The sequence below is a fragment of the Amia ocellicauda genome, chromosome 1 (assembly GCF_036373705.1).
Source record: "Amia ocellicauda isolate fAmiCal2 chromosome 1, fAmiCal2.hap1, whole genome shotgun sequence".
Classification (NCBI taxonomy): domain Eukaryota; kingdom Metazoa; phylum Chordata; class Actinopteri; order Amiiformes; family Amiidae; genus Amia; species Amia ocellicauda.
The window spans coordinates 63,152,275-63,213,222 of record NC_089850.1 but is presented as its reverse complement, the minus strand read 5'-3'; the positions used below and the strand labels follow the sequence as shown (position 1 = coordinate 63,213,222).

Sequence of the window (60,948 nt, the reverse complement as noted above, 5' to 3'; positions counted from 1 at the left end):
TTTCAAAACTTAACAAACCTTACTTACTGCAGAAAAATGCACAATACTTCATATTTGATTTCATAAATCCTATTGCTTTAATATTAAAATGGAATAAAATAGAAATTACATAAATGTACATAAATGTAGATGACTGAATATATATATTGGCAGTAAAACATATTTGTGCTGTTTTCAGTGCGTTTTCGATATTGCAGGTGTGGAAGGAAAGTTAAAAATTCTTTCTCTCATACCTGTTTTACTTTCTTGTATACTTAAGAAAGATCAGGTCAAGCTAGAAGGACAGGCCAGAAGGAAGTGTTATTATTTACGATGAGAATCTTGGAGACAATGTCAAGCAGTATGATTTAAGTGCCTGCTCCCTAATCCATGTGTTGATCTATGAACTCTGTCCTATAATGATATATTCTGTTTAGCTAAATTTTTAAGATAATATAGTAATGCCTTTCCGATTATAACCAGATCTTCGATTTTGTGTATAAAAGCCTCTGACTTTTAAAATGAAGGCAGAGCAACTCTGGACTCTTCTTGATTCACTGCTGTTCTCCACGTCACGTGTAATAAAGGCATTGCAACTAACATTCCAACCTGATTGAAGATGATTGTTCTTCAACACAGGTCTGTCATTCCATGTCATTCCACTTTTATGTCTTATATATGAGGTTATTTGAAAGAAAGCGTATTCAGGATTTTAGGATCCTGTGTGGGATTTGGAGATATAGACCGTCCTTCTGTTTTCCCCATTATAGTCTATGGGCATTCCGTTTTGTCATTCGTTTTAGTCTGTCCCAAATACGACCTCCTGTCAGACCAGTGATGTTCCCCACAATAAACTAACAATACAGTTATATCAGCATTTCTTTGTGTTCTAGGTAAGTTGGCATTGTGATTTTACTTGTATTTATTTCTTTAAATATCGGCTACAGCCATTTAGAAATAATAATAATAACACTGTCACGGTTGCCTCGGGGGCTCGGGAACAGGGGACCCAAGTGCAGTGCTGGATCGCGGGATGGTCGGACAGACGTGGGTCGGGTACAACACGGGGATCAGAGCAAACAAGGGCTGGGCGAAGACGTGGTCGTGGTCATGGGCGATGTTCGAGGGAACAAGGGCTCGAGGGAACAGGCAGAGCTGAAGAAACTTCACCCTGAGTGAAGGCAGTGAGGGGTTTATAAGGGGGAGCAGGAACCAGGCTTGGGAGGTGCAGGGCGAATGGGAACAGAGGGATAGAACAGGAGTGCAAATGGGTGACCGGAATGTTAATTGACAGAGTGAAGAGAGCAGGGAGAAGGCAGGGAAATGGCGGCTCCTAGTGGGGATAGATGGGGAGCACTAGTTTTAATCAACCGTTACTTTATTGTTACACATCTCTGGACTCTGGCCATGATTGAGAAAACTAATAATATATATACATATATATATAATGTGTTAGTATTTGCTGGAGATAATGTGACAAGGCTTTGCTAAAAGTAACTATGTAACTTGTACTCTTTAAATTAGCTACTTTTTCTTCTGCTTGAGTAGTTTTTTATATCAGTACTTTGACTTCTACTTCAGAAAAAATTTCATCAGAGTAACAGTACTTCTACTTGAGTAGGACTTTTCAGTACTCTTTCCACCTCTGGAAGCAGCACTGAACTCTGCTTCAGAAATATATTGATATGAAAGAGCGTCTGTGAATTCTGCAGCACAGAGGAGCCAATAGAAAGAGAGACAGAGTGGTGAGATGAGAGACAGAGAGAGAGAGAGATGGGCAGAGGAGGCTGTGAGAAACGCACATATTGGGAATGCATGAAAATACTTTATAGACACTTTCTTGGACTGGTTTCTCTTCATTGCAAGAGAAACCCTTGGCCGGCAGGGGGCGACAAACTGTTATTGCTTTTGACAGTCTTTTATTGCTTTTGACAGGAGCCCGGCCAACTATCTACCCAGAGCCCAGCTTGCCCAGGACTGCTCCCCGCTCACAACAGCAGCCAGGATCCAGGAGAGGTCTCGGATTCCAGGGACCTACAAGGCCGGACCGGTTAACGTCCCTGAGGGAGGCCTCCTGCTGCCCGAGCCTGGACCTCTGCCCACAAGGCTGGCTGCCTGCCTGCATGCTGAGACAGAAGACTCCCGGAGGTGGAGTATGACATAGAGGTTTAGTTGAGGAGACACTGTGAGATCCTGTCTGAAAGCAAGAGAGTCATGGATGAGGATGGGGTTTGGACCGGTGTTTGGTGGTGGCAGGTATGCCTGCAGGTAGAAGTGGCCTCCATCGGCGGGGTACGCCACCTGCTGAGCATCGTAGTTTTAGGAGCAAACTGAGGGCTTGTGTTCTACCATGGCATGCCCAAGCTTTGCAGGAACTGCGGGGCCCTGAGTCATCTGGCTGCAGCTTGCACAGTCATTAAGTGTAAGATCTGAATTAATTTAGGTTTTGCCACACCAAAGGGTTTGAATACTTATGCAATCCTGACTTTTCAGGGTTTTTATTTCATATGAATGACCTATTTACTGCTTTGTCTTTGCTTCGAATGCTTCTAGTCGGTTGTGAAGTGGGTGGAAAGTTACTAAGAGAGAAACAAGACCTGTTCCTCACAGCAACAGCTTGATATTTTTAGAATGTTGCAATAATAAGCATCATAAGAACATACTTTTTTTAAATCTGATTTTATCTACTTTGCAAAATATTTAGAAATGTGTTTTTGAGGAAATCAAGCTCCGTAGGTAGAAAGATAGTAAGATAAGTTAGAACATTTTGTACGTAGATCTTTCTCTGGTCAATTGGGCCACAGAGAAAAGACTTGGCATCCTGCTTAGTATGCGAGGACAGTTAAGATCTAGGACCACAGGAAGCTGATAAGTCCCTTCTGTGCTGTCTGACACCAAGAGGAGCTTTCCCTGTGCAGTCAATAAAACTATCCTTTGCAGGAGCTCGGGTCTTTGGATTTCAAAGGGAATATTTTTATCCCGACTTGTTTTCAAAAACATATGAATTTATAATTCAAAGTATGACTGCAAGCTTTAAATCAACCAAGTGTGAAACAGAATGTCTGAATACTTTTGCACGGCACTGTAAATATGTTATATATAATGTGTGTTTGTGTATATATATATATATATATATATATTTATGTATATACATGTACACCGATCAGCCATAACATTATGACTACTGACAGGTGACGTGAATAACACTGATAATCACGTTATCATGGCACCTGTCAGTGGGTGGGATTTATTAGGCAGCAAGTGAAAGCAATTTTGTCCTCAGCTGATGTGTTAGAAGCAGGAAAAATGGGCAAGCATAAGGATCTGAGCGACTTTGACAAGGGCCAGATTGTGATGGCTAGACAACGGGGTCAGAGCATCTCCAAAACTGCAGCTCTTGTGGGGTGTTCCCGGTCTGCAGTGGTCAGTACCTATCAGAAGTGGTCCAAGGAAGGAAAAGCAGTGAACTGGCAACAAGGTCATGGGTGGCCAAGGCTCATTGATGCATGTGGGGAGCGAAGGCTGGCCCGTGTGGTCCTATCCAACAGACGAGCTACTGTAGCTCAAATTGCTGAAAAAGTTAATGCTGGTTCTGATAGAAAGGTGTCAGAACACACAGCGCATCGCAGTTTGTTGCGTATGGGGCTGCGTAGCCACAGACCAGTCAGGGTGCCCATGCTGACCCCTGTCCACTGCCGAAAGCGCCTACAATGGGCATGTGAGCATCAGAACTGGACCACGGAGCAATGGAAGAAGGAGGCCTGGTCTGATGAATCACAAGTTCAAGGTGTTGACTTCACCTCCAAATTCCCCAGATCTCAATCCAATCGAGCATCTGTGGGATGTGCTGGACAAACAAGTCCGATCCATGGAGGCTCCACCTCACAACTTACAGGACTTAAAGGATCTGCTGCTAACGTCTTGGTGCCAGATACCACAGCACACCTTCAGAGGTCTAGTCGAGTCCATGCCTTGACGGGTCAGGGATGTTTTGACAGCAACAGTGGGACCTACAATATATTAGGCAGGTGGTCATAATGTTATGGCTGATCGGTGTATATTCATAAATATTTGGACAGTGACAATGCCCCAAGAACAAGCAGGGACTAAAGACAGCTGCAGTGCAGGCCTGGCAGAGCATCACCAGGGAAGAAACCCAGCATCTGGTGATGTCTATGGGTTTCAGACTTCAGGCAGTCATTGACTGCAAAGGCTTTGCCACCAATTATTGAAACTCACAATTTTTATTAATGATTACGATAGTCTGTCCAAATACTTTTGAGCCCCTAAAATTGGAGGGACCACATATACAAATGGGTGTAATTCCCACACCGTTCACCCAATTTGGATGTAACTACCCTCAAATTAAAGTCTACACTTAAACTCTACACTTTCCTTTCAAGTCCTCTGTGGTGGCGTACAGAGACAAAATGATGGCAATTGTTCCAAATTAATTCCAAATATTTATGGACCTAACTGTATATGTCTAATATGTATACACACACATACACTCAACAGAGAAAAAAACCTGAGTAATAGGTTTTGATTCTACATTCAGAAAGAAGAAAAAGCGACAGCTGGTCTCTCAGTGTCTCTCTGCGTGGTCAGTGCTGGCTGGTCCCTCACTGTCTCTGTGTGGTCAGTGCTGGCTGGTCCCTCAGTGTCTCAGCACACCGTCTCCTCCAGCTGCCCAGAGTCTCCCTGCCCCCTCCTGCTGCTGCCTGGAGCCCCTGTAACACAACACACAGTGTCACTGTACCATCAGGTGTTGTGTGCAGGTGCTCTGTGATTGGCTGTGTGGGCTGATTGACAGCAGCACTGACCTGTCTGTGTGCTGGAGAAGCAGGACTCTATGATGAAGCCCACAGTGGCCAGGAGGACCAGAGCGCTGAGAACATGACGCCACAGGAGACTGACCTCGTCTGGAGAGGGTGGGGGGGGCAGGAGAGATTAAAGACTGAGCTGGACACACACACACACAGAATTAGACATTCAGATATACACAAAGAATTACCTGGCAGTCTCACAGTCACAGCCTCACTGAGAGGAGACAGGGTATCGATGCTCTTCACTGCATACCGACAGAGCAGCTGCAGCTCCTGTGAGTCTGCAGCTCTGAGTCTCAGCAGAGTCTCTCCACTGACAGACAGGGAGCAGGCTGCTATGTTTTCTATGTAGACTGGACTCTGCTTTGCTGGACTGTGAGTGTAGAAACGACACAGAGACACTGAGACAGAGATAGCAGGGGGCCGACAGCTCAGCTCCACAGTGTCTGTCTCTCTGACAGAGAAGGGCCGCACCTCCAGACTGGGCTTCTGCAAATCACCTGCAGACACAGAAACACACAGAGAGGCAGAGACGAAGGTTGTTGTTATTATTTATTGGTCAGTACCCTCTGTCCACAGTGACTGGTGTGTGGGACCCAGGGCTGCAGACAGAGACACAGTGTCCAGGAGACTGTCTGGGTCTGGAGAGAGACAGAGACACAGACAGAGAGAGAAAGAGAGAGAGCTGCATACACACAGCCTCATACAGAGACAGGGTCATTGAATTGCAGAGCAGTACACTCCATGTGGGAAAACTACACACATGAGTGTACAGGGAGGTCTCACTTAACATGGTAGATGCATTCCTGAAAATCACCTTGCTGACTGAAACCATGTAAAATTAAATCCATTTCTCTATAGGAAGACATGTTATGAAAGAAGATGCTTTCCAATGGAAGCAAAGTGTAAGTGTAAGAATTGATACAACAGAACATATTAATCGTATATATTGTAACTTGTCCAGCACTACACTTCCCAGAAGCCCTTGGAGGATGACTCATATAGGGGAAGCACCTGACCCACAGAACACCCCTGATTGGCCAGCTCCTGCATAAGGTGGAAAGTGGAAGAGGAAAGGTGGAAGGTAGGTGGAAACAAACAGAGTGTGCAAGAACAGAGGACCTGGTAAAGAACTATGGTTGTGAACTTTGACTACATTATTTGGATTCTGATTTGGACTTGTTGCCTGTTTGTTTTTTGTCTGAATTTTGATTATCTGGATGTTTAGAGAGGGGTCTGTTGCACCATGGAGGTAGGAGTTAGGGGCAGGATGGTCTATGTAGGTGTCCGCACACTCCAGTCCATTCCCAAACTGGGCTGTTCTGACACCTTTACTGTGCTGAGTGAATTTTTTCCTAAATTATTATACTGTGCCTCTCTGACACAGTGTTAAGCGTGACCTCCCTGTATTGTTAAATAATGGGCTGCAAGCACGTGGGCATGCAGTGGGCAGGCTGACTTCATACGCTAGAATGCCTGTGCCTGTTGTCGGAGCAATTGGAATTTCTATTCCAGTACTTCCAATTCCAAATACTTGTGCCATGCAAACTTATAGAATATGATGCTACAGAGATGAATGATTTATACTAGAGTGAGGATGCAGCAGAGAGAGAGACAGTGAGAGCGTGGAGTGAGAGAGTGCCCAGTCAGGGCAGTGACACACTTACCCAGCATCTGCACTGTGCTCCTCTCACTGTGCAGTGAGGCCGAGTGGGAGGGTCTATAGTCACAGCTCAGCTCCACAGCAGTGAGCTCTCCAGACTGGGTCTGTCTTTGTCCCAGCAGCTCTCTCCCCGTCACTCTGAACTCACAGCGATGCTGTACTGCTGTCTGTGATCTGAAGGCTATGAGCTCTGAGTCTCTGTACAGACTACAGTTCTCTGCTCCCACAGAGACGGGAGTCTCACAGGCAACACTGACAGACCCTCCTACAGACACCAGAGACTGAGACACTCTGATCTGTGGCCTCTGCTGCCGCCCTGGGGAGAAACAAAGTCAGAAATTCTCCATTATGATGTATGTATGTGTAGCCAGTGCGGTTGGAGCTCGCTGCTCGGGTTTCGAACCGCACACCACAGGCGCCCACAGCCAGTAGAGTGTTAAGCCCGCTACTCCAAAAGACTGCGACCCAACATGGGAGGCTTAACACTGCACTGATTTTTTTTCTGAGGGTTACTTCACTTGTGACATGCTTATATACCATATGAGCCCCATTACATATGTATGTATGTATGTATGTATTTTTTATGATTCTCATCAATATGATGATCTGTGGTCTCTCAGTCACACAGTGTAATGAGTACCAATCCTTACATAACAACCTGAGACACACTGATCAGAAGTGCACACATCTACAGACAAGCACAACACAATGCAATACAGCACATTGCAGTATAAAACAGAACACTGCACAGCACAGAACTTCATTACACTGCACAAAACAGCACAGCTACACTACTGTATTGAAAAATAAAAAAAAAATGCTTCCAAAATGGGTCAAATGTATCTGAAGTATGCTGTAAAAATAATAACAACTCGAAGTTGCATGCAACGTTTCGGCTTCCAAGCTACATCGTCAGGTTTCAGATTTGTGCATGCATTTTTAGTTCAAATCCTTGTAATAATGAATGTGTACATTTCAATGTCAATGGGTTATAGTATACATATTAAGTTTGCATACTTGTGTTATTTGAAGTGTGTATTTCAATGTCAGTGGACTGTAATGTACATTTCTTGAATGCTTGTGTAATGTAAGGTGCAATTGTATTGCAATTAATTCTAGCATTTATATGAAGAAGCCTGAATAATGTTTTATGTGGAATTTATGTGGGGCCCCTTCCCCCAGCCCAACTCGCTTACCAATACCACCAACACCAACAACACTACAACGCACGCATGCACGCACGCACGCACACAAAACCTCACTTCCCTCCTCCCGCGGTGTTTCCTGCCCACTGTCCCCCACCGCCACTGTTTACATGCTTTTGCTTTATTTGTTCCTGTCCAGCATCCTTGTTTCTGTCTCCCCCCCTCCCTCGCTCCTCCCCCACCTTTCCCCTCCCCTTCCCCCTCCACTCCCCCAGGCCCAGCGTTGTCCTCCATGTCTACTCTACGTCCTTTTCCTCTATACTCCCTCCTGTCTCCACACTGCCTTCTGTCCCGACTGGAGTGCCGCTTGGCATGGGCCGCGTCCCACCCTAGGCCCCCGGTTTCCTCTTCTGTGGCCCCCGCTGCCCCCGTCACTTGCCTTGCTCTGCATTAGGGTTGGCAGTGCTACGGGTTTGCTGGCTCCAGCTCTGGAGTGGCTCCAGCAGCCCCAGCTCCAGCTCCGGAGCCACAAAAAACAGTGCAAACTATGATGCAATCAGTATTTATATTGTTTCCTTTTTTACTTTTTATGTAAATAACTGTTTAACCATTCAAACATAGAAAATTGTAAAGATGTCTGTGGCATATTAGGGTTGCTAGCCAGCCAGTATTTTAGTGGACTGTCCGGTAGTTGTACACTACAGTTACCGGCAGCACTGTGGAGTAGTGGTTAGGGCTCTGGACTCATATTTCCAGGGGCCTTCGTTCGGCCCTCTTCGCGTGCAGCCCCTTTCACCAGCAACCCTTGGGGTTCTCCCTGCCCGTGGCCCTCATGGCCAGACTCTCTGCGCCGTTGGCCCCATGTGGCCCTCCCTCTCTTCCCCTCGCCTGCAGCCCCGCAATTTCAAAACTTGGCTACAAGATGGTGGCAGAGGTCTACATAAGGAAATGCACAATGTATGTGGCTCAAATTAAAAGCTGTCTTTTTTTATTAGTGTACAGCAGCCATGTTTTGTATCCTTTCAACTCAGATCCATCCAATTATTTTGACAGATCTCCATGTTAGTGTTACTCGTGGAAAAAGTGAGCACACTGCCTTATTGTCCTGAACTGTAAGACCTAACCAAAGTGTAAACTTATGACAAAACATGGCTGCCAAATTGTGCCACCAATCACTGACCAAGTGTGATAGAGTGCGAAGCTAGTGTCATGTATGCAACATGTCAGCACAGTGGGCCTTATGGTTGTGGAGAAGTAGTCACATAATGCAACATGGCTGCCAAACAATGCAACAGTCATAATAGCTGGGCATAAGGTATTAATGTGCATGAAGTTGCACATGGATGTGTCAAGTGGTTTTGGAGAAGAAGATTTTTGTTGCATGTCAAAGTTTCACTGCTAAATGGAATACAGCGGCCACAGAACGTAACTAGCACATAGTAGTTTTCACTGTGATTGAGAGTAGCATAGGCCTCTACAACACTGAGCGTTCTAGATACATTTGAAGATTTGGTGGCAGAAGGGAAAAAAAAATAATCCTAATAAATCACTGCTGCTCTCACATGGAGTATTATGTTGTACATTTGTAATATGTACAGTGAGGGAAAAAAGTATTTGATCCCCTGCTGATTTTGTACGTTTGCCCACTGACAAAGAAATGATCAGTCTATAATTTTAATGGTAGGTGTATTTTAACAGTGAGAGACAGAATAACAACAAAAAAATCCAGAAAAACACATTTCAAAAAAGTTATAAATTGATTTGCATGTTAATGAGGGAAATAAGTATTTGACCCCTTCGACTTATAATAATAATAATAATAATAATAATAATAATAATAATAATTATTATTATTATTATTATTTCTTGCTTGACCTTCATGTCTTGTTATTGTTTGATTAAGGTCAGAAGATGGCGCTGTTAAACTCAGGGCTCCTAGCGGCAGCAGCCCTTGATGTTCATAAGTTTATAATATTATACGCCTAGTAGAATTACTTTATGTATACTTAATTGGGATATAATTATACTATATATATATATATATATATATATATATATAATGTCAATAGGAGATAGTATTATTGAATGTGCATTATAGTTCTATATGTGTTATGTATAGTAATTGTATCTTTCTTTATTCCTTTGTAGACCACACACATACACATACATTCAAATAGATACACAATTATCCATCACTTCAGCTGGCTATTCACAGGATGGTCTAAGATAATTAAGTGCCTTTGCCCATGTGTTGTGCTGGGACCTGTACTGTTCTAAATTGCCTTTCTCCATTAAACTCTAAGTCAACATTACGTCGTTGTCTGAGTCATCTGTGTCCTAACTGACACCCAGGAGCGAACACACTCCAGCACCACCCCTAAGGTTTACAGTCCCCTTAGCTCTACCCAACATTGTGGTCCTTCGAGCCAGATCTAAAGTGTTTACTCTTGAATACAAGATGTATCAGTGTACCGGTGACGATTGGAAGAAGACAGGCCACCCGAGGCGCGAGATTCGTCCACCACAACGCCTTGAAGACTATGAAGTGGACTATTTGGGCTACAAAGAACATAATAACATAAGAACATAAGAAAGTTTACAAATGAGAGGAGGCCATTCGACCCATCGTGCTCGTTTGGTGTCCATTAATAACTAAGTGATCCAAGGATCCTATCCAGACTATTTTTAAATGTTCCCAAACTTTCAGCTTCTACCACATCGCTGGGTAGTTTATTCCAGATTGTGATGCCTCTCTGTGTGAAGAAGTGTCTCCTGTTTTCTGTCTTGAATGCCTTGAAGCCCAATTTCCATTTGTGTCCCCGGGTGCGTGTGTCCCTGCTGATCTGGAAAAGCTCCTCTGGTTTGATGTGGTCGATGCCTTTCATGATTTTGAAGACTTGGATCAAGTCTCCACGTAGTCTCCTCTGTTCCAGGGTGAAAAGGTTCAGGTCCTCAGTCTCTCAGTAGGACATTCCCTTCAGACCTGGAATAAGTCTGGTTGCTCTCCTCTGAACTGCCTCTAGAGCAGCGATATCCTTCTTGAAGTGTGGAGCCCAGAACTGTACACAGTATTCCAGATGAGCTCTAACTAGTGCATTGTACAGTCTGAACATCACTGCCCTTGTTCTCAATTCTACACTTTTGACAATATACCCTAGCATTCTGTTTGCCTTTTTTATTGCTTCCCCACATTGCTTGGATGGAGAAAGTGAGGAGTCCACATAGACTCCTAGGTCTTTCTCATGCGTTACTTCATCTAGTTCTATTCCTCCCATAGTGTAATTATAGTGGACATTTTTGTTACCTGCATGTAATACCTTGCACTTGTCCACATTGAATTTCATCTGCCAGGTGTCGGCCCACAACTGAATATTATCTAAGTCCCTTTGAATAGCCTGTGCTGCCAAGATTGTATCTGCTGAGCCACCTATTTTAGTATCATCTGCAAAAGTGACAAGTTTGCTAACTATCCCAGAGTCCAGATCATTAATATAGATTAGCAAAAGCACAGGCCCTAGTACTGATCCCTGTGGAACTCCACTAACAACCTCACTCCAGTTAGAAGCAACTCCTCTAATTGACACCCTCTGTTTCCTAGACATCAACCAGTTCATAGTCCATCTACTTACATTACCCTGAATGCCTACAGCTTCCAATTTGAGGATCAGTCTTTGGTGTGGAACCTTATCAAAAGCTTCTTGAAAATCTAAGTATATCATATCATATGCTTTCACGTGATCTACAGCTGCAGTTGCATGTTCAAAAAATTCTAATAAATTAGTAAGACATGATCTGCCTCATCTAAACCCATGTTGACTATCTCCAAGAATATGGTTTTCATTGAGATGCTCCTCTATTTTCTGTCTAATAATTTTTTCCAACATTTTACAGGTGATGCAGGTGAGACTGACTGGTCTGTAATTTCCTGGCTCAGTTTTGTCCCTTCTTGTGGATTGGTATGACATTTGCTGTCTTCCAGTCAGTTGGCACATCCCCTGTTCTAAGTGTCATTTGGAATAATCGAGTTAGCTGCCTATAAATAATTTCCCTCATTTCTTTAAGTACTGTTGGAAATATCCCATCTGGCCCAGGTGATTTGTTTGTTTTTAATTCTGCTAGTCCCTCTAGTACCTCCTCCTCATTTATCCTGAACTCTCTTAGGGTTTGACTGGACTGATTGTCAACCTGTGGCATGTAATCTGTTTTTTCTTTTGTAAAAACCTCTGTGAAATACTCATTTAGAACATTTGCCACATCTTGTTCATTTTCCAAGATACCTCCATTTTTGCCCTTTATCTGTTTCACTTCCTCCTTTATTGACCGCTTGCTGTTGTAATATTGAAAAAAGCTCTTTGCATTGGTTTTAGCTCCAGAGCTATGTTTCTTTCTATTTCCCTCTTTACTTTCCTGATCCCTTTCTTAAGATCTCTTTGCAGCTCAACATATTCTATGTATTTTGTTTCGTCACCATCCCTTTTGTATGCGCTATACAACATTTTCTTTCTCTTCATATTTTTTTGCATACCTCTATTAAACATTTTGGCCAGTGTTTTTTGTTCCTCAATTTGCTAAGTTTTGGAACAAATTGCTCCTGAGCCTCAAGTAGTATATTCTTAAAATATACCCATCGATTTTCAACTGAATCTGTATCCAGTGTGCTCCAGTCTACCTCTTCTAAGTGCCGCCTCATACCTTCAAGGTTTGCTTTTCTAAAATTGTAGATCATCGTTTTAGACTTGGTCCTTGTTTTTTGAAAGAATGCCTCAAAGCTAACCATGTTGTGATCACAATTTGACATTGGTTCTCTAACTACTGTCCCCCTGACTCTATCTTGGTCATTTGAAAAGATCAAGTCAATGCATGCTCTCTCTCTGGTTGGTTCCCTGACAAATTGAGTTAGAAAGCAGTCATTTACCATCTCAACCATTTCTATTTCTGCCTCTGTCGTCCCCACAGGGCTTTCCCAGTCTAAGTTTGGGAAATTGAAATCCCCCATTATAACAGCCACATCCTTGCTACATGCAGTCCTGATTACACTGTACAATGCAGCATCTTTCTGAATATCTGAGTTGGGTGGCCTGTAACACTCCTACCGCTAATCCTCCAGATCTCTTGTTCAAAAGTTTCACCCACAAAGATTCTGTTCCGTTACTGGGATCTAATACAAGTTCTTCTGCCTCAATGTCATTTTTCACATATAATGCTACCCCACCCCCTCTTTGATTGTGCCTGTCTCTCCTAAACTGTGTGTATCCTTCCAACTTGTATTCATCCCCATCATTTTCTGTAAGCCATGTTTCTGTCACTCCTACAACATCATAGTCACATGCCAGCACTGTGGCTTCCAAGTCTAACATCTTGTTCCTTATACTCCTGGCATTGAGGTACAAACATTTCAGGACTTTCCTACTGGCAGTTTCCCTTGGTTTTCTTTCCTTAGTGGAACATCTCCCATTGTCAGAGCTCCCTGCCCCCCTGGTTCCTAGTTTAAAAGATTCTCAATTTCTCTGCACATACGCTCTCCCAATGCATTAGCCCCCCTTCTGTTTAGATGTATACCGTCCGGTTTGTACAGGTCCCATCTATCCCAGAAGAAAGACCAATGCTCCATAAACCTAAACCCCTCTTCCCTACACCAAGCTATCAACCACGTGTTAAACTTTCTAATCTCTGTCTGTCTCCCTGGCCTGGCACGTGGTACCGGAAGTATTTCAGAGAAAACTACCGTGGAGGTTCTGCTCTTTAGTTTTGTTCCTAACTCTTTAAATTTGTCTTGCAGAACCTCTGTCCTACCTTTTCCTATGTCATTGGTTCCAATGTGGACCATGACCAGTGGATTACCCCCGGCTTTGGCCAGTAGCCTGTCTACTAGTTTAGGGAGATCTGCAACCTGAGCACCAGGCAGGCAAGATACCATGCGGGTCTCCTTGTCACTAGAACACACTGTGTGATCTACACCTCTAAGAATTGAGTCTCCTACTATAACTACCTCCTTCTTCTGGGGGGGAGTGGGCACCATGGTGCTCTGGTGCTCAGCTACCCCCCCATCACCCTCTGAGCTGTCACTGTCCAACTCGGTGGCAAGCAGTTGGAACCGGTTGGGCAATTCAAGCTCTTGGGGTGTCTCTAGGGGTTGTGCACGCCCTTTTCTGCGGTTACAACCTACTGTAACCCAGCAGTTCTCTACACTGTCCTGCTCTAAGGTCTCAACTCTCCTAGGTTTTGGCATGCACACCATCTCTCTCATGGGCTGATTGACCAATGATCTTCTATATCCCTAATACAGCGCAGATCGACAAGCTGAGCCTCAAGATCACGAACCTTGATCTCTAGCATTTCAACCTGCCGACAACATTCACAAATGAAGCCTTCTTGGATGAGTTCATCCAGGAAGGCAATCATTCTGCAAGCCTGACACTGTAGTGGCCACATGCTTCTAAATGTTACTTTTTTGTTTGTTTGTTTCTTTATACTTCTCTTGGTTCCTGCTGCTAGTCAACTGCCTAACTTTTGTCAGCGCTTTAAGTAGCTTTTGTCTATCTACCCCCAATTCACACCTAACTGGCCCCACCTGGCTCCTCCTGCAACAGAATTCCTGCTAGTCCTAGACAGAAACTCCCTTCTACAACCTGTTTACTTTCACCAACTCAGCAGCTGAACTGAATTGACTTCAATTTAGGCAAACTACAGACAATGCTAACGTCAATTTAAGGCAAACTTAAAACAAAATGAGCAATGCTTTTACTATTCTGAAACTAGTCAAACAACAAGATGGCTACCTCTCACCTGTACTCTCCTGTCTCTCTCTGTGGCAACTTGTAAATGCTTCTGTTTTTAGAGCGTACCTTGCACCCAGTTAGCACAGCACAGTATCATGGGCGAGAAGAGGAGGAAGCGCATATCATGGAGGGACTTGCAAAGATGACACCCCCCACCTCTTCATGCGCCTCTCCATCTACTCAACAGGTTCAGTGGGATGCTACGCCTGATGTATGGAATAACGGAAAACAGAGCCATCATCAGAGCAGATACAGGTCAGAAACCCAGCTAGCCCCCAACCTGAAGATAGATGGAAATTATAGAGAGTATAGCAAAGGAGCCTCCCCATCCCATGGCAGCAATTACTGGGAGCAGCCACCCATATACCAAGCAGAACTGGAAGAAATGCGTCAAGAAAACAGCAAGCTGCGTCAATCGCAAGGATTATTCCGTGAAGACATAGAAAGACTGAAAGATATGGAAGGTGATATGAGGAGATGAATGGTGAGTGTTTCCAGCCTCCAGCAATCCACCGCTGCTATTTCATCCTCCTTAAAGCCTCATCCCATCCCACCATGGCAAGTGCCTATACCGCCAACTGAATATGATATGCCTCTGCCTATTGAAGAGGAAGAGGAAGCGGATGACGAGGAGTGGCCAAGCCCCCCACCATGGCCTCCGGAGGAGGAATTAGGGTGCAGCTAGTCGATAGCCTGGATAAAATGATGAGTGAGCTCCAAGTTTTGATGGGCCAAGCCCTGGCCACTGCCATTCAGCCAAGTAGATCGCCACAAGCAGCAAGGGTTCCCGACCCCCCACCTAGATATTCTCCACCATTGATCCACCTGAGAGAGTCAAGCCACTATAGCAAGGGAGAGCATCGACCGAGCCCCCACCAGGTTAGTTCTACAGTTTCACCATGCACCCCAGGCTTTCAAACCAAGCAGTCTAGGCTACAGCGAGCTACCCACTACCCAGCAGCTGATGAGCCGCGAAGAATGAGGCACTCACCCGCTGGCCCACGACACGCCAAATTATCACCAACCCCCTGTGCAGCCATATGTTGGACACACCATTGCCGCAGTAGCAGAGCACACCTACAGAGGGCCCCGCCCGACAATCCCGAACTTCAGCCACCGAGACCCAAGTGTACTGCCAGTGGACGGGACCAAGCTATTCAAGTACCCGATCCTAGTGGAACATCTAAAGTTAGAAGCGGCTCGCCTAGTAGCAGATTCTTACCTCCACTCTCCCACTCCGTACACAGACACTATGGCAGCTCTCAACGAGAAGTTTGGGCAGCCACATCAGATGGCCTTGAAGAAGATCGCTAGTGTCATGGACTCAGCTGATATACTTTTGAGAAGTTTGCCCAGTCCTTGGTAGGCATGCTCAGGACCCTGGGACCTGAGGGTGATGTGGAGCTGAGGTGTGGGTCACACGTCGCACGTCTGCTAAGCAAGCTACCACCAGAGATGAGGTCAGACTTCAGATGTCACATGTTCCACCAGGCTGGCGCTGTGTACACCCTACTGGACTTCTCAGAGTGGCTTCAGTACAAGTCCTGGTGCCAAGATTTCGACGGCCAGTTAAGCAAGGGGAACATGGACAGGTCTGTACTGGATCCAGAAGGGCGTCAAGGGAAACGTACTGCCACAATTCTGCATGGAGTCAAAGGCCACCCTGAGAGTGAGGCCGCTGCCTCTGAAACTACCATGGCTGCTGTCAAGAAGAGAGGTAAAGCTAAGTCATATTGCCCCTACTGTGACACCCCAGACCACTACCTCAGCCAGTGTACAGCCTTTCAGCAGTTGTCTAAGGACAAAATAACTGAATGAATTAAGTTAAACAAAAGGTGCTGGCGCTGTGGGAGGTCTCATCAGGCGGCCCAATGTACACTGAAGAAGCCCTGTGCCCTCTGTCAAGAGAAACATCTACAGGTTCTTCATGAGGTTAACACTAGAGCACTGAAGGAGATGCCCAAGGAAGAGAGTTGTGTGGTCACCACAGCTACTGAGGAGCTTTACTTGGATAAGCCGGTAGACTGCAACCGAGTCCTGCTAAAGATCATCAGAGTGCACCTCCACCACGGAAACTGTACTCTTGATACGTATGCTATACTGGATGATGGGTCAGAACGTACAATGCTTCTCCCAGAGGCGGCGAGGAAGCTTGAATTACAAGGGACTCCAGAGGATCTAGCCTTGAGAACAATAAGGCAAGACATCCAGACCCTCCGCAGTTCCGCAGTGACATTCTGCATTTCCCCAGCCTCACAGCCTAAGACCAGCTTCCTCATTAAGGATGCCTTCACAGCCACGCGCCTGGGGCTAGCAGACCACTCCTATCCAGTATCCAGTCTTCAAAAGAGGTACAAGCACTTGGCCAGGATACCACTTCAGACGTTCGAGAACGTTCATCCCTTGGTCCTCATTGAAGCTGATCATCCCCACTTGATCACTCCCATCGAACCAGTGCAGTTGGGTCCTCCAGGTGGGCCAGCAGCTATCCGGACCAGACTGGGATGGACTCTCCAGGGGCCAGCGAGGTTTGTAGAACGGCATCTTCGTCCACAACGTCTGCTGACATCCATCATCCCCCCTAGCATCGGAGCTCCTCTGAAACGTTGAGAAGCTGTGGCAGGTAGACACCCTACCCTTCAGAAGTGAAAGATTAGTTACGCGGTTGAGACAGGACCAAGAAGCCGTTGATTTGCTAGAGGCGAAGACAACACGCGTGGAGGTAAATGGCATGGAAAATATGCCTCGCTTCCAAGCCCAGAAAGAAGCAGTTCTGCCCAGCTTGAGAAGCACAGAGAGACAGCTCATTAGAGATCCAGAGCGGGCCGCAGCCTACAGCTCAGAAATTCAGAAGCTGGTTCAGGTGGGTGCAGTCACTATGCTCAGCCCCAACGTGCTCGTACAAGACGGAGAATCATGGTACATACCCCATCATATGGTGAGTCATAACGGCAAGAACCGCCTAGTGTTTAACTGTTCCTACCAGTACAGAGGCCTCAATCTGAATGAGTCACTGCTGCCTGGACCCACCTTGGGCGCGTCACTACTGGGAGTGTTGCTGAGGTTCAGGGAGTATGCTGTAGCTGTCAGTGGAGACATTAAGGCGATGTTTCACAAGGTCCACCTTCTTCCCAAAGATGGAGCCCTCCTGAGGTTTGTGTGGGGTGACATGAGGAGAGAGGATCCCCCTGATGTCTACGAATGGCAGGTACTCCCTTTTGGCACCACTTGCAGCTCATGCTGCGTGACCTTTGCTGTCCAGAAGCATGTGATGGAGCACAGCATGCCTGGTGAAGATGTGCGGTTTTCCATGGAACGGTGCTTCTATGTTGACAACTGCTTACAGAGCTTGCCAAACCCTGATGAAACAAGACAGCTAGTGGGTAAGCTGAGGAAGCTCCTGGCATCTGGTGGGTTCGAGTTGCGGCAGTGGGCCAGCAATGTGCTGAACGTCGTTAATCACCTACCAAAGGAGGCCAGATCGGAAAGCACAGAGCTCTGGCTAGCTGAAGACAAAGCAGATGCCTTTGAATGCACACTCGGACTCAGTTGGCACTTCCAGACTGATTGTCATGCATGGCGCTACATGGATTCAGTGAGGAATCCAGCGGATGACATTACAAAAGGCAAGACCTTGAGAGAGCTTGCAAAGGCCAACAGATGGAGCCAGGGACCACCATTCCTCCGTCAATGTCTAACCGAGTGGCCAGGGAATTCGACCACCAAACCTGAGGAGGATATATCAGAGCTCCGGAAGCCCACCTTCTGCGGTGTCACATCTGCTGTGTCCAGTCTCCAAACCTCAGATGCAACCCAGTGCAACACGTGGAAGGAACTATTGGAAGTGACAGTACAGGAGCTACATGGGGCGGCAGAACAAGACAGTGCCGTTATGGCAAAGGATTATCAGGAAGCCGAGAACCGCATCTTCAGGATAGTCCAGCAAGACAGCTTCCCAGACGAGCTACATCTCCTGAAGGCAGGTAAACTCATCCCTGCCAGCAGCCACTTAATTACTCTGTCCCCGGAACTGGATGAGTATGTGGAGCTTATTAGAGTTGGGGGCAGACTCCGTCGAGCTGAAGGTATGGAACATTCTACAGTGCACCCCATCGTTCTAGACCCTAGTCACCCCTTTACTAAACCCCTGATTCAAGACTATGACAGCCGCCTGTGTCATCCGGGCCCTGAGAGGGTGTTTGCTGAGATCCGCCGCACGTTCTGGATCCTGCGAGGACGGGAAGCCATCCGTCACTTCCAGCACACCTGCACAGAATGCCGAAGGTGGAAAGCCAGACCAGTTGTTCCCAAGATGGCTGACCTACCAGCTGCACACCTGCGACTCAACAAGCCAGCTTTCCACTCTACAGGCATGGACTGCTTTGGACCCTTTCAAATTAAAGTGGGGCGGCGGACTGAGAAAAGATGGGGGATAATATTCAAATGCCTCACCACCAGAGGCGTACACTTGGATCTCTTGACCAATATTGATGTCGATTCCTTCTTAATGGCTCTCAGGAGATTCATTGCCCGTCAAGGGACGCCTGCAGAGTTGTTCTCCGACCAGGGAACAAACTTCAGAGGAGGAGAGAGGGAGCTGTGTGAGGCCTTCACTGCCATGTCACCAGGCCTGCAGCAGCAGCTGTCCAAACAGAAGATCTCCTTCCATTTCAACCCTCCCGGTGCATCGCATTTTGGAGGAGCCTGGGAGAGAGAGATCCGATCTGTTAAGGCTGCACTCTACACCACAGTGGGGGCCCAGTCTGTGACGGAGGAAGTTTTGAAGACCATCCTTATAGAAGTGGAAGGTATCTTAAATGCAAAGCCTTTGGGCTATGTATCCTCCAGCATTTTGGACCCAGACCCAGTGACTCCAAATCTCCTGTTGATGGGGCGACTAGATATATCTTTGCCTCAAGTGGTTTATCCTGAAACCTGTAAGATATTATTTGTTGGAATGTATTTTTCTATGGGAAATTCTATACCATCTGGTTTGGTAGAGGAAACAGACCTCCTCCATTTTATCTAAGTTCCCTGGTAACCCTGGTAGCCCTGGTAACCCTATCTTTATGACCAGAGACCAAAAAGGGACCTGTCCTCTGATTGGCTCCTAGCCAAATTCAAAATGACCCCCACTTCTAAATTACTTTAGCATAAGGCACCCAAGTCATGGTGATGGCAAAATGCTATTGGTTGGAAGGAAACCTTATAAAAGGGAAAACAAAGAGAATTTGAGTTTCTCTTAACTTCTTCATCCTGCAACGAGACACAAGACAGAGCTGGAGAGGAGATACAGAGAGAGACACACCGCTTCCTGCCTGACCAGAATGGCCTATAAGCTGTACTGTGAGGAGAAAGAAGAAAATGGGTATTATCTGTTTCTTACTGTAATCCAGCAGAAGCTTAATATTACTTATTTTCAGTAATATAATTGAATGATATTAGTTTCCTATTTTTGTCAAAATAAATGATTATTGCACATCTGTGACTTGACCGCATCTTCCCTCTAAAAAGAATCTTAAAAGAGAAACCAATTGACCTATGAGTTTTCAGTTCAACTATTTATTTAGATTGACTGAAAAACCAAGCATTCCAAATTCTCTTACATAGTGGTGGCCAATACGGGGATGATGACAGATATTTGCTACAAGTCACAGACTGCTCTGCAGTATTAATGTGCATCATTGACAGAATAGCCTGTATATCCGACTTTGCCTGAAAGACGAACCTCGCGTAACGGTGTCGTCAGCAAAGCCAGGATTGTACGAGCTGATCATTGACCTCAGGAGTGTGTAGTGATTTCAACTCCAAGGAGGAAAACCACATAAAGTGTGGGCGAGTGATTGAAAAGTGACCTTCTGTAAACAGAGGCAAACATGGATCATCTGTGTCAGAAGGCAAGCCGGTGTGTCCATAAGGACCGAATTAAAAACGCGATAAAGAAGTGTGCGAGCACTTCATTACAGAACTTAGAGTCCTGTTTAGCGGAGTTAACAAACGAAAAAGTGAAATTATCTGCTCTGTATGGGTTAGCTCAGTGTGTTAAGATCTTATCTGATCATTCTGCCGAGGTAGAAACTAAATTGAAACGTGTTAGCGATGAGAAATCTGCCCTGCTTTTACAAAATGCAGAGTTGAAACTTCAGATGCAGACAGTGAGCAGTAATGCTGTGATCACAGCTGCTGCCTGTTTCGATAAAGAGCAGCGCAGATCTGACAATGAGAGTCTGAGAAAAGAGAATCACACCGCATGTAAACAGCTAGTAATGCGCTTAAAAACCAAACTAGGCATGAAAACTGGTATCATTGCAGCTGTCGGAGGTCCGTGTTGTCCTGAACTGGACTCTGATGATGATGAATATTGGGAAGAGCTAGAGAGAGAGGCGTGGGACTGTGAATTCAATCCTGAATCCGCTCCCGTCTGTGTGGTTCGCACTCGGGCTGCAGTGAAACGCAGGATGTTAAGGACGAGCGACACAGAGCCGAGTCCAATACATGAAAGTACGAGAAGACAAAGTCATTCAGAAAGTACAGACAGCTCTGATGATCCTCAAGTCAGTAATGAGCCTCAGACAACTAAGCGTCTGACTGCTCTGGAACTGAGAGCATTCAAAGATGATTTGGGTCCAATTACTCTAGAGACAGATTTAGAGGAATTAATAATTCGACTTTTATCTTGCATTCAGTTACACCCACAACTGAACGACCTGCATTGGAAAACAATAGTTTTAGCTGCATGTTCTCAAACTTTAAGATCCCTGTTAAGTGTTGATGAAGTGGGGAGAGCAACTTCGTGGACTGAGGTCTTAGAGTTAATAAGCGAAGCTTGTGGCTGGGATGCAGCAGATTGGGGAAGTAAATTTTATTCTGCAACACAGAGAAAAGGCGAACATGTAAGGGCATATGCTCTGAGAAAACGAGCTCTCTATTTGTTTCTGGATACAATTGATGATGATATATATGATGAACAGTTTAAGAAATCCTTTTTACATGGATTACACCCTGATTTGAAGGCAATCCTGGGCATCTCAGCTGATGCAACCGAGGATTGGGAGAATTTGTTTCCTAAAATTTGCAGAGCACAGGAATTAGTGAAAAAAGGAGCTTGGAAATGTGTTAAAATTGATAATAAGGGGAAAACTGAAAAAGAATCCCGTGAAAAACTATTCCAGGTCGAGGGGCCTCATGTTTTCTTAAACACTGAGCCTGAATATGGGCGTTGTCCCCCTCATAATCCTCACTGGGAAAAGAAACATAACTCTGGTTACAAGCGTAACAGGGGCAGAAGTGACCGCGCTGGAGATCAGACTCACACCGACCCCAAGTCACACAGACAGGCCGGGACACCCCGAGGGGCGGTGCCTAACGTGACTCCTCTCACATATGATGAGTCAAAGGCAGCACCGACTCCTCCTCAGTACTCAACTCCTCCCCTGTATCCGCAGAAAGAGCTACAGCTCCTGCGTCAGGAAGTGCAACAACTGCGCACTGATCTCATAGGGAAAGCAGCCCATGCACAGCACGCATAGGGGTGCGTGGCCTCCCTGAAGGTAGAAACGAAGCTCTACCGGGACAGATGGAATAGGCCGATCTTAAGAGCAGCTGTTGACGGAGGCCCACAGCAATGCATGCTCTTAGACACTGGTGCTTCTGTGTCTGTCCTACATGCTCAATCTCCACACACACACACATTATCTACAGGTATTACAGCTAATGTATCTGGGTTTAAGGGAGACATGACTACTGCTATGAAGGGTATAAAATGTAATTTGAAAATAGGTGATTATCAAACAACTTGGTCTCCTATATTAATACCTTTACCTGAGGGTCAGTCAATTATTGGTCCGGATGTCTTGAGAAGAGAAGGTGTAATACTTGATTACGCTAATAATCAGATTTGGTTTAACAGAGGCAGAAATGTTGCGTACACTGTTAGTGATTCACATGCAGTATGTACTATTAAGTCACCAGGTGAATTACCGCTTCCATTCAATGAAAATTATGCAGTGAGGCAAATAATAGCAAAATACTCTGATGTGTTTGCCAGGCATAAGCATGATTGTGGTAATGTGGGTCAGGAGGAAGACATCAATGGTCCTCCTCATGAATTTCAAAAACAATATGGGATCCCCACTGAAAGTCACGAATCTGTTGCAACTGTTATTAGTTCTCTGTTACAGCAAGGAGTCATAAGACATTGTACTTCTACAACAAACTCTCCTATTTGGCCTGTGCGGAAGCCAGACGGATCCTGGAGACTGACTGTGGACTACAGGCGACTCAACGCTGTGACACCTACCTGTGCACCGATTGGAAGAGACACTGCCACTCTACTGTCCCGTGTCCCAACTGACAGTAAGGTCTTCACAGTGCTGGACATTTCCAATGGTTTCTTGAGCGTTCCACTTGCTCAAAATTGCCAATACAAATTTGCCTTCACTTTTGACAATCAGCAATACACATGGACTCGCTTACCGCAAGGTTTGCATAATTCTCCAACCATTTTTCACAAGCGGATGGCTGAGGCTATAAAAGGTTTTTCCAGACCTGAGTGCCTTGTCCAATACGTCAATGATCTACTGCTTGCTACAACTACAGAAGAAGAACATCTTCAGCTCTTTGATGAACTCTTAAGTCTCCTTTCACAAGCAGGTTTGAAAATCAACCCAAAGAAAGTGCAATTGTTTCGAGACTCTGTTTCATATCTAGGTGTTACTCTCACTCCAGAGGGGAAATCACCTGACAATGCCAAGGTTCAGCTAATCACAAAGTTGCCTTTGCCTGTCACTAAAACTGCATTGTGTTCTTTCCTAGGTTTGATGGGATACCAACGAGACTTTATTCCAGAGTTTGCTACTTTTGCAAAGCCACTATATGAACTTTTGAGAAAAGAGGTGCCTGAAGATTTCTACAGTACTGAAACTTGGACAGAGAACCACACTAAAGCCGTTGAACAGTTAAAACAAGCATTGGTGCAAGCTACCGTGCTGCTAACTCCAAACCCTACACTACCTTTTCACCTAGAGGTGGGCTCCTCCAAAGAAGCACTGACTGCCGTGCTTTGTCAAGAACACCACGGTTTGCTGAAACCAGTAGCCTTCGCTTCACGGTGTCTTCAGGGTGTTGAGAGACAGTATGATACGTGCACTAGACACTTGTTAGCGACTTTTTGGGCAGTGAAACATTTCACTTATATTACAGGACTGAACAAAGTGGTGCTACACACACCACATACTCCACTGAACTTGTTATTGAAGACAACAGATACTTTAGTTTCATTACAGAGACTTTCACATTGGACTTTGTTAATGTTGCAACGTGACTTAGACCTTGATTGTAAACGAACCACATTGATTCCACAAATGTTGCTTATGCAGGGTAAACCACATGAGTGTCCATTGCCTGACACTGATATCTTGCCTAATCCTTTTGTTTTTGAGCCGCGTTCACAGGTTCCGAATGTGTATATTGATGGATCAGCATACATTTGTAAGAACTCTGGTAGATTGCTAGCAGGTTTTGCAGTTTTGTTCCCCGAGTACACTGTTACATTTTCTTGTCCAGGACAATCGTCACAATATTCTGAATTGGCAGCTTTGCTAGAAGCCCTTAGGATAACTGATGATTCTGCAGATATTTATACAGATAGTGCTTATGTTGTTACTGCATGTACCTTGCTACCTCTCTATGCCAAAAATAATTTCCGATCATCAGATGATCGTCCCTTGAAACATGCTACCTTACTACAGCATATCTGGTCTTCTATTGCTGTTTTGAAAGTTAAGGCCCATGTGAGAAAGGATCGTAGAGGTGAACATCATATCAGAAATGATGAAGCTGATCGGTGTGCTAAATTTGCTGCTAGACACTGTGGTCCGTGGCATTTGCCAGACCCATTGCCTACCAATGAAAATGTCTCTGCCTTGCCTAACTCACAGTCTCTTTTTGAGATTCAAAAATTAGATTCAGACATCCAGACTAATATTCACTGGCATTTGCAGGATAAACCGCTTCCACAACCTACGTTTTGGTCTCACAAAAGTACTCTGGTGGGTGCGGGTGATTCTGACAAAGTCCTCATGGTAAACATGCCACAATCTGAATACCCTGTAGTCTGTGTTCCCTCACAATTAGCTCCAGATATTTTTGACCTATTTCACAACTCACCGGTAGGAGGTCATTTTTCTGTAGAAAAGACACTAGAGAAGATTACACAGTACTACTGGTGGCCGACTATGAAAGCTGACATGACCACTGCAAGTAACCACTGTCTTGTCTGCTTACAGGTGAATCCTGCACCTTTCACACACAAATCCAAACTCAGACTAACAACTCCGCCGGAAGGTCCCTGGACTCATATTCAAATTGATTTCATTGGTCCTTTAGCCAAAACATCACAGGGTTACCAGTATATTTTGGTTATCCTTGACAAATTCACAAAGTGGATTGAGGCTTTTCCTTGCAGGCGTGCCACTGCTGCCACTGTAGCGAAAACTCTCATCCAAAATGTGTTCACTAGGTGGGGACTACCGAAGGTGATTGATAGTGATCGAGGAACACATTTCACAAGCAGTGTAGTGAAAGTTATGTGTCAAGCATTAGGCATCACCCAGAAATTACATATTCCATTCCACCCTCACTCGTCAGGAGTAGTCGAGCGTGGAAACCGCACTCTAAAAACACTTTTGAAAAAAATGTGTCAAGACAATTCAAAAAGGTGGGCTGAGGCTTTACCTCTGTGCCTAATAGCAATGCGGTCAACACCACACTCCACTATCAGAATTACACCACGTCAAGCGATGACTGGACGTCTTAAGCATGTCCCAGATTTTGCTTTTAAAGGTGCTACTTTCTTATCTGTGTTAATTGTTACTATGTGTATGTTTTATTACCTATGTCCTCTAATATGTACTTATTATAGTGATGTTATCACCATTCGGCGTGAGACATTAGTTTCACGTAATAAGCTTGGTAAATCCAATCTACCTCACAACTACATATAATAGGTGCATTGACTAAATGTTTATTTGTATTTTGTAATTCCTGTTTTTATTTATTTTTATTTTTTGTTTTGTTTTGTTCTGCATTCTTTTTATATTATTTTATTATTTACTGAAAGGTCAAACATCTGTTGAATGTTTTTCCCTCCCAAGGTGGGGACTGTAAGATATTATTTGTTAGAATATATTTTTCTATGGGAAATTCTATACCATCTGGTTTGGTAGAGGAAACAGTCCTCCTCCCTTTTATCTAAGTTCCCTGGTAGCCCTGGTAGCCCTGGTAACCCTATCTTTATGACCAGAGACCAAAAGGGACCTGTCCTCTGATTGGCTCCTAGTCAAATTCGAAATGACCCCCACTTCTAAATTACTTTAGCATAAGGCACCCAAGTCATGGTGGTGGCAAAATGCTATTGGTTGGAAGGAAACCTTATAAAAGGGAAAACAAAGAGAATTTGAGTTCTCTTAACTTCTTCATCCTACAACGAGACACAAGACAGAGCTGGAGAGGAGAGACAGAGAGAGACACACCTTTTCCTGCCTGACCAGACTGGCCTATAAGCTGTACTGTGAGGAGAAAGAAGAAAATGGGTATTATCTGTTTCTTACTGTAATCCAGCAGAAGCTTAATATTACTTATTTTCAGTAATATAATTGAATGATATTAGTTTCCTATTTTTGTCAAAATAAATGATTATTGCACATCTGTGACTTGACCGCATCTTCCCTCTAAAAAGAATCTTAAAAGAGAAACCAATTGACCTATGAGTTTTCAGTTCAACTATTTATTTAGACTGACTGAAAAACCAAGCATTCCAAATTCTCTTACAAACCGAACTTCTCAGCCGACGTCAATGGAGACACTGCGAAATTCTTACAGAGCACTTTTGGTCTAGCTTTATCAGGAACTACTTGCCCAGCCTGCAGGCCCGTCAGAAGTGGCACGCCACACCAGCCGACCTCACTGAAAACGGGGTAGTCATGTTGGTCGACCCGCAGCTTCCTAGAGTCCTCTGGCCAATTGGTCGAGTGGTCAAGGTGCATCCAAGTGCAGATTGTCACGTGAGGTCAGCAGAGATCAGGATTAAGGACAAGACATACACACGGCCAGTTGCCCGACTGGTCGTCCTTCCAGCCATCCCAGGTGGAGATGATCCTGATGATACGGCTGCTGTGGCCTCTTAGTAGCCTTTTTCGGGAGCAAACTGCCTAAGCAGTTTGGGGGCGGCTGTACAAAAGGATACAGATTTGCAATAGTTTGTGTCATTCAATTAAGAGCTGTAGCTCCGCCTTTCATTGACGCGAGTGCATTGCGACCAGACGCGAGTCAAGAGAGACGCTCTGCTCGCTCCTCTTTCATTTAGTTCATTTGTGTTCAGACACAGCGGTGCGCGTCGCTGACGGACTGAGAGTCACTCTGCGCTTGTTCGTGTGTTAGTAGATGCAAACTGTAGTTAGTAATTCTGTTTATTTGGTCGATTATTACACCGCAAAGATAGCCTTTAAGTCGCAATGTGTGCGCGATCGTTCAGACTCCGGCTATTATTATTATTATTATTATTATTATTATTATTATTATTATTTCTTGTTTGATAACATATTCCTATTTCTGTTATATGGCTATATATGCAGGTTCTGTACATACAGCTGTGACCCTGATACTAAACGGCAGGTTGCTTACCTTCATGTCTCCTTAGTGTTTCATTAAGGTCAGAAGATGGCGCTGTTAAACTCAGGACTCCTAGCGGCAGCAGCCCTTGATGTTCAATTAGTTAATCTTCTTAAGTTTATAATATTATACGCCTAGTAGAATTACTTTATGTATACTTAATTAGGATATAATTATACTTAGATAGATACACAATTATCCATCACTTCAGCTGGCTATTCACAGGATGGTCTAAGATAATTAAGTGCCTTTGCCCATGTGTTGTGCTGGGACCTGTACTGTTCTAAATTGCCTTAAGTCAACATTATGTCGTCGTCTGAGTCATCTGTGTCCTAACCGACACCCAGGAGCGAACACACTCCAACACCACCCCTAAGGTTTACAGTCCCCTTAGCTCTACCCAACAGTGACCCTACATCTTGACAGCACTTAGCTTTTCCTGCCCAGGATGTAGGACCTCACTTACTGTACCTCCTGTGTAAATTGTAAATTGGAAGTTGTAAAATGTATTATATTGTGAATTGCTATGTTTTAGTTAAATTTAATTTGTAATGATTGATGCCTTTACCTAACTGTATTTTTGCACTTTGTTTTGCCCTTATGTTGTAAGTCGCCCTGGATAAGGGCATTTGCCAAGAAATAATAATAATAATAATAATACAAAGTGGGTAAGAAATACAATTCCCATCATGCATCAGGTTTCCATTTAGAGTGACTAAACCTGTCTAACCCCTTCCGTGCTCTCCAGCTCTCCCTCTTATCTTCTTCCCTTTTCTCGCTATCTCTCTCCCTCATCACCCCTCCTCCCTGCCACAGCCCCCACATCTCTATCTCTATCTCTATCTCTCCCTTCGTCATTTTTTTTAATCACTGTCATCACAAGTCAGGCTTATATTTAGAAGCTTAAAGATAATGGTGCAGCAACACATACACGCAAACACGCGCACACACACACACTCTGACGCACACACACACGCATGCACACCCACACTGACACACACACTTTGACGTACACATGCTAAGACACACACACACCCACACTGACACACACACAATGAGACACACACAAACAAATACACTGATACACACAAACATTTTTAATTCCCCTTTTCGCAAACTCTCTACCCCATCACATCCCACCACCCCCACCATTTTATGTTTTTATACACTGTCATCACACGTTACCAGTGCAGAAACACACACTGACACACTCACATTACACAGATACACATACATAGATGCATGCACTCACACACAGATTGACACACACACACTGTGCTGTACACTGACACTGCGGTGTCTCATGAATTCACAGCTGGGAGATTCTGCTGAACAGCACAAGAACAGCAACACAGCAACACAGCCCTGGCTGCCGTCTGGAGAGGAGCTGGACACAAACAGACTGGAAGAAAACGGAGATGCTCACCTTGAGCCTCAGAGAGTCCAATGAGACCTGAGAGAGAGAGAGAGAGAGACTGTCAATAAATACTCACCACACACTGACACACTGAGGGTCAGACAGCTGGGTCCATCCTGAACCACAGAGAGAGAGAGAGAGGAGAGATGTAGAAAGATCCAGCGAGAGAGAGAGACAGAAGAAGAGAGACAGGCAGACAGAGAGAGAGAGAGAAAGAGAAAGCTGGACAGGCAAGTGCCACTTAATAATTTGTATGAATGAGAGCGAGAAACAGAAAGTAGGAAGAGAAGGAGAGAGGGGATGGAGGCAGAAAGGTCTCCTAGAGTGAAAGACAGGTGAGGAAAGAGAACAGAAATAGTCTCTTACACTCACCGACTGGGAGGAGGAGAAGGAGGGCGAGGAGCGAGGATGGCATGGCGAGGAAGGCAGGATGAGAGGGTAATGGAGAGGCAGCGAGCTCGTCGACTCACAGACAACAAGGAAGAGACAGAAAGCTGAGCTGCAGGAAACCACACTGAGCTGGGTCTCACAGCATCTCTATATCAGCAGCACTGAACACACTGACAGGGACTGGGGCGGAGAGGGTCCACTGCTAATACAATAACACAGTATTGTTATTATTTTTGTTATATAAACAATGTAAAAGCTTTTGCAAAACTTACCTCGTCATGTCAATAAAGCCAATTTGAATTGAAAAACGGAATTGATTGATTGTATTATTTGCTACTGAGACATTAAACGCGATGGGGAGTTGGGTATGATTAATATGAACTTGGTTGTCAGTTTGGCATCCCCATGTCTGCCTTAGAACTGTAACCTCCCCGCAACTCTGTACTCCTTCAATCCACAATATTAATATTTGGCACCCCCTGGAGCACACGATTCATCATAACACCGGGCCGGGCCATTTGTGCACCCGCACAGACAGCACTATTCGCCACCCTGCGACACACCATTGCAGAAATGTAGCAGGACAGCCACTGACCATGCTCGGTTAAACACAGCAATCACATCATGGACTCGATTTTCTCTATATCTGCATAGAAAAAATTAATACGTCATCATTCTAATTTGCACAGACCTAGCTCCCCACAAAGCATTCACCAAACAGCAAGAAAGAAAAAGTATATTCTTACCACTAATGAAAGTTGACCTGCCTGTCTTTTCTCCTGCAAATGTGCATTCAGACTCAGTTAAATCCAGCTGTTGAGCCGGTTCATGCTCAATAGATGTTGTCAGCAGTCCATTGAGTCGTTGCTCAGTCATCATGGAGTGAAGGGTGTTTTTAATCGGGTTTAGTTTTAAAAAGCTGCACTTGCCACTTGCACCAGAGCACCAGATCTGACTGTCAGGGTTGTCCGTGCATTGAATGGGACAAACTCAAGGCCACTGCGATGGTACGGGTTGGACCCCCATAAGCCACACTGGGATCTGTTTGGTGATAATGAACACTTTGATTAATGTTCATGATGTTCAGTTTGATTGATGCATGCTCCTCCTCCTCAGTTAAACTGTAAGCACTATTTAATGTATGTTCTATTGCCTCTAGTAGATATTTCTTATTAACATAGTGCTATTGCTATTTTCCGCTGCTCTGGAAGTGCTAGGTGTTAGGGTTATGAGTGAGGAAGTAAGCACAGTGTGGAGCAGCTTGTTTGAACTCCGGGAGCAGTTACAGTTTTTTGACCATCACAATACGCTTAAACATTGAAGCAGAAGTAGCAGTCTGCAAGACAAATACAGAATGTGCCTTAGTTTTTCTGAAGAAATTGCCCCTTGCGTGTCTGCTGCAAATGTGAGTAATAAACGCATTGTCTAATTTCACAAAGGCTGTGTGCATATTGGATTATTCTGCGTATTAAGAGGAGTAAATGTTTTACAAAGTATGAGTCAATGGTACCAGCAAACCAAAAGTTTAAACCAGCTTACGAGTGGTAAATATATTTTGAGTTTTTATTACTAATCAACTACATTGCCTCTAAAGCAATAACTGTAAAGAATCAGAGCAGTTGGGGGAAAGTGTGTATACAGGCCAGGCTCCAACCACAGTCACAGATGCAGTTATGCAGAAGAGACGTGTTAGAAGATGGGGCATCTTTAACCACTCTGCAGAAACCACTCTTCAGGGAAGAGGAAGACTCGGGTTTCTAGATAAGGTGAAACAGGAGATTCCACTGGTGGATGAGGTCCCAGTATCACAGCACACCTGACACAAGTCTGTATCCCACGTGCCTTGCGGGCTCAGGCTCTCTCAGCAGATTGTGATAATCCCCTGAGTGGACACTTTGGGAGATATAAAACCCTGAAGAGGATTTACTTTTGGCCAAAAATGTGAAGAGATGTTGCAAGACCGTAAAAAACATGTCAAGTGTACAAACCTGAAAATCGACTACCTGCTGGGAAAATACAACATACTGAAGTGTATAAACCATGGGAAATTATTGGATTGGATCTCATGGGACCCTTGCCACATAGTACGTATGGGTACAAACATCGTCGACTACTACTCTTGGTTGAGTTGAATCCTTTACAAAGGGCCACTGCTGTGGAGTCATCAGTAAGAGTCTTGTTAAAGAGATATTCACCAGATGATTTGAATAATTTGACTGAATGAGTTCATAGGACATTGAAGCCCATGATTGCCTCTTTTGTAGGGAATCAACACAAAAAAAAAAGAGATCAATATCTAGCAGAATTCTGTTTTGCTATGAATTCAGCCATACAAGAGTCTACTGGACACTTGCCTGCACAAGCCAACCTGGGTCGCCATTTGGAAGGACCTTTGGAGAAAACATTTCAATGTACTGTTAGTCCCGATAGTACTGCCTACGATGTTCTTGCCATTTGAGACAAATACGCCATTAAATTAGCGGAAACCTGGCAAAAGCATTAATTTGTCTAAAAATAAACAATGATAATAAAGGAAGGGAAGTGATTTACGGCCTTAAGGACAGGGTATGGGTCCATAAACATCCTCAGTCAAGCACATCTCTGTCTTACTCACCAAACTAGCTCTGCGTTGGTGTTGTCCCCATTGGATTGATAGTCAACTTGGACCTGTCAAATACCAGGTGATTAGGGAGGATAATGGAGAGGATCAGTTCTGTACGTCCAAAATAAGAAAGGAGTTGCTTGTTGTTTTTTGCAAGCTTGCTTACAGTAATTAGGACTCAGGGAGGAGATCTGTTCTTTTCATTGTTTGTACAGTCAGCACTGAAGAGGAATCTTGGATGGGTTTTATTAATTTGGGACTGATTTTAACATGAAAGATCTGCAGCGGGACTAATGCATTTTTAAGACTAACAGTCGTGGTACCACAAGAAAACAAGGCTGCATACCGGCTGGATTGCTTCTGCTTCTCTGGTTTATTTGCACACATGATTATATATATCAAAACAGAGTTAGGCAATTCCAACGCGGAGAATACGATTTCACCTCCAGCCACATCAACAGAATGCATTATATGAAATAGTTATTCACACATGCATATAAACAAGAAGTAAAAGTGACCGTATAGTTTTTGTCAAAATTCCTCCAGTAAAATAAAATTAAATCAAACTAAAGCAGTTATAATGGTGTTCATGTTTTTAAGATTACCTTTTTTTCTGAACATTCTTTTAATTTTCATTTCTAATACAGCAGTTTTATCTTCAAATTTACATCGTTTAACATTTGTATTCTAAACAGTGTAGGAAAAACCTTGATTCAAATAAAATATATATAAAAAGAGAAAAATAAAGACATATCTGATAATGTATATAAACAGTATTAGGCAACTGTCACGGTGTCCCCTGCTTCTACCTTAGTTCACCACCAGAGGTTTCTCTCTCCCGAATACTAAATCTAGTGCTTCTCCTTTCCTTTGTCCAGTCCAACCAGTTTTTCCACATTCTTTCCTACCAGGTGCACCTGTTCTGTCCTCCTCTCCTGTCATTGGTTAGTCATTCATTCACCTAGTTCAAACCTTCTTTGCTACACAGTATTTAAACCCCTCTGTTTCCTAGCTTCATCGTGAAGTCTTGCATTCTCTCCCAGATCAATTCTGAGCCTTGTTTCTGTATTGCCTTACCGTGTATTTTTGACCTCTTGCTTCCCTCTCTCGTTTACCCCTTTTGGATCTCCCCACTAGCCTGTTCGCTTGATCAATTGACCTGGACTGTCCCTGTTTACTCTCTCTCGTTTGCCCTTATCGGATTATCTGCTTCAACTCTAAGCCTGCACTTGGATCCATCCTTTGGTCCTTGAGGACGTTACAGTAACTGTCAGTCTGAGCATACAATATCACCTATACAAAGGAAATTAGTAACTAATCGTATTTGTGCGCATATTGTAAACATGAATTAATTAGTAATGCTGCCATTAAAGAATGGTAATAATAGCAATATGTAATAATACTATGAACTTCGATTAATTAGATATACAATCTGTCATATTACATGTATTGTGAGGGGTTTTCTTTCAGTTAAGTTTTTGAGGTGAAACAAGATATTTTATTGATAAAACTGTATTTTATCACAGAGGAAAGCACAACGCACCTCACTCTGCCATATCAGCAGCACTTCTGTTGAGGACAGGGAGTTAAGCCATTGGTCTGCGCTCAGACTGCAGTTGCCATTTTTAACCACTAGAGTCTCCTAACACCCTTTTAAAGTATTTTTACAGCGAAATAATACAAATACAAATATATAATCATAAAATACAAGGCAAAACTCCCGATCAAGTTATATTTATGTATTATCTTTACTACACAAACAGAGCAAAGAGCAACACCTTTCCCTGAGAGCTATAGCGCAAAATGACTAAAATGGCGATGCTGCTGATCTAATCAACAAGAAGGATCTTACCATTTATCTAAAACTGTGAAGAACTAAGATCACAGCAAATTACTTAAGAGAAGAATAAAGGAGATAGTATCAAGGATAACCATATGTAATTTCACCCATAGCTAAAATACAAATTATATAGTGAAGATTAATCCTGTATTAATATCCACCCCTACAATAGTTTATCATTGCAGATCACACAACTCAGTCAGCTCTCATCACAACTTTCTGAACAATGTAAACAAGCTAATTCAGTTCCCCCAATGTGACGTTTTGTGAAACTTCACTTACTTGTTTTCTATCTTGGTTACAAGATGAATATGGATTCAGTATAATACTTAAATGGACTATCTGGGAGTGTTTGTATGTGAAATTATTTTATGTGTTTGGAAGAAAATAAATAATTGTTGGAAATTAATTAAATGTGTAAATGTCACTGTCCAATTCCACTACTCTTTTCCTCTCTATTTTCCAATTCATTTCTCTGTTTTTTGGGGTTCAGTGAGTAAGAACTTAGTTTTGCTGCTGAGCCCCAGTATCTATTTGTACCGTACGAGACAAATTCAGTTTTCACTGGTACGGTTTAATTCTTGCCTGGCACCCCAGCATCTATGTACAAATACTGTTGCAACGGTACCTTAAAGGCTGGCTGCATTGTTCAGAGGTGACTGTGTGTGGGGATAGAGGTGCTTGTTTAATGGATGTGCAATGGGTGTATTGTTTATTTATTTTAATGTAATAAGATTGAGTTTTATTTTGTGATTTTGATTATTTTTACTGTTGCACTGTCCCTTTAAACCCCAGGGAAAGTATTGGTCTGCACAGTAATTGCAGTGCTAATTTGTAATGGGGCAGCTGTATAAAAACAGTGGGAGCGACCGGGTTTGAGAGGTTTGTGAGCTGAGAGCATGGGCTGGGGAGCCACTGTTTGGTAAGGATTGTAACTTTTCCAGTGTAATACCCAGGCGCTGTGGATATGCTGAAGCGCTAGAAGTTCATGGTAAACCAGGACTGTTCATATTGACTGGGCTGGTCCGCTCTGTGCTGGAGTGGCTGCAGTGAAGGCTCCCTGCTCTCAGATGTCGGTCAGTTGTATGGTGTTGAACGCAGATGAGACGGTGCATCGATTGTATTTTGAGTTGGTAACTACGATCTTGTGATCTTTGTTATATTTGAGCGCTGCATATGAACTTTTAATCTGTTTGTTTTAGACTTTTAGAGTAGCGTCTTTGACCTGATTATCCTAATTGTAATTGTATATGTGCTTACAATGTATAGTTATAAAAGTCCTGTTAACTGTTGATTGCACACTTGCACTTTATTAACTTGTATATTAACTAAGGTAGCCGCTATAGGAGTGTTTGAGCATTAGGTATCTTTCTGGTTGAATGAAGTATTTTTTGTTTCTTTTTCTTTGAAAATCACTAATTTTTAGTTTTTTTTTAAATATATAAAGTGTTATTTTATCGTTATCATAAATGTTTTATAAGCTATTAATAAACCATGAATAACTGCTTATAAAAGCATTATTAATGCATTTATTAACTATTTCCAATGAGAAAATGGGCGAATGTGTGTCTTTTCGTTCACATAAAGTCAGAAAAAACAACATATGAATCCAATGAACATGTATTTATACTAAAGTAATACAAAAATGACTACAAAAGATTTAGAATTGAGTAGTTTTTCGAGATTTACGATTATACTGTAAAATTTGTTACACGGTGTAATAAACCTGTTTAGACATTCCTTTATAAATGCATCTTTACATCTACATGCATTTTTTTGGGGGGGGGAGAAATAAGAAAGCAGTTCTACAAAAATCTACAATCTACAAAATGCAAAGCGTAAAATACAGCGTCTGTTTTAGCAGAGCCAGCTGTGGGGGAAAAATACAGAAATCCTATCCTGACTTTTTTATTTTGTGTGCTATTACTCCTAACTTGGTTATCAGCAGCTCACATTCCTTTCTTGAAATGCATTATCTGCAAATTACCTTCCAATGCAACTGGCAATTCAAAGGTTAATGATTATTATTCATGAGTATTGATTATAATATTGATGAGATGGGAAGGCTTAGTTTAGAATGCCAATGAAATCACTGCTATAGTTATTAGAAATGACTATTCAGACACTGATTATAATATGTTAAAGCCATTTGTGGGTATGTCCCAGAGGGGGTATAAAAGCTTTGTTCTATCTTAAAACTTTTGAAAAACAGTATTATGCTAGCCTTAAATCTTTTAAGTTCTGTGTTGCGCTGTTCCTCCTGTGCATGTAATAAACTTTCTTCCACCACAATCTGGCGTAGTCGGCAGGATGATTGACTGGAGCGACTGAGCCGACCTGCCGGGTCGCCAGGGAAGAAAGTCACGATGTCTGAAAGACGAAGGGAAATTCTCTGTTCTTCAACCTGAGTTAAGAGTCCCGCTCCCATGGCTGACCCCGGACAGGCCTGCTCAGTCGTGAAAGAAGACATCATTCAAAGAATCTTACCAAGAGAGAGTGGTGAGTCAGAAATTGTAGTTGGTGAAATATTTTGAGTGTTTATGTTTATGAGTGTGATTTGTTATTTTGTTATTTGCAGTTTTGTTTTCTTTTTTTGACTCTAAAATAAACCATCTTGCAGTTTTTGTGTTTATTTACTTGAAAGAAAGCTGTTATATATATATATATATACAGGGTTGTGGAGTAACGGAATACAAGAATACGTAATCAGATTACAGAATTTTGATACTTGTATTCCTGTCAGACGAGTATTCTGATTACCGATACTTTTTAAAAAGTAAGAGATTACTGATTACTTGTAGATCATTTACATGAAAGTATACAAGTGTAAGGAAATTGCACAAATCTGAAGGGACCCACGTGTAGTATTTTTGCAACATAGTTTTTATTTACCCTCTCAAGCCAAAGAGCGGCTGATTCTGTGCCATTGTACAACAGGCAGCAGAATGGAAGTAACACACAGTTCTACCACGTTGTGCCAACATAAATTAGGTTTCTACAATGTTGTGGCAACATTGTATGTTAACAGGGATTTAACTCGTTTAAGTACAGGCAATTGTTGACTTTCAAAGAAAGAAATTGAACAAAGTGCAAAATGTGAACACCACGGGACAATGTACAGTCTGCTCTAAAGGACTCAACTTCAAATCTAAAAAACAAACATCTGGAGGTAAGATTTTATTTTTTGAATGTGTGCAGCCTTAATAGAATTATACTTGACATGCGAGTAGAAAATACGCATTTTAATAACAATTATAATAAATAATTGTCACTGCACAACACACCACCTGTACCATCTCTGTGATTGGCTGTGTGGGCTGATTGACAGCAGCACTGACCTGTCTGTGTGCTGGAGAGGCAGGACTCTATGATGAAGCCCACAGCGGCTAGGAGGACCAGAGAGCTGAGAACATGACGCCACAGGAGACTGACCTCATCTGGAGAGAGAGAGAGAGTGAGCTTTCACTGAAATTATGAGCTCCTAAAATAATTAAAATATATATTGTTTCTTGATGGAATAAAATAGTAAAGAAATCCTGAAGACAAGGATCAGAAGCATAAAGCAAAGAAAGGAAAGATTGAAGAAACTAAATTAGAAGGAAGAAAGAAAACAACTGAAGAGGTACATCATCAATTACTCTCTATATAATATTATATAATTAGTATAATATCAAAGTAAAGTTATAGTTTAGCAGTCAGTGTATATTCAGAAAGTGGCAGTTGGAACCCTTCAGTTGGAAACGGCAACATTGTATTCAAATCGTCTGTTTGCCATGGAGACCGGTCAGCATGCAGAGAGCAGGGAGATGCAGGACCTCCTGAGGCAGCAACGCGAAGACTAGGAATAGCAACCCTAAGTGTCTGTACACAGGAGACAAGAGGATGAGAAGCAACCTCATCTTCTTCACGGAGCACACCCAGGCCTGGCACACTGCTGTGTGCCGGACATACAGCAACATTAAGAAAAGGGGGATCAGCTATGGCAGGCAGGTTCTCTTTGGGGAGGACTCTGACCCGGACGGCACAGTGCTCAACATCTACCACAGCAGGACTGTGCTGATCCAGGGCAGCGAGGCCAGCCTGACCTCCTTTGAAAACTCTTTTAGCAAACTGAAAGAAGAGGCAGAGAAGGAGAAATCATTCCCAACGGCTGCCCCCCCCCAAGAGCACCGACCATGAGGATCCAGCTCCAAGTCAAGAGAGCATGACACCAGACCCCATCCAGCCCCTCCCTACCACCACCACCACACCCAGCAGCATTGAGCACGTGCGGGAGTGCCTGGCAATGCTGGAGCTGGAGTTTGTGGAGTCCAGGGAGCTCACACTGTCCCGGCCCACAGAGAGCAGCCTCACCCAGCAGCTCCGAGACGAGGTGACTCAGCTCAAGAAAGAGAGCAGGGCGGCCATCAGGGAGCTGAGGAGTGAGATGAACGCCCTGCGGCAGGAGAACGACAACCTGAGGACCCAGCTGGGCTGCGTCAGGGAGGAGACGCAGCGCAGAGAGAGGACCATCAGGGCAGAGCTGCAGGGACTGAGGGAACAGCTCCACCGACACGCTGCCCCGACCACCGCCACTGCCATGACCACCGTCAATGCTGCAACCCCCCCAACCACCGTCACTGCTGCGACCACCCTTACCACCACCGCCCTGAACACCACCGCTGCCCCAAACCACCGTCACTGCTGCGACCACCCTGACCACCACCGCTGCCACGACCACCATCACTGCTGCGACCACCCCAACCACCGTCACTGCTGCGACAACCCCGACCACTACCGCTGCCCCGTCCATCCCCACCACCCCCCAGGCTCCATTCACCCCCCCGGCCCCCACTCCTTCCTCCCCTGCTACCCTGTCCACCCCCAACATGTCAACCAACAGGCAGTTGGATGCTGAGGTGGTGCTGCTCATCGACAGCAATGGGAAATACCTCGACCTGCAGAGGCTGTTTCCCAAGCGGCGCGTCAGCAGTCTCTGCTGCAGGGACACGGAGCGGGCCCTACAGCTGCTGTGCCGCCACACACTGGGAGCACAGCCTGCATCATCATCCACACCGGCACCAACGACCTGGGCTCCCTGCAGCAGGGCACCACCGGGGCTGTGAGGAGGGTGGCAGAGAGAGCCACACAGGAGTTTCCCGACTCCACACTGTTGCCTCGAGCCGACACCCCTCCACACATCATCAGTGCTCTCAACACTGAGATCACCCGAGGCTGTGCCACCCTGCCCAACGTACTGCCCGAGCTGGGGGAGATCAAGCAGCTGCTCAGCCTCCTCTGCTCCAGACTGCTGAGCTGAGCCAGAGCACTCGGGTAGGGACGGACAACCCCACTTGTAAATAATTAAAAATAAATATGTGTACATACATTCATTGATTTCAAAAAGGCATTCGATTCCATTTGGCACGAGGGACTTTATTACAGAATTCTTCAAAGCGGTGTAGGGGGTAAAGTCTATGATATTATAAAATCGATGTACACCGAAAACAAATGTGCAGTAAAAATTGGCAACAAAAGAACAAAATTCTTCACTCAGGGGCATGGGGTGAGACAGGGCTTCAGTCTGAGCAACAACATCTACATCAACGAGTTGGAAACAGTGTTGGAGCAGTCTGATGCCCCTGGCCTCACCCTAAATGAAACAGAAGTCAAATTCCTGCTCTATGCAGATGACCTAGTCCTGCTGTCACCCACAGAGCAGGGGCTTCAGCAAAACCTGGCACTGCTAGAGCAGTAGTCAGTCCTGGGCCCTGGCAGTAAACATGAAGAAGACAAAGATCATGATCTTCCAAAAAAAGGCCAGACCTCATGGAAACAAATACACTTCACGCTAGGCTACACTACCCTAGAACACACCTCACACTACACTTACCTGGGCCTGACTCTCAGTGCGTCAGGGGGCTTTAACCTGGCAGTGAAGGCACTCAAAGACAAAGCAAGAAGAGCTTTCTACTCAATCAGAAGAAGATTCTATAACATTAATATTCCAGTCAAAATCTGGCTCAAACTAACTGACAGTGTGATCCAGCCCATTGCGCTGTACGGTAGTGAAGTATGGGGTCCACTCAGTCAACAGGGCTACACCAGGTGGGACAAACATCCAATAGAGACCCTGCATGCTGAACTCTATAAAAACATACTGCAGGTGCACAGGAACACACCAAACCACGCATGCAGGGCAGAATTAGGCCGTTTTCCAACTCTCATTAATATAAAGAAAAGAGCACTGAAATTCTGGATGCACCTGAATAAAAGTGAGTCAGACTCACTCCAGTACAAGGCCCTCCAAACCCAAGAGCTCAGCCCTGAAAAGAGTCCCTTGAGTCAGCTGGCCCTGAAGCTCATGGCTCTGACCCCCGCTAATACTGCGAACAGAGATCAGCACTGCTTACCTGCCCCCAATTAGAGTCAACCAAATCATAAAGATAACCCAAATCTCCTATCTGGAACATTGGAACAATGAAACCAAATCCCAAAGTCAACTGGATTGCCATCGGGCCCTAAACAGAGAATACACCCTGGCAGAGTATCTCTTCACTGTCAGAGATACGAAGCAGAGACGGATCCTGACCCAGTACAGGCTCAGTGACCACAGCCTGGCCATAGACACGGGCCGACACAGGCAGAGCTGGCTGCCCAGAGAGGAGCGGCGCTGTGGTCACTGTGAGACAGGAGAGGTGGACACAGAGAGGACCGGCACTGTGGTCACAGAGAGACAGGAGAGGTGGACACAGAGGAGTGGCGCTGTGGTCACTGAGAGACAGGAGAGGTGGACACAGAGGAGTGGCGCTGTGGTCACTGAGAGACAGGAGAGGGGGACACAGAGGAGTGGCGCTGTGGTCACTGAGAGACAGGAGAGGGGGACACAGAGAGGAGCAGCGCTGTGGTCACAGAGAGACAGGAGAGGTCAAAAGCTATCCTCCTGGGGGAGGGACATACAGCCCCCCTGGCCGCCCAATATGTAGCCGCCTGCCACAGCCTGAGGGGCTCACTGTGAAAACATACATGAGCACCAGCTGTAAACTTGTAAACTATAAATAAAGTAAATGTACATGTCTATTAAGATTTGATTTATATATTATATTGTACGGTTTTATTATTTTTCAATGTATGCATGTAATATTAACTGCTTTGGCAACACTATGAAACTGTTTGTCATGCCAATAAAGCACCCTTGAATTGAATTGAGAGAGAGAGAGAGAAATAAACTCGATCAAATTGAGGAGTCCATTGACAAAAACACTTTCTGGGATCTCTGGCACAATCTGAACCCCAATAAACACAACAAACAGCTGTGTATCCTAAATGGAAACATCTGGAAAAACTACTTTGAATCATTATATCAGCCAATCCCGGACAAAGACCTAAACCCAAAACTGAAATCCTTCAGGATCTTAAAACACTGGAGAGAGTGATTAAAGACGCACAGTCACCCCTAGACTCAGCCATCACACTGCAGGAGGTCAGAGACAAACTCCAGGGCCTCAAGCCCAGGAAAGCCTGCGGTCAGGACAGCATCCCAAATGAGATGCTGAAATACAGCAACACCACCCTGCAGAGCGCCCTGGTACAGCTGTTCAATCTGACCTCAGGCTGCTTCCCTGACACATGGCACACAGGACTCATAACCCCGATATATAAGAAGGGAGACAGACCAGGGCCGGTTCTAGACATTTGGAGGCCCTAGGCAAAATTTTTGTTGAAGGCCCCCCCCCTCTTGATAGGTGGATTGGTGTGGCCAATGCGGGTCAGGGCTCCCCACCCAGGATTTGAGCCACAAACCACTGGCGCTCCGCACCATAGCGGCAATGTAGTACAGTGTTAAACCCCCTACACTAACAGGCTGAGCTTCCTACCACTGGGGGATTAACACTATACTACTTTTAGCGAGGGGTTACGTCACTTTGTAACCAGCTCATTATGACACGAATGAGCCCTGTTACACTCGCGTATGGGGATGTTATGGTTATGGAGGCCCCGCCTCCAAGCCGAGGCCCTAGGCAATTGCCTACTCTGCCTATAGGTAGCGCCGGCCCTGAGACAGACTGAACCCAGACAACTACAGAGGGATCTGCCTGAGCAGCAGCCTGGGGAAGCTGTTCTGTAGCGTCCTGAACAGCCGCCTCCTGGCCTTCATACAGGAGCACAGAGTCCTCGACAGCAGCCAGATCGGCTTCCTACCCAACCACCGCACTGCCGACCACATCTACACCCTGCATTCCCTGATCGGCCAGCACAGCCACCGCACACAGAAAGGGAAGATATTTGCCTGGTTTGTCGACTTCAAAAAGGCATTCAACTCAATCTGGCACCCCGGCCTGTATCTGAAGCTCCTCCAGAGCGGCATCGGGGGGAGGGCGTACGATGTGATCAAATCCATGTACACAAGCAGCAAGATCAGCTTGAAGGTGGACACCAGGAGGACTGAAGCCTTCCCCCAGGGCCGAGGGGTGAGGCAGGGCTGCAGTCTGAGCCCCACCCTGTTCAACATATACATCAACCAGCTGGCCACAGAGCTGCAGCAAGGCCCCGGCCCCGGCCTGACGCTGGACGACACCCAGATCAAGTGCCTTCTGTACGCAGATGACCTGGTTCTACTGTCACCCACAGAGCAAGGGCTCCAGCAGCAGCTGGACACACTGCAGCGCTACTGCAGAGCCTGGGCCCTGGAGGTCAACATGGACAAAACTAAAATCATGATCTTCCAGAAGAAAGCCAGGATCCAAAGCAGAAAATACAATTTCACTCTCAACAGCACCACAATAGAGCACACAGCCAGCTACACCTACCTGGGCCTACTAATAAACTCCTCAGGCAACTTCACCCTCGCTGTCAAGACCCTCGCTGACCAAGCACGCAGGGCGTACTACACCATCAGGAAGAGGATCAGCTACCTGAACCCCTCAGTGCCGCTGTGGACGAAGCTCTTTGACAGCGTGATCCTGCCCATCCTGCTGTACGGCAGTGAGATCTGGGGCCCGGTTATCAGCATCAACTTCGACAAATGGGAGAGGAGCCCCACAGAAGCCCTGCACAGGAAGCTCCACAGGAGCAGCCCCAACAATGGCTGCCGAGCCGAACTGGGGCGCCTGCCGCTGTGCAGTGCAGAAGAGAGCCCTGAAATACTGGCTGCACCTGAAACACAGCAGCCCAGACACCCTCGGCCAGCTGGCCCTGAGACTCTGTGCCCAGAGCCACACCAACAGCACAGAGCTGCTGAGCTGCCGAGGCAAGAGGCAGCCCCCCCAGCTCCAGCACATCACTGCGGCGCTGCACTGCAGCTACATCGAGCACTGGGCTCAACAAACCAAACAGCAGAACAAGCTGGAGTGATACAGGGCCCTGGGCAGAGGATACAGCCCGGCAGAATACCTGACACTGGTCACAGACCCACAGAGGCGCACTTCGCCCTGACCTGCTCCAGATACACACAGGTCAGAGACGCCTTCTTCCCCAGATTCGCCAGCAGAGTCGTGTCTTCCCCCAGCTCAGCACAGAGGCGCGGCTCAGAGTGGTGCTGGGGGAGCACAGAGACTGCGCCCTGATCGCGGCAGAGTACATCACAGCCTGCCACACAGCCAGAGAACCGCAACCATGTCTCCAAACCAACAACACAGCACATTAACCATGTAAAATACATGTAAATAACACAATATTTTATTTTATATTTGTAAAGTTCTTAATGTTATTGTATATAATCTCAATGTACCCAATTGCTTTGGCAATACTTGTGTAAAAACATATCATGCCAATAAAGCTTGTTTTGAATTTGAATTTGAATTTGAATTTGAATTTGAGAGACAGTGAGAGAAAGGGGGGTGAGAGGGAGCTGAGAGCCTGAGCTGGAGATACCTGCAGTCACTGACACGCACACACACTGTCTCTCACAGTCAGAGAGGAGACAGAGCGCCGATGTCCTTCGCTGAGTCCCGACAGAGCAGCCGCACCTCCAGCTGTCTGTTTGTCAGGGTCACTCTCAGACTGGCAGGTGTAGCTTGAAGCTCTTTTCTTTTACTGCTCAGGTGTAGCAACATTGCTTTCAGTTGGAGAAACCAGACGACTGCTTTCTTCAGCTGATGCCATTTTGCCATGCGTCAAGAGTTCACTTCTGTACTCACGAGACTGACTGACTGCCTCAATGTCATCCTTCAGAACTTGACTCAGTCATTATTAGTGTTGTCATTATTATTAGTGTTGATATAATTAGTGTAATTATTAGCATTATCTTACTGTGGGGGGTCTGTCTCACTGTCACAGCATCAGTATATGGAGACGCTGTACTGACGTCTTTCACTGACACACAAAGACAGACACACAGAAGACAGATTATTATTATTATTTTATTTTTAAGAATATACTACTTGAGGCTCAGGAGCAATTTGTACCAAAACTTAGCAAATTGAGGAACAAAAAAAACTGGCCAAAATGGTTTAATAGAGGTATGCAAAAAAATATAAAGAGGAAGAAAATGTTGTATAGTGCATACAAAAGGGATGGTGACGAAACAAAATACATAGAATATGTTGAACTGCAAAGAGATCTTAAGAAAGGGATCAGGAAAGCAAAGAGGGAAATAGAAAGAAACATAGCTCTGGAGCTAAAACTAATGCAGAGCTTTTTTCAATATTACAACAGCAAGCGGTCAATAAAGGAGGAAGTGAAACAGATAAAGGGCAAAAATTTAGGCATCTTGGAAAACTAACAAGATGTGGCAAATATTCTAAATGAGTATTTCACAGAGGTTTTTACAAAAGAAAAAACAGATGACATGCCACAGGTTGACAATCAGTCCAGTCAAACCCTAAGATAGATCAGGATAAATGAGGAGGAGGTACTAAAGGGACTAGCAGAATTAAAAACAAACAAATCACCTGGGCCAGATGGGATATTTCCAACAGTACTTAAAGAAATGAGGGAAATTATTTATAGGCCGCTAACTCGATTATTCCAAATGACACTTAGAACAGGGGATGTGCCAACTGACTGGAAGACAGCAAATGTCATATCAATCCACAAGAAAGAGGACAAAACTGAGCCAGGAAATTACAGACCAATCAGTCTCACCTGCATCACTTGTAAAATGTTGGAAAAAATGATTAGACAGAAAATAGAGGAGCATCTTAATGAAAACCATATTCTTGGAGATAGTCAACATGGGTTTAGACGAGGCAGATCATGTCTTACTAATTTATTAGAATTTTTTGAACATGCAACTGCAGCTGTAGATCACGTGAAAGCATATGATATGATATACTTAGATTTCCAAAAAGCTTTTGATAAGGATCCACACCAAACACTGATCCTCAAATTGGAAGCTGTAGGCATTCAGGGTAATGTAAGTAGACGGATTATGAACTGGTTGATGTCTAGGAAACAGAGGGTGTCGATTAGAGGAGTCACTTCTAACTGGAGTGAGGTTGTTAGTGGAGTTCCACAGGGATCAGTACTAGGGCCTGTGCTTTTTCTAATCTATATTAATGATCTGGACTCTGGGATAGTTAGCAAACTTGTCACATTTGCAGATGAGACTGAAATAGGCGGCTCAGCAGATACAATCTCGGCAGCACAGGCTATTCAGAGGGACTTAGATAATATTCAGTTGTGGGCCGACACCAGGCAGATGAAATTCAATGTGGACAAGTGCAAGGTATTACATGCAGGTAACAAAAATGTCCACTATAATTACACTATGGGAGGAACAGAACTAGATGAAGTAATGCATGAGAAAGACCTAGGAGTCTATGTGGACTCCTCACTTTCTCCATCCAAGCAATGTGGCGAAGCAATAAAAAAGGCAAACACAATGCTAAGGTATATTGTCAAAAGTGTAGAATTTAAAACAAGGGCAGTAATGTTCAGACTGTACAATGCACTAGTTAGAGCTCATCTGGATACTGTGGACAGTTCTGGGCTCCACACTTCAAGAAAGATATCGCTGCTCTAGAGGCAGTTCAGAGGAGAGCAACCAGACTTATTCCAGGTCTGAAGGGAATGTCCTACTGAGAGACTGAGGACCTGAACCTTTTCACCCTGGAACAGAGGAGACTACGTGGGGACTTGATCCAAGTCTTCAAAATCATGAAGGGCATCAACCACATCAAACCAGAGGAGCTTTTCCAGATCAGCAGGGACACACGCACCCGGGGACACAAATGGAAATTGGGCTTCAAGGCATTCAAAACGGAAAACGGGAGACACTTCTTCACACAGAGAGGCGTCACAATCTGGAATAAACTACCCAGCAATGTGGTAGAAGCTGAAAGTTTGGGAACATTTAAAAATAGTCTGGATAGGATCCTTGGATCACTTAGTTATTAATGAACACCAAACGAGCACGATGGGTCGAATGGCCTCCTCTCGTTTGTAAACTTTATGTTCTTATGTTCTTCTTCTTATTATTATTATTAGTAGTAGTGTTATTATTGTTAGTGTAGTTATTAGCATTATCTTACTGTGGGGGGGGACGTTCTCACTGTCACAGCATCACTGTAGGGAGGCACTGTACTGACATCCGTCACTGATACACAAAGACAGACACACACAGGGGAACAGACACACATGCAGGTTGATAACATTTTTTTAGTTTTTGTTAGTATGGCTCCTCCACAGTGACCGGTATGAGGGACATGGACTGCACTTTGCCAAGACAGGTGACTTTTTTGGTTAGAGCCCCTGTCCCCCAAAATGTCTGTACATGGTACTGGCTGTAGACAACATCCAGCAGGCACAAGGACAGAAATGGAATGTGACATGAAATAGGACCTTTTTGGCACCAGAAGAGATCTATATTGTGATGCCTGATTGGTCAATATTACAGTGCAACTGTATGAGAAATCTGTGATTACGACAAAAAACTTGCAACTCTCTCTCACACACATATGTGACTTGTCCACAAGGTGCTTTCATCTACTCAGTCGAGATCAACCCTCTTTATATATTGTTTCATCAGACTTACACTCATCTCTAAAATGGTACACAGCTGATTATTCTACCCGTCAGTGTGGCGGGGGGGCTGCGTGGGGAGGGGGACTCATACCCCAGCATGTCCACAGTGTACAGACAGCTCAGCTGCAGTGGTGTGTGTGTGCGGGGATGCCCCCGCGCTGACCTCTGTCCCCACTGTAGAAACGGCACTGAGACACGGGGACAGAAGGAGGCGATGCACAGCTGAGTTGCACGGACTCTGTGCATCTGATCTGGCTTGAGCTCAGCGAGAGCCGTGGCTCTGGGAGAACACCTGTGGGAGACAGCAGCACACCAGTCTGACCACACCGACTACAGCAGAGACAGAGAGAGACAGACAGACACCCCCCTTTTTCTTTTCCACAATGGGAAAATAATGAAATGTAAACAAAGACGGTAAACAATCTCTCTCTTTATGTTAACAGGTATATTTCATAAGATCAGGGATACGCAATCTGTGGCCCATTTATTTAGCCCACTTGTGACTTCCATTTTACGTGTGATTTTGCATTTTAGAAGGGGGAAATGCAGTAAAAGATTACAGAGTGTGACAGACCGGTAAGTGGGCGAGTTAAGATTGAGCCGTCCAGACAGGGCTTTGTGGAAAGGACTCTTCTGCCCAGGTAAGTTTAATGCAACCCAAAAGTGTAATACACACACAATTGAACAAAACAAAACAAAATAAATGCCTAGCCTTGTCCAGGCCTACCTGACTTTCTTCCTCTCCCTCTCCCTCTCTATTACCACACCTGTTCAGGAACCCCACAAACACAGGGGAAGTCCTTTTGGGAAAACTATTTCTCCCCAACCACCAACAGGTGGCAGAATGACAGGATGACAACTCCCAGGTTAGAATGTCCGTGTGGTTCTTCAATTATTAGTGTCCTGCAATGGTGGACTATTCCCACAGTCCTAGGTTCCCTAGACAGGTTTTTATCTTTACCCAAGCCACAGGGTATTTTTATTATTATTAGAATTCGAGTGACTATTAGCAAGGGTTTGGCGATTATACTCACTCGCCAGTATACACTCTTACCAACTATACACATGGGCAGTTTGATGGTACATATCCTTCTGTAGTGTGCAGCTTACCACAGGTTCTAGTAGCTCCTCTTAGGCTTTTCCCAGCTCATGTCTGTACCTGGCTACAACCTCCCACCAACTGCCCTGATTCTCTCTGCCTGCTCTCTTATATACCCAGAGAGCCCCGCCCCTTCCTGTCTCTACCGCAGGGACTCCTGGGACATGTAGTTTTCTACCTTGGGCGGACATTCCTTAAAGGGACGGAGCCCCGTTCCGTCACAAGAGATAGTATTGAAAACAATTACAGTAATAAATAAAATAATATACAAAATCATACAATATCAGTGAGCCAGGAAACCAGGACCAACTTCGAGAAACTGCAACGTCAGTAAAGTCAGTAAACCACGCTCTGTCCTCCGAGTCTGCCGTATCAGGCGCTTCTGTTCTGGTGCAGTGCAAGTAAAAACACGTCTGCTATTAATGAACATGGTAGTCCAACAGATTATTACGGTTCAGTTTAAGTTGCTGCACTGCAGGGGTAGTTACTGAAAAATAGGAATTAATTTTTTATAAAACTTTTTGTGTGTAATCGTCTGTTCCTCCGATAATAAAATAAACTGAGACAGAGTTGCACAGACACAGAGATGCACACACACACAGACAGACACACAGAGACGCAGTGTGTGTGTTCAGTCCACACTCACCCAGCAGCTGCACTGTGGTGTCTCTGCTGCGCGCTGAGCGAGGGACGGGCTCTCTGTCAGAGACAGTGTAGTCACAGCTCAGTCCCACCGCAGTGAAGACTCCAGCGTCTCTCTGTCCCAGCAGCTCTTCTCTAGTCACTCTGAACTCACAGCGTCTCCATCACAGTGACCAGACATCTCAGTGTCTCCATCACAGCTGCCTGAAGGGGTATCTGTCTCTGTTACCTGTGCACCTCCTGACTCTGAGAGAGCTGTCCACTGTGGTCTGTACAGAGACACACACAGAGAGGGACAGTGATGGACACACACACAGTGAGGGACACACACAGTGAGGGACAGTGAGGGACACACACAGAGAAGGACACACACAGTGAGGGACACACAGAGAGAAGGACACACACAGAGAGGGACAGTGAGGGACACACACAGAGAAGGACACACACAGAGAGGGACACAGACAGTCACTGACCTGTTACGCTGCGCTTGTCACTGCATGGAGAGCGGGAGTCTGGCTGTGTGTCCACACTGTAGTCACAGCTCAGCTGCACAGCACTGGACCCAGACTGGGAGAGCAGATCCCTCACACTCAGGTCAAACCAACAGAACCGTCCTGAACCCTGTACTGAACCCTGTACTGAACCCCGCGCTGTCCTGAGAGGCTGCTGTGAGTCTCCAGTGTACAGAGCACAGCTGACTGCTTGGACAGAGCTGGGGATCTCACAGACAATAGGGACAGAACCATCACTGGAGAGCTGAGACTGATGAATACTGATCTCTGGCTTCTGCAGCTGCCCTGTGAACACAGAGCACAACACATCACTGAACACAGAGCACAACGCAGCACTGCTAATGTAACTAAATTATCAAGTACATGAAGTAATAAATGGCAAATACATAAATTTATTTCTGGGACTGCTTTTGGAAAAGTTAAGATGAAAAATTGAATGTTTTTTGTTCTTGGGACAGTTGAAAGAGACTCACAAATCACTGAATTTAATTAAGCCAACTGGTAAATTAATCTTAGTAAGTTAGTTTTCTATGCTTGTTTTTTCAGCCAATCCAATAAATAGTTGAACTGAAATCTCATAGGCTCAATGAGATTACTGAGGGAAGACACAGTCAAGTAACAGGTGTGCAATAATCATTTATTTGTGACAAAAATAGAAAACTAATATCATTACTAAAACAGGTCATATTAAGCTTCTGCTGAGTTACAGGAAAGAAACAGATTAAACCAAATTTCTCTCACTGTTCCTCACAGAGAGCAGTTGTGGTCAGTCTAGTCAGCAGCGGGCAGCTGGGTGTCTCTCTCTCTCTCTCTCTCTCTCTCTTCTTCCTCCTGTCCTCCTCCCTGTCATTGTTGTTCTTCTTGTGTGTTAATTTGTTCAGTTTAAAAGTTTATATTTTTCTTACAACACCAATAATAGTGGAACACCTCTATACCATGAGCTCAATGTGTGATGAGACCATGCTTCACTCTGTCCATGCTTAAGGTCAAAAGGTCAACACAAGAACACACTAGTTAAGGTTAAACTGCAGGCTATGAGGAGTCACGGCTTCCCATGTAGAAATTCTACATTGTAGAACAATTTGCTGTACCTTAAAATATCTTACATAAGTAAATAGTAAAATGTATTATTAAATGGCAAATAACTACATTGCAGAGTCTGTTATTGGACAATGTAAGAGAGAGTTTCTTACATTGTTTTTGTTCCCCCAAAGGACAGTTGAAAGAAAGTCATTAGACCACTCTCTCTGTGTGACTTATAACAAAAATTCTGCACATTCAATAACTTGTTTGTCATTATTGTTACAGTAAAGCCCAATATCCACTGGTACTGTATACATCTGATTAACTAGGTGGGTGCATTCTTTTTAGATATTGGTAAGTTATAATGGCTCACCAAAAACAAGCATGTGTAAATATACACTTATTATTTAGATTTGAGGAATAACCTCTGTGTTAAATTTAAACTGTTTAATATAATACACAATAGTAGTAAAACCAGCAATACATATAACCACAATAGATGTTACATATATACTTTCATGTCCACTGTACTATTTTCCTTGTGTGCCATTCCAGAATGATTTCTGTATCAAATTTAAACTGTTGAGATTTCAAAGAAACAAAAAATGTAAGAAAGGCCAAAAATATTTATTTCCTTCTTTCTCCTATTTCTGTTGTCAGTTTATTTTTTAATATGATGCTTTGAATTCACACCATGTATTTCCTCTCTCAAGCTCATTGCCACTATACAGTGAGGGAAAAAAGTATTTGACCCCCTGCTGATTTTGTACGTTTGCCCACTGACAAAGAAATGATCAGTCTATAATTTTAATGGTAGGTGTATTTTAACAGTGAGAGACAGAATAACAACAAAAAAATCCAGAAAAATGCATTTCAAAAAAGTTATAAATTGATTTGCATGTTAATGAGGGAAATAAGTATTTGATCCCCTATCAATCAGCAAGATTTCTGGCTCCCAGGTGTCTTTTATACAGGTAACGAGCTGAGATTAGGAGCACTCTCTTAAAGGGACTCTCCTAATCTCAGCTCATTACCTGTATAAAAGAGACCTGTCCACAGAAGCAATCAATCAATCAGATTCCAAACTCTCCACCATGGCCAAGACCAAAGAGCTGTCCAAGGATGTCAGGGACAAGATTGTAGACCTACACAAGGCTGGAATGGGCTACAAGACCATCGCCAAGCAGCTTGGTGAGAAGGTGACAACAGTTGGTGCGATTATTCGCAAATGGAAGAAACGCAAAATAACTGTCAGTCTCCCTCGGTCTGGGGCTCAAGAAGAAGCACATTAAGGTCCTGGAGTGGCCTAGCCAGTCTCCAGACCTTAATCCCATAGAAAATCTGTGGAGGGAGCTGAAGGTTCGAGTTGCCAAACGTCAGCCTCGAAACCTTAATGACTTGGAGAGGATCTGCAAAGAGCAGTGGGACAAAATCCCTCCTGAGATGTGTGCAAACCTGGTGGCCAACTACAAGAAACATCTGACCTCTGTGATTGCCAACAAGGGTTTTGCCACCAAGTACTAAGTCGAAGGGGTCAAATACTTATTTCCCTCATTAACATGCAAATCAATTTATAACTTTTTTGAAATGCGTTTTTCTGGATTTTTTTGTTGTTATTCTGTCTCTCACTGTTAAAATACACCTACCATTAAAATTATAGACTGATCATTTCTTTGTCAGTGGGCAAACGTACAAAATCAGCAGGGGGTCAAATACTTTTTTCCCTCACTGTGGCTCTATCATTCTGTTTAACTTTCTCATCAATTAAATGCTTCTGGTGCCCCCTTAAATATACATTCCCATGCATTTTTCTTCTCCTCCTGTGTACCTCTGTGATGTCAATAGCATGTCATACAGAAATAATTATAGTTTGAATTTAATTATGTTATTTGCTATTATAAAGCTTTTACAGTCAGGGTGCTGATAGACTATTAAATCAAAACGAAATGAATACAGTGTAAAATTGAAACACATTTAAACCTTGCATTAAACCTAATATAACTTTAGTCATCATGTAGAATAAACAGACTACCTGAGCGGTGCTTCCTGTAGTCACTGAAGCACGTACATATTATAGGATATAAAAGAACAAGACGTAAATAACAGTATTTTCACTTTGTCATGTTTTGAAAAGGCTAATAAAATAAAACTTACCACGATATAAAATATAAATATCTGTAATCCTTTAAAATACCCAGTAACTGTGATCTCTGTAGAATGAATGCGAGTGCTTTATATATACGTTCATTTCCACTTTTATATCGATCTACAGAGGATTAAAAAGCTGCTTTTCCTGCCTAAACTGCTTTGGCAAATGTAGGCAGAAACTGCGCCACAGCGCCACAAGACGTAGCGGCAGCACGAAGTATTACATCCGTAGTGGTTCGGCGCTCCCGCAGAGAGAGGGCAGCGTTTAGGGACGTTGCGGGGGTTTAACGCTGCGATGCGCGTCGTTGGTGGCTCGAATCCCGGGCGGCCTGACCCGCAACACAGCGCTGAACACAGCATAACTGCACCTTTACATTTGTCTCTCACAGAAATGTGTACATTTATATTGGTAATACCAGAATCTGTCTATGCAGGAACCTATTCTTAATCCATCTACTACTCACTCAAATTAATGAGACGGATGAGCCTGAACCAACGTAGTTACAGAATATACAGTAGCTCCCTCTTTCCATGTCATACGATTTTACCAGATATTTTAAATATATATTGCGTCTTTGTTATAAAAATTATTTAATAAACTTCTGTAGTTGCCGACTTTTTAAAACTGACAAATTATAAACACGTCTTCACAGTCCGTCTGCACAATCAAGGGAAGTATTGTTAAGTGATGTTCAGACTGTACAATGCACTAGTTACACTCATCTGGATACTGTGGACAGTTCTGGGCTCCACACTTCAAGAAAGATATCGCTGCTCTAGAGGCAGTTCAGAGGAGAGCAACCAGACTTATTCCAGGTCTGAAGGGAATGTCTTACTGAGAGACTGAGGACCTGAACCTTTTCACCTATGATACTGTGATTACTAGTCACTTTACTACTTACATGCAGTTTAGGCTAATAGTTGTACATTACATTTCAAAAGCACAAGCAGCTCTGAGCATCACAGGGGGGTGACATGCAGGGGTTTCATTGTGAAGCGATGATGCGCGCCACGTTTGGCATCAGTTATGTGGTCAAGACAAAACGTCCAGAGAAGGACAGGGTGAAACTCAAATACTCGAGTAAATTATGTAAAAATGAGGAAAAACGAAAAAACACATCCATTTCAAATATAAACAGTATTAATCTTGTATATCCTTAAATTACCGCATTATAGAAGTGCAAGATTTTAAGCTAAAGTAAGTTGCCTATGGACGTTTCATTGTTAGCAATGTTGCATTGATGTTAATAGTTTTTTTTTTTACTATTATCATTATGCTTTCTATCCTGTAATCCATCATGTAATGCTACCTTTAAAACACTAATACAAAGTATTAAAGCCGCAAGGCACAGCTACCGATTTAATTTGAACACACTGTCACTTCCGTGATGGAAGTGTTTAAGTGTTATTCTGTTATTTTCCTTCAAAAAACGCACGACAGCTGCACTAGAGCTAATAAAAACACACAAGTGAACTCCGCCATAGATGCCACCAACACTGAAAATACATTCACTTTGTAGGGTGGTGTGGCGCACGGAAAGTGGGATATAAAGGAAAGGGGACACCCCATACACAAAATTAAAAGAGTATTAGATTACTGAGCTGGAAAGTGAAACTAAACCAACAGATGTAGTTCCAGCCTCCAGACGCTAGGGTGCGATAGCGCTGTCTCCACAAAGTACGCAAGATTGGAGTTACACTCACCTTGGACCAATCATTACAGATGAAACATCAGGGTGACTGCATTGCCAGTGCTGTGTGTGTGGCAATATAGTTTTATAAACTTTTCTATTGTTATTTACAGAGTAAAAGAGGCTACATTGGAACAAGTATGTTGCAGAAAATGACAAACCAGAGAGTCAGACGTGTTACAGTGGTACAGAAAGATATACTTCAGCCTATCTTCCATGGACAGATAGTTGATACTGATTCATTTTCCACCACAACAACTGGCTTTTCTTTCATTGAATTATAGTTTCACAAAAATGTCATCACCTCCAGTGGTGTAGTTGTAGAATAAAATGGAGCGGGTGCTGCATGAACTGTTTTTATATGAATTGTTATGTTAATAAGCAGGCTTTATTACTTGTTCTCATCATATCACAGTGCAAGGAAATGTTTTAAATACATGTATTAATAATTGTAAATATTTAGAGTTGAGAAGCATGGGGTTGAAAGAGTGGCGCCGCTCCGCCCAGCTCCACTGCACCCCTGAGTCAGAGGAGGAGTCCCGCCTTAACGGCGCTCTGGTCTGATGCGCTCTGACAGCATTACAGCCCCATCTGTACAATCACATCATCCATTCTCTCTGTAAAACAACATGTGGACCATACCGAGTCAATGAGCGGACTGACATCATGTGTGTGCGTGTTGCAATGGTAGACACAAATATTTTGCTACAAATTCAATTTTTTTTTTTTTTTTTTGGTTTAGTATTCAACGGGGTTTGGATTTGCTAAATGTGCGAAGTTCGACATCTGCGAATGTGAATTCAAACTTCGTCGCAACCCTGAAAGCGGACAATCTGCATCTTCATGTTCATAATCACATTCATCTTCATTTTGGCACTGGTCACCCTCCATATCTGATTGACCAATGGCATGTTTTAATCATCGGAGTCAGCTACAGCACTAATTTAATATCAGACCTAAATTATTACACTTTCTCTCCTTCCTCTAGAAGGCCCTCGAGCTGTTCACCTTCAGCTCTTGATATTGCTTTCCCATCATTCACTCCTTGATCCTCTGCAATTACGCCACTGTGCAGCCCGCCTCTCCTCAGTCCTTGATCTCTCTACAGGCTTGGATCTAGGAGTCACCCTACTCTTAGCACATCACCACGCTGACACACACTGCCGATTCTTCATGAGCAACATACGCCGAATCCAACCCTTCCTCACCGACTACTCGACTCAGCTGCTCGTCCAGTCACTGGTCCTTTCCCGCCTGGACTACTGCAACTCCCTCCTGGCCGGCCTGCCTGCAACTACTACCCACCGCTCCAGCTCATCCAGAACTCTGTGGCTCGGCTGGTGTCTCTCTGCCCCGATTCACACGCTACTCTACACATTCCTCTCCACTCCCCTTCCTCCAGAGCTGCTCCATCTTATCCCTGGCCCCTAAGTGGTGGAACGACCTTCCTACTGAAATCAGGACAGCAGAGTCCCTGACCTCCTTCCGGTGATTACTGGAGACACACCAATTCAGACTGTAATTTGGAAGCTTATTCTCCTGAGCTGTAATTTTGCACTTTATATAACTGTTTCATGGTGCTGTTTACTCACACATTGCTACAGCTCTGTCGTTTACAGTGGTGTCTCCTCTGCCCCCTCCCTGTAGTTCATACCTGGGACTTGTTACCTTTCTGATCTAGGATGTATGACTTGTAATTTATATTAACTGTACATATCCTCTTCATTTAACATCTGCTCTTCTATCATTTTTAAACTGTACTTATGTTTAGTTTTAATTTTGTACTGTGTGATGGAGCAGGCTAATCCATCGGTCAAAGATGCTTGAAAAAACCCTCCCAAATAAAGGCTTACCTTTTTTTTAATGTTTTTTTCTAACATCTGGCCCTTGGTCCACAACATACTGTATTATCACCCTGGGTAAGTGTGTCTCCCAATAAATAAAAAGTCATTACATACAGCCAGCAACATCAGTTGTACAATTTCAATGTACCTCAGGGGCAGAGTTACAGATATTCAGATCTACAATAGGTTCCATGTTTGAATAGCTTTTCTCACACATTGCTCTACATCCTTCAAAATACAAGTATTTTTGGAGAGAAACATTTGAGTTGAGGTGAAGTTTGGCCAAAGGAATGAAGAGATTGATCATGAATCTCTCATTGTCATCTGTTTTGTCAAATGAAGTGATGCCAAAGAGAATAAAGTTTCAGTATCTAAATGTGTTATTGTATATATTATAATAATCTGGGATCTTCACTGAGGACACACACAGACCTAGCAGCACTACTGCACTCTGGGTACTGGAGTCCCACAGCACTAAAGACAATGCATACAGTGCAGTGTGGGTGAGAAATACAATTCCCACCATGCATCACAATTACATAGAAAGTGCTGTGAGAGGTCTGAGGTCTCAGACACTCACTGACTAAACCTCACACTTCCTGTTTCTGTCCTCTCCAGTTTCCTTTCATCACCCCCCCACAGCTCTGAAATATAGAGAAGTAGAGACTTAAGTTAACAGTAAAGTAAGAAACACAGACAAACACAGACACATACTGACACACACTCACTGACAGACACACACAGATACATACTGACAGACACACTAACAGACAGACACACAGATGACACTCAGTGACACAAACTGTGCTGTACACTGACACTGCGGTGTCTCATGAATTCACAGCTGGGAGATTCTGCTGAACAGCACAAGAACAGCAACACAGCAACACAGCCCTGCCTGCCGTCTGGAGAGGAGCTGGACACAAACAGACTGGAAGAAAACTGAGATGCTCACCTTGAGCCTCAGAGAGTCCAACGAGACCTGAGAGAGAGAGAGAGAGAGAGAGAGAGAGAGAGAGAGAGAGAGAGAGAGAGACTGTCACTCACACTGAGACACACTGAGGGTCAGACAGCTGGGTCCATCCTACAGAGAGAGATATAGGAAGAGTGATATACTCATATAACCTTGAGGAGTCACTCACCGGCTGGGAGGAGGAGGAGGGTGAGGAACGAAGACTGCATGGCGAGGAAGGCAGGATGAGAAAGTGACAGAGAGGTGGTGAACCCATCGACTCACACAGACAACAAGGAAGAGACAGAGAGCTGAGCTACAGGAAACCACACTGAGATGGGTCTCACTGCCTCTCTATATCAGCAGCACTGAACACACTGACAGGGACTGGGGCGGAGAGAGAGAATTAATGAATTGGGCAGAGAATGAGTTACACAGATGAGAGGACAAGAGAGAGATGAGAGTGGGAGAAACAATGGAAAGTAGAAATAGAGAGGCACTGGGAAGAGAGAGAGAGAGAGAGAGATGACATGACACTGGACCCCATCCAGCCCCTGGAGCTGGAGTTTGTGGAGTTCAGGGAGCTCACACTGTCCTGGCCCACAGAGAGCAGCCTCACCCAGCAGCTCCGAGACGAGGTGACTCAGCTCAAGAAAGAGAGCAGGGCGGCCATCAGGGAGCTGAGGAGTGAGATGAACGCCCTGCGGCAGGAGAACGACAACCTGAGGACCCAGCTGGGCTGCGTCAGGGAGGAGACCATCAGGACAGACCATCAGGACAGAGCTGCAGGGACTGAGGGAACGGCTCCATCGACATGCTGCCACGACCACCGCCGCTGCCCCGGCTGCCCCTACCACCACCGCTGCCATGACCACTGTCACTGCCACGACCACCACCGCTGCCACGACCACTGCCGCTGCCGCGGATTCCACGACCACCACCACTACCACAACCACTGCTGCTGTCGCGGATGCCACGACCACCACCGCTGCCACGACCAATGCTGCTGCCGCAGATGCCCCGACCACCGCCGCTGCCACGACCACCGTCACTGCTGCGACCACCTCTACCACCGTCACTGCTGTGACCACCTCTACCACCGTCACTGCTGCGACCACCCCAACCACCGCCGCTGCCCCGTCCATCCCCACCACCCCCCAGGCTCCATTCACCCCCCCGGCCCCCACTCCTTCCTCCCCTGCTACCCTGTCCACCCCCAACATGTCAACCAACAGGCAGTCGGATGCTGAGGTGGTGCTGCTCATCGACAGCAATGGGAAATACCTCGACCTGCAGAGGCTGTTTCGCAAGCGGCGCGTCAGCAGTCTCTGCTGCAGGGACACGGAGCGGGCCCTGCAGCTGCTGCGCCGCCACACACTGGGGAGCCCAGCCTGCATCATCATCCACACCGGCATCAACGACCTGGGCTCCCTGCAGCAGGGCACCACCGGGGCTGTGAGGAGGGTGGCAGAGAGAGCCACACAGGAGTTTCCCGACTCCAAAATAATTATCTCCACACTGTTGCCTCGAGCCGACACCCCTCCACACATCATCAGTGCTCTCAACACTGAGATCACCCCAGGCTGTGCCGCCCTGCCCAACGTACACCTGGCACACCACCCCTCTGTGCGCCCCTGGCACCTTCATGACAGGGTGCATCTAAATCAGGAGGTTGTCAGTCTTAGCGAAGACTCTGAAAGATGCAGCCCCGGGCCGCAGCCCAGCCAGCCCACCCCCCCACAGCAATACCAACAGAGGCCAGGCAAGCATACAGCCCCCCCACATTGGAGCACACATACCACGACGCCGCAGCACCGGCCAGCCCCCCATCACCCAGCCTCCCACCCGCCCCACGAGCGCCAGGCACAGCGCCCATCAGAAGCCGCTCAGCTACGCCGCAGCCCTGACCCAGGCCGCCCCCCCAGCCCCCACCGAGCTGGGGGAGATCAAGCAGCTGCTCAGCCTCCTCTGCTCCAGACTGCTGAGCTGAGCCAGAGCACTCGGGTAGGGACGGACAACCCCACTTAAATAATTAAATAATTAAAAATAAATATCTGTGTACATACAATGTAACCATATTTTACATAAAACTAATAATTATTATATTTGAAATTCTAGTTTAAACAAAACCTTAGATTAAAAAGTTGTATTGTTGATAGGCATTTTATTCCACTAAGTACAATGTTAGCTAAAATGAGCTCATTTACAGTAAGCTGCTGGAACATTCAGGGCCTGAACTCCTCGGCTTTCGGGCTGAAGAGCACAGACCCTGAATTCATTAAAAGCATTAAGGAATTAGATGTCATAGTTCTGTTGGAGACATGGTGCCGTGCAGAGGTGCCCACACACTGCCCACTGGGCTACAGGGAAGTTATTGTGCCCTCAATTAAACTGAGCACAGTGCGGCGCGGCAGGGACTCTGGGGGGATCATAATGTGGTACAAAGAGGAGCTGGCCAACCACATCAGCCCAGTCAAACAGGGCCCAACGCACACATGGCTTCAAATTAAGAAGGGAATAGCCCAGTGCGAGAACCATATATACCTGTGTGCAGCTTATACCCCCCCTCTGAATCCCCCTATTACAATGAGGAATTGTTTAACACCCTCCACACAGAGATCGGCCATTTCCAGGCCCAGGGGAATGTGCTGCTCTGTGGGGACTTCAATGCACACAGGGAAACAGCCATGTGTTCGGCCAGGCCCCTCTGTACCTCACCCCCACCACAACCCAGAGGAACAACCCCGACGGGGCGGTGAACAAGAACGGGAGAGAGTTAGTGCATCTCTGCCAAGCCTTGGGCCTGTACATCCTTAATGGCAGGATCAGAGGGGACTCTTTAGGGAGGTTCACGTATTGCTCAGCTCTTGGGACTAGTGTAGTCGACTACGTGCTCACTGACATGGACCCCTCCTTATCAGTGCATTCACTGTCAGGCAGCAAACCCCCCTGTCAGACCACAACCAAATCACGGTGTTCCTGAAAAGAAGAAGTCAGGCCAGCAACACACAGACACAGCCCAGTAAGCTGTACAACCTTAATCAAACATACAGATGGGCTCCAAACAGCACAGAGGAATTTAACAAAGCAATCAGTTCTACAGAAATAACAGACATCATCAACACTTTCCTCAGCTCACAGTACCAGCCTGACGTGACAGGACTAAATCTGGCCATAAATGATATCAATCAAATATTTCAAATTGCCCGGATACTGGCCTTCCTTACCGAGCACAGTGTCCTGAATAAGAGTCAGATTGGCTTCCTCCCAAATCACCGCACTACAGATCATATTTACACCCTACACACCCTCATAGACAAACACGTCTACCAAAAAAGTAAAGGCAAAATCTTTGCCTGTTTCATTGAATTCTTCAAAGCGGTGTAGGGGGTAAAGTCTATGATATTATAAAATCAATGTACACCGAAAACAAATGTGCAGTAAAAATTGGCAACAAAAGAACAGAGTTCTTCACTCAGGGGCGGGGAGTGAGGCAGGGCTGCAGTCTAAGCCCAACACTGTTCAACATCTACATCAATGAGTTGGCAACAGTGTTGGAGCAGTCTGATGCCCCTGGCCTCACCCTAAATGAAACAGAAGTCAAATTCCTGCTCTATGCAGATGACCTAGTCCTGCTGTCACCCACAGAGCAGGGGCTTCAGCAAAACCTGGCACTGCTAGAGCAGTAGTCAGTCCTGGGCCCTGGCAGTAAACATGAAGAAGACAAAGATCATGATCTTCCAAAAAAAGGCCAGACCTCATGGAAACAAATACACTTCACGCTAGGCTACACTACCCTAGAACACACCTCACACTACACTTACCTGGGCCTGACTCTCAGTGCGTCAGGGGGCTTTAACCTGGCAGTGAAGGCACTCAAAGACAAAGCAAGAAGAGCTTTCTACGCAATCAGAAGAAGATTCTATAACATTAATATTCCAGTCAAAATCTGGCTCAAACTAACTGACAGTGTGATCCAGCCCATTGCGCTGTACGGTAGTGAAGTATGGGGTCCACTCAGTCAACAGGACTACACCAGGTGGGACAAACATCCAATAGAGACCCTGCATGCTGAACTCTATATTAACATACTGCAGGTGCACAGGAACACACCAAACCACGCACACAGGGCAGAATTAGGCCGTTTTCCAACTCTCATTAATATAAAGAAAAGAGCACTGCAATTCTGGTGCACCTGAATAAAAGTGAGTCAGACTCACTCCAGTACAAGGCCCTCCAAACCCAAGAGCTCAGCCCTGAAAAGAGTCCCCTGAGCCAGCTGGCCCTGAAGCTCATGGCTCTGACCCCCACTAATACTGCGAACAGAGACCAGCTTCAGGTCAGCACTGCTTACCTGCCCCCAATTAGAGTCAACCAAATCATAAAGATAACCCAAATCTCCTGTCTGGAACATTGGAACAATGAAACCAAATCCCAAAGTCAACTGGATTGCCATCGGGCCCTAAACAGAGAATACACCCTGGAAGAGTATCTCTTCACTGTCAGAGATACGAAGCAGAGACGGATCCTGACCCAGTACAGGCTCAGTGACCACAGCCTGGCCATAGACACGGGCCGACACAGGCAGAGCTGGCTGCCCAGAGAGGAGCGGCGCTGTGGTCACTGTGAGACAGGAGAGGTCCAGACAGAGATGCACTTCCTCCTCCACTGCAATAAATATGCCAAATTAAGGGACACATTCTTTAATCAATTCATAAATATTATAAAATCATTTTATGAATTGATAAATGAAAAAAAAATAGCTATCCTCCTGGGGGAGGG

General features: G+C 44.9%; 1 protein-coding gene across 1 annotated transcript; it reads right to left on the bottom strand.

Annotated features, from left to right (window-relative positions):
* Nucleotides 1-4,429: 4,429 nt before the first annotated feature.
* On the bottom strand, nucleotides 4,430-29,052 carry LOC136758173 (uncharacterized). Its single transcript, XM_066712450.1, has 6 exons — nucleotides 28,851-29,052; nucleotides 28,488-28,514; nucleotides 6,473-6,784; nucleotides 4,994-5,305; nucleotides 4,803-4,901; nucleotides 4,430-4,709 (listed from the first exon to the last, which is right to left on the bottom strand). Exons 1-6 carry the CDS (start codon nucleotides 28,891-28,893, stop codon nucleotides 4,645-4,647), a joined length of 858 nt encoding a protein of 285 aa, XP_066568547.1. The 5' UTR covers nucleotides 28,894-29,052; the 3' UTR covers nucleotides 4,430-4,644.
* Nucleotides 29,053-60,948: the final 31,896 nt, after the last annotated feature.

What these genes read in the sequence shown, in the direction of transcription:
- LOC136758173 (XM_066712450.1), bottom strand. Translation starts at nt 28,893, where the DNA reads ATGCCATCCTCGCTCCTCGCCCTCCTTCTCCTCCTCCCAGTCG. An exon ending in TGGACTCTCTGAGGCTCAAG is followed by an intron (nt 6,785 to 28,487) that starts GTGAGCATCTCC and finishes GTTTCTCCCCAG; the next exon opens with GGCGGCAGCAGAGGCCACAG. An exon ending in TGTGACTGTGAGACTGCCAG is followed by an intron (nt 4,902 to 4,993) that starts GTAATTCTTTGT and finishes CACCCTCTCCAG; the next exon opens with ACGAGGTCAGTCTCCTGTGG.